The sequence below is a fragment of the Prionailurus viverrinus genome, chromosome E2 (assembly GCF_022837055.1).
Source record: "Prionailurus viverrinus isolate Anna chromosome E2, UM_Priviv_1.0, whole genome shotgun sequence".
Lineage (NCBI taxonomy): Eukaryota > Metazoa > Chordata > Mammalia > Carnivora > Felidae > Prionailurus > Prionailurus viverrinus.
Window position 1 is genome coordinate 50613222 of NC_062575.1, and position 72089 is coordinate 50685310.

The window sequence follows — 72089 nt, forward strand, 5'->3', positions numbered from 1 at the left end:
GAGCCACCCAGGCGCCCCTCTTTTCTTATATTTTTATTAGGCACTTAATTTAGCTGGACTCAAACCAAAAATGTTCCCTTTCCTGTGGGTGGTAGATCAAATTTTAATTAACTTCTGTTAGTATTGGCTTGGATTATTTGTCTCCTCTGTCTAGTTGAGGAGTCAACAAGACATTTGGGAAATGCTTATATACAGAACTTGGGGTTTAACCTCTCTGGCCCTCTTCCAGGATATTCTACACACTTTATTTTCCAGCAGCAGTTGTGTAGGCCTTGAACAATTTTGTCGGAAAACTTACGATTTTCCATCTACGTTTTAGTTGACCAAAATAGTGCAGGCTGGACTGGCTCTCTGGGTAAAAGCCATGAAAATCAGGAAACTGACCTTGTGTTATTTCTTTCTTCCAAGTGTTGACCATCTCCAGAATCTGCGTGCCTTTTGTTCACTCTCAAATGCCTTTGGATAGTTTTTCTTGTACTATTTGGTCTAGAATTTATACTTGTCATCTGCTGGAGTTTTGGTGCAACAGGGACCATTTGGTCAGCAGATTTAAAATGCTTCTCTCATTCTTATACTTCATGTATGGTTACTTGTTTACATATATTTACACCACTAAGCAGTTCACCTCTAACGCAGTGTTTTCCAACTACATCACGGTAATTCATGAGATGTTGCACAGATAACTAATTTTAGCAATTGATCAATCTCCAAAGTCTTAATTTTTTTTTTTAAGTTTATTTGAGAGCACAAGGCAGGGAAGGAGCAGAGAGAAGGAGAGAATACCAAGCAGGCTCTGCATTTTCAGCACAAGCTTGATGTGGGGCTTGATCCCACGAACTGTGAGATCATGACCTGAGCCGAAATGGAGTTGGATGTTAAACCAACTGAGCCACCCAGGCACCCCTGAAATTATTTTGTAAAAATCCTGAGTGTTGGCATTATTACTATAACAGCCTTATTCTCACTAGAACTGCAATATGACTCTTACGTGAAAGATAATAAATTGGGGTTGGAGCTAGTGTGCAAAAACACACTTAAGTCACAGCCTATTTGGACCACAAACTGTAGATTGATTCATTTAGCATATATTCCTAACCCAGTTTCCTCTTCCCTGCCTTTCTATAGACTGGGAAACATAAACACTCTTGAAGTATTCCTTGCTGTTAGAGATTGACATGAGACACAGTTTTGGGCATTGGGATTTAAGGGGAAGTCTCATCTTCTTTCCACACATAGGGGAAATTAAGGTGGGAGAGTGAAAGGGAGTAGGAGTGATGAATTTTAGGTCCTTGTGAGTTCCAGAAGTTATTAAAATGAGAATAAAGAGGATATAGGCTGGTAAAATGAGAGTTGGTGATTGGATTGGAATGTTTGAGATTAGAGAGGGTTTCTGGTTACTTTCTTGTAAGTAAGATGTTACCATTGGAGTCAGGGGCTGAGGTGATGTGGAAGACAAGACCATTGGTGGCACAGCAAAGAACTGAGAGTCCAGGTTTTTGGAAGCGGATATAATAATCTTCAAGTAGTGTGACAAGAGTAGTGGCAGGGTTACAGGACTCGTTCTGGAGATAAAATCAAGGAACAAGAAGAATGAAGATTGGTTGACAGCTGCATGAAGGAACAGTGGGTAGTTTGTGCAAATTAATGGGCAGAGGGGAGATGGAGATAATGGTTTGGAAGGGAAAATGAACAACAGATACCTACCCCATGTCCAAGTCTAGTAACTAGTACAAGGAATGTGAGAGAAAAGAGACAATTTGGAAGAGTTAGAATCCTTGGTCGGGGACAACTTTCTTCATTGAAATTTCATGGTAGTTATTAAGAATGCCTCATTAACAGGCAGCTTTTTTCCAGTAAATTGTCCAAGTCTCAGAGCAACTACAACTGCACACCAACTGCAGAGTTTGGTAAACTCTCTCTGACCCTAAAAGTCTATACTCACTAGTTCTCTTTTCATATATTGATGTATAGATTTATATTTATATGTGTACATAAATATACACACATATTTTTTATTTTAATCCTGGATTATTTCAAATATAAAGAAAATACAAAGACTTAACCATTTGTAAACCACCAAACTTCTATGAATCCACCCAATTTCCACCATGCATTTCAACCTCCCCATTCCTGTGGCCTAGCTACACAAAGGAATATATAATATAAAGATTAATTTCATGAAAAATGAAAAGTACTTATTGTATATTTCTAAGGAGGTAAATCAAAAACTTTAATAAATAAGTCTAACCATATGTCTAAATAAAAGGAAATCAATACAAATAAAAACATATTAGGGTACTTATGGAACTAGAGTTTCATCAGAACTTAATTCATTTACCAATTTTTGTAAATCACAAGATACGGAGAGCTTGAAAGGGAATATAAACATTAAAGAAAAGAATCTAACTTTATTTCAAATGAATAATATAACTAGATTGAATGGAAACAAAAAAGAAATAGACAAAGTTACTTTTAAAGTACTTTATAGGGGCGCCTGGGTGGCGCAGTCGGTTAAGCGTCCGACTTCAGCCAGGTCACGATCTCGCGGTCCGTGAGTTCGAGCCCCGCGTCGGGCTCTGGGCTGATGGCTCAGAGCCTGGAGCCTGTTTCCAATTCTGTGTCTCCCTCTCTCTCTGCCCCTCCCCCGTTCATGCTCTGTCTCTCTCTGTCCCAAAAATAAATAAATGTTGAAAAAAAATTTTTTAAAGTACTTTATATACTTGGTTTAAAGAGAAAAATCCTTGTAAACAAGTCCTCAACACAGCCAGGTTTATTTTTTGCAATGCTATTGTTTTATTTATTTTTTGAGAGAGAGCACGCACGAGTGGGGGAGAAGGACAGAGAGAGAGAATCTTACGCAGGCTCCATGCTCAGCTTAGAGCCTCATACAGGGCTTGACCCCATGACCGTAGGATCATGACCTGAACTGAAATCAAGAGTTGGATGCTCAACTGACCGAGCTACCCAGTTACCCCCACAATGCTATCGTTTAGCAACTCAAAACTACTTGCTGTGTATTAAAGGACTGAATAATCAGTAAACAGATTGATGATAGTGGGAACTGATTTCCGACTATTGCAAAAGAAGTTAATATGGAATAGGGACAGACTAGACATACTTATTTGAAGTTGAAGGTATCTTCATTTTTCACATACATACCTATACAGGAAGGTATAATGATAACAATAATGATAACACATAGCACGCAGATCTTGGTTTTTAAGTACCATTCCACTCAAAGGAATCAGGTCTTTGTAGAATCTGTGGCTGCAGCAGACAGTATACAAGATAAACCCAAAATGCTATTAGACCAGAAATCAAGTGTTCATATTGATGATACATACAGACGGAAAAGAGACACAGGGGAGAAGGGAAAGCTCCTGTAATGGTGGAATGCCAATTGCTAAATATAGGAGGAATGACGGAGCAAGAAAGCCATCGCTTTGCAATCATCGCAGTAATAACTGATTCAGACCAAAGATATCAACAATAAAACTAGCAGGTGAAAGATTGTAATAAGGTAGTTGTTACACAAAAATCTCCCCACAAATTAGTTATTAATATCAAAGGCAAAACAGCAATTTTATAGTGGAGAAACCTTGAAGTTGTCAGTTTATTCAAATCAAAACTAGGATCACTGATAAATATGTTTCCTGGTTTAATGCACTGAGAAGTATGTGTCATTCATGGAACATGCTTGCCGCACTGATTTGAATCTAATCATGAGAAATCACACCAAAATTTAGGGATAGTCTACAAAATAACTAGCCCATACTTTTCAGAGATACTGATTTCATGAAAGAGAAATATCGTGGAGCTGATCCAGATTTAAAGATTAACGGAACAGGACAACTTAACGACCTGTTTTAAGATTAGATCCTGGAATAGAGAAAAAAAAAATTGTTATAAACATATTATGGGACAACTGTGGAATTTGAATAAGCTGTAGATTAGAAAACATTATAACCAAGTATGGTGATCTTAAGACACGTTTGCAAATTCCTTGACGCTCCTCTTATCAAAAGGTGGAGTCCGTGCTCCCTTTTTGATCCTGGATGGGTTTTTGTAACTGCCTCCTCGAATTAACACTGTAACTTCTGAGGGTAGATTAGACGAGGCCATAGCACTTCTGCTGATTTTTGTTAGGATACTCTGAGCCTCCACGTAGTGTCCCGTCAGTATGAAGTGGCTCTGCGACCACAGAGATGGAAAGACATGCCCGAGGAACCAAAGCTGTGTGGGTCCTCTCAACTCAGGTATTAGACAGTTGAATGATCTGCTTGGTCTGTAATCACAGTGGATAACCTAAGGATATATGGGAATTCTGTTCTTGCATCTTTTCTGAATGTTTAGAATACGCTGAACATAAAGGCTTTAAAATGCTCTCAAAACAAGTTAAAATTCTACTCTAATACCCCCCTTTTAAAGGTAATTGTATCATACGTATACATGAGAATATTCTACATACATAGCACAGTATATCTAGAGGTATGAATATGATCTGATTACTTTTAAAGGGGACATAATAGATTGACATGCATCTATCTCCTACAAAACTCTGGCCACTCTTATTTGCATATCCTGGGTATTTACCAGTGTTAGTAACCGTAAGTTTATTTTTTCATGTGATTTTGCATAGTATTGCACTGAATAGATAAACCATAAACTGTTTTGTCAACTCACCTGATGAATGCAAACTGTGCTATAACCAATAATGAAACAATGAACATCCTTTCATGCGTCTCTGTAAACAGGTTCCCGTGACATATGGTGAGATAAAGCCATCCATAAGCACATCTGTAGGTACACATATTTGTTGGTCCACACATACTGGGAGGGCGCTAACCTAGTTTTCTCATGAAAGATGGGTCTCTACCTGCCATTATAGATCAAGGTCGTTATCTTTTTTTTTTGCAGTTGTATATCATTAGAACATATTTACTCCAATATTTTGCTAAGAATTTTTTTTTATAAAATTAAGTATAAGCATCCTGTGTCCACTCCCACTTTTCCTATAATCTTTTAAGCAAAGCCTCTAGTGCTATGATTGCCAGGTCAAAGGGTATTATGATATATATTGACCAGCTAATGGTGTTCGCTCCTAACAAGAGGCACTGAATGCTGAATGCTGTGCAAATGGTAATCCATCTAAGTTGTTACATTTAATGAAATTTCAATAAAATTCAACAGGTTTCTTGCTCCACACTCCCTTTGGTGGGGGGCGGGGTGTGACAAAATTAATGTACTTGAAATCTGCTAAAGCCCCTGCCTACAGAGGTCTGGATGGGGGACTTATGCACAGAGAAGGCAAGCTGACCTAAGCCTAAATGGAAAAAGGAGAAGAAACCAATTATTAACAATTCAAGTTTACTAAAAAACTTTTTGTCATTAGTAACTACTCAACACTTTTAAAGAGTTAACAGTGAAATCTACCTTAATGGATTAGGGTCCAAAATTCCCAAGCATATAAATTGTATCATGTTATTAGATTGCTTAAAAACAGTACTTTTCAGTCTATAAAATACAAATTAATAACATTAAATATTACACTGTACAACAGGGCTGACACACTACAAAGAACCAGGGCCAGATTGGGGATGGGGGCCATTCACCAGTGCCATCCCAATTTGCATTATTATGGATGGCAGTATTATGTAATTTTCCGTACTTGATTATCTCCTGAAATTAATCTCATTAAGGCTACTTGCAGGATTCCTTTGAAGTATGTTATTATGAATTCAGGGTAGGGGAGTAGAATTTTCAAATACAGTAAAACCTTGGACTGCGAGTATCTTGTTCTGCGAATGTTCCACAAGACAGGCAAACATTTCTAATGTGTTTTAACTTGATAGACGAGGGATGTCTTGCAATACGAGTCGTATGTGATGCCCAATGTCACGTGATCACAAGTGAGCCAATGGTTCTCTCTCTCTCACCGAAGGATTCCCATGCTCAGATGCTCAGTCTCAGGCTGTGGTGTTCGGCGGAAATCAGTGATTTTTCAGAACGTTGGAACGTACCCACAACAGGCACCAGTGTATTTTTATCACTTCAAAGCACCTATGGACAGTCCTTGGCTTTTCCATACAAGGGTAAGCTTAAGAAGGCTTTGCTTCATTCTAGGTCACGCTGCCTACAGATTGAGACCCTTTCCTCTGCTGCCTTCTTGCCAGTTACATTAAATACAGTATATGACAAGAGTTTATTGATACTGTGCTGTAGCCAACATCCCTGCGACCACACACAAGGGCCCTGTGCAGAAGAAGAGTCCATTGAACCAATAGATGGCAGTGATTCCGTTAGTGACAGTGACCGTCATCCTACACAGGAACCCTCCTTTCTCTTGTCTCCCTCACACCAGCCACTAAGGTTTTCAAAGGTAAGTGCAGGTTAATTTATTTTTCCTTATATTTTATGATTTTGTATTATATTACAGTATTGTAATCCTTTTCATCCGAATATTTTTGGGTTGTGAAACAAATCATCCGAGTTATTTCTTATGACGAAATTGGCTTAGGTATTCAACTGCTTTGGATTAAGCATGTTTCTGGAATGAATTATGCTCACGTATGGCACACATAAAACCAAGGTTTTACTGTATCTGTCCTAATGATAGATTTTCTCCACTTTGTCCGGTAATTGCTGGGCATCTCTTATGAGCCAAGCGCACTTTTCTACACAGTAGAGATAAAGTAGTGAAAAACATCCCTCCCTACATGGAGGTTACACTGCCACTGACATTCGTTTTACTTGTCCATCACTATACTTTTGTTAAAGTCCTGCCCCCAATCTTCATTTATAAGGCCTTTTTCCTGGGTAGACTGGGGTGAATTTTGAAGTTCTTTTATGTTGCGTCTCGAAAAATTGGGACATTCAGAATGCTGGCACAAACACTGGCCGTATTTATGGAAAAGGTTTTCTCTCGTCTGCGAAATCCGATTCGCAAAGAATTCAGCACCCAGCTGTCCTTAAAAGAGAGCACTTCACAGAGCTGCTTGCGTGTGAAGATTCCTTGAGGCTTCTGAGTTCTGAAGGAACCTTTCGACAATTACTAGCGTCGATTTTCCAATGGAGATGAAGATGTGAACTCTGACCGAAGGCCACCCCCCACACCTCACATTTCTACAGATTTCCTCCAGTGTGGACTCTCTGATGGTACACAAGATGTGATCTCTGGCTGAAGCCTTTACAACAGACATCACATATGTATGGCCTTTCTCCAGTGTGGACCCTCTGATGTGTGTGAAAATGGGAGGCCTGACTGAAGCCTTTGCCACACTGCTGACATGTGTAAGGTTTCTCTCCTGTGTGCACCCTCTGATGAGCACTGAGCCCAGCACTCCAACTAAATTCTTTCCCACACTCCTCACATTTAAACGGTTTCTCTCCAGTGTGAATGATCTGATGGACTTGAAGATTTGACCTCTGGCTGAAGGCCTTGCCACACGTATCGCATTTATATGGCTTCTCTCCCGTGTGGACTCTCTGATGGGCTTGGAGATGGGAGGCCTGACTGAATCGCTTCTGGCACGCATCACACTTGAATGGTTTCTCCCCAGTGTGGACACTCTGATGAGCTTGAAGATTGGAGGCCTGACTGAAGCCCTTTCCACACTCTTCACATTTATAAGGTTTCTCTCCCGTGTGGACCCTCTGATGATTGTGAAGATTCAAGCTCCAATTGAAGCGCTTCCCACACTCCTCACATTTGTATGGTTTCTCTCCAGTGTGGACTCTCTGATGGGCTTGAAAATAGGAACTCTGACTGAAGCCTTTACCACACACGTTGCAGCGAAACGGTTTCTCCCCCGTGTGAACCCTTTGATGGCTCTGGAAACTCGAGGCTGAACTAAAACCCTTCCCACACTCTTCGCATTTATATGGTTTCTCTCCCGTGTGGACCCGTTGATGGCTGTGAAGGTTAAAGCTCAAGCTGAAGCACTTTCCACACTCATCACACTTATACGGTTTCTCTTCCGTGTGGACCCTCTGGTGGGTATGGAGATTTGAGCTGCAACTAAAGCGTTTACCACAGTCTCCACACTTATAGGGTTTCTCTCCGGTGTGGATTCTCTCGTGGGCCTGCAGATGTGATCTCTGGGTGAAGCCCTTCCCGCACACCTCACATTTGTAAGGTTTCTCTCCGGTGTGGACTCTGCAGTGAATGTTAAGATCTGTGCTACGACTGAAGCCCTTCCCACAACTTTCACATCTGTAGGGCTTCTCTCCTGTGTGAATAGGCAAATGGGCGTAAAGATGGGAGGTCTGGTTAAAGCTCTTCCCACACTCAAGGCACGAATAGGGCTTCTCCCCTGTGTGCACTCTCTGATGAGTCTGCAGGTTTGAGCTCTGGCTGAAACCCTTCCCACACTCGTGACACCAATAGCGTTTTTTTCCTGTGTAAACACTTTGTGGAACGGGCACAGCTGAGCTATAGCGGGCGGCCTTCCCGTGTGCGCCGTGCTCCGAGGACTTCTTTCTCGAGTGTACCTGCTGATGAAGTTCAAGACTGGGGCCATCGCTGAATGCTTTCTCACACTGACGACAGTGGTAGGTCTGCTGGACCAGAGGGGACACCTTTAAGATGTCTTTACCGCAGTCTTCGTTGTGAGGTTTATCGCCATCATGGTGGTGTGAGATACAACTAAAGATGTTAACGTATGGCGCAAATATACATAATTGGTTTTTCATCTGAGTCTGCTTACAACTTCTCTGGTGATTCTGTGTTTCGCCGAGATATATTTTACTCCAAGAATTCTGAACTCTCCCAGCCAGCAATTCTTGATTTTCAAGAATACTGGAATGATCCTCTATAAGGTTCATTATACAGCTGTCTTCCACGGAAGCCTGAATACATATTCCTGCTCCCACTTGACAGGGGGAATCACACTGTTCGGGGAACTCAGAACTCTTTCCTTGAATATTTATCTTGGAGTCTTGATCTTTGGTGAATTTGCTCACGATATGTCTCTTGATTTGCCAACATGAAAACTCTCCCAATGAAAGGCACCTTACTCCTGCTTCGTGAAGAGTCTCCTTCTCGTGTTGATTCCTGCCTCCTGAAGGGATAAAGAGAATAAAGAATCAGGGACAGAGAGACTGACATCAGCAAGGTGGTGAATTAAGAAGCTCCAAGCCCTTGTTCTGCAAAGGAAACATTTTTATTTAAAAAAAAAAAAACAGAGACTAGCTAAAATATCTGAAAAACAAAGGTCTACAGCAAACAATAGAATATCCAGTGGAAAAAAACCCACACATTTAAAAGGGAAGGAAATTTGCGATCAGCCCAGAGTAAGGGCTTAAGGTCTTCTCAGGTCTTTTATTTATTTTTGAGAGAGCGAGCGAGCGAGCAAGCATGCGTGCACAGGTGGGGGGTGCAGAGGGAAACACAGACTCTGAAGCAGGCTCCAGGCTCTGAGCTGTCAGCACAGAGCCTGACGTGGGGCTTGAACCCACAAGCGTCAGATGCTCAGCCGACCGAGCCACCCAGGAGCCCCTTCTCTAAGCATGCGTCTTTCCTTGGGGATCATTTGGGCGTTCTCCGTACGCAGCTACTTGTAAACATACTGGCAGTTTTGCTTATGGTAAGGTGCTGTCTGAAGGATCCAGGAGCCCAATTCCCTACTTCAAACTGGACAGAGCAGACTTTGTGATAGTCTAACCCATCTGGGCTCTGCTGGGGGACTAGAGACCTGCAGAAGGCTGGGAACAGAGATTCTGTGTGAAGGACTACAAGAGAACAGCTCTGTCCTCAAAAAGCTAGGGAGACGGTCTCTGGGGGTCTTTGTGTATGAAGGAATTGAAAACCACACACATAGGTTCAGGCAAGACACATGCTCAGAAAATGCCTGGGGAGACCCCAGGGTTCAGAACGCACCCTGCACATTAGTGAAGATCTTCCCTGGACAAGAGCTGGTCTCAAAAGATGTTTTTTTCTAATGCCCAATTTGCAACAACGACAAAAAAATAAAAGCATACAAAACCCCCAGGAAAAATATGGCCTAGATTGGAGGGAATAAAATAAAATGGCAGAAATGAACCGTCCACGATGGGTAACGCCAATGCCAGAGCCTTTAGAACTGTCCAAAATATACTCAGAGGGCCAAAGGAGCAAGTGACAAGCAGGAGGGCAGAGTGGGAAGGTCCAGCCCTGCTCCATCCAGGAACGACAAGTAAAACACCACAGACAAAAATAACTTTGTGAGAACTTGGAAAACCAGTTAAGAAGCAGCAGCAACCAAGATAACATTTAGCCAAATAAAAGCTGTGCTGGAAACTGCAAAACTTCCCAGAGGTTTTGCTCGCCCCACCCCCTCCTGGTGAGTGTGTGGGGAGGTTGGGAGGAGGCCGCCCGGTTCCTGGTTCCTCTCTCAGGAAGCCAAGAGCAGAACGTGCTGGCAATGTTCTGACTGATTTGGGGGCTGCTGCTGCCTGAGCACTGGTGGGAAGAGGGGCACGGTTCTGTGATGGAGTTTGCAGACCTGTGGGCACCTGGGGGGAAGAAATGACCAGGCAGAGGAATATAATCAAAACCTGAGGTCCTGAAAAAAAGCAGAGGTGGGAAAAATCAACATGTCCAAAAGCAGCCACACATGCGGGGGTGGTGAGGGATGGGAAGGAATGATGGAACAGGCCAGGGTCCAGGGAAGATGCACCCCAGAAAAATGTCAAGCTAATGAAGGTCTTCCTCTGCACACAGCCAGTCCACAGAGAGGTGGCTGTCCCCCGACCCCACAGGCTTCATTTTCAACAGAAGATCACAAGGCAAACAAAGAAACTCAACTCATGCAAAGGAGAGTAAGTATCTCTGAAAAACCAAACCTGCAGAAACAGGACTCTAATTGACTTGACAAAGACTTTAAAAACTTTAAATATGCTCAAAAAAACTAAGAAATACTGACATGACAAGATAACGACATAAAATCAGGAAAATGACACCTGAACACAATTCTGAACCTGAACAATGCAGTAACAAAACTGAAAACTTCACTGAGAGCTCAACAGCAGCCTTGAACAGGCAGAAGAATCCATGAACTTGGAAGCCAGGTCACAGGAAATCATCAAGTTGAAAAAGCATAAGGAAAAAATGAACAGGGCTGAAGGGACTTCAAGCTGACAAGGGGATGAACTGTATGAGTCCCAGAGGATACAAAAGGGGGTAGAGAACTAATTTGAAGTAACAGTGTCCAGAAACTCCAAAACTTCCACAGGATAAACTCCAAAAGACCCACATTAAAATACACTAAAACCGGGGCGCCTGGGTGGCGCAGTCGGTTAAGCGTCCGACTTCAGCCAGGTCACGATCTTGCAGTCCGTGAGTTCGAGCCCCGGGTCAGGCTCTGGGCTGATGGCTCAGAGCCTGGAGCCAGTTTCCGATTCTGTGTCTCCCTCTCTCTCTGCCCCTCCCCTGTTCACGCTCTGTCACTCTCTGTCCCAAAAATAAATAAAGGCTGAAAAAAAAAAATTTTTTAAAATACACTAAAACCAAACTGTGCAAAGTCAAATATCTAGAAAGGAGCAAGCAGAGGGCAGTCGGTCACATAGAACGGATCCTCCATAAGATCACGAGCGCATTTCTCAACAAAAACCTAGCAGGGTCAGAAGACAGTAGGATGATATACGTAAATCAATGAAGGGAAAAAAAATCAGACAACTGAACATATTTCCAGTAAAATTGTCTTTCAAAAATGTGGGAGAAACAGACGTTCCAAGACGAACAAAATCTGTGGGAGTTCATTTCCATTAGACTTGACCTACAAGAAACACTACAAGAGTGTTTGGGAGGGTACTGGACAATATTTGCAAGTTATAAAGAAATGAAGTTCTCTGCTAAAGGTAATATATGGAGACATTTAAAAACCTGTACAATTTTAGGGGTGCCTGGGTGGCTCAGTGGGTTAAGCATCCGACTCGACTTCAGCTCAGGTCATGATCTCAGAGTCATGGGGCTCTCTCTCCTTTCCCTCTGCCCTTCCTCCACTGGCAATCTTTCTCTCAAACATTTAAAAGACAAAACCTGTATAATTTCGGTTCCTAACTTCACTTTTAATTCTGTTACTGTCTTTAAAATCCTATGGGTACACAATACACTTTTTGATAGCAATAATATTAAGGGAAGGGAAAAGTTGTAAAAAGTGTTTTTGTACGTGGTTGAAGTTAAGCTCTTAGCAGTTTAAAAAAGATTGTTTAATAACTTTAGGTATTTAAAAAAATTTTTTTAATGTTTATTTTTGAGACAGAGACAGAGCATGAACGGGGGAGGGTCAGAGAGAGGGAGACACAGAATCTGAAGCAGGCTCTGAGCTGTCAGCACAGAGCCCAACGTGGGGCTCGGACCCACGGACTGTGAGATCATGACCTGAGCCACCCAGGAGCCCCTAGGTATTTTTTTTTTTTTTTGTGGTTACCATGGTGTTTACATAAACGTCCTAAAGAACGTACACCCAAAAAAAGAATCAAAATGCATCAACTACAAATAACACAAAAAGAGTAGGGAAGGAAGTGAACAACAAACAAAGCTGTAAGACATGAAGATTAAAATCCCCTATCGAGGGGCGCCTGGGTGGCTCAGTCAGTTGGGCGGCCGAACTTCGGCTCGGGTCATGGTCTCGCGGTCCGTGAGTTTGAGCCCTGCGTCGGGCTCTGTGCTGACGGCTCAGAGCCTGGAGCCTGTTTCGGATTCTGTGTCTCCCTCTCTCTGACCCTCCCCTGTTCATGCTGTGTCTCTCCCTGTCTCAGAAATAAATAAAAAAACGTTTAAAAAAAAAATATCCCCTATCGAAAGACAGCTTGACAGAATGGCTTCAGAACACATGACCCAACTATATGCTGCCTGTAACAGACTCGCCTGAAATCTAAGGAGGTGCACAGGTAAAAAGTCAAAGGATGAAACAAGATATTCCAGGCCAAAAGTAACCAAAAGAGAGCAGGGATGGCTATACTAATAACAGGAAAAAAAAAAGACTTTAAGTAAAAAATGACTACAAGTCACTGTAAAATGATAAAAGTATTAACACACTAAGAAGACCTAACAATTACAAACCCACATGCACCAAACATCAGAGCTCTTAAATAGGAGGCAAACACTGAGAATCAAAAGAAATAGCTCTGCAATAACATTAGGAGGCTTCAATACACACTTTTAATAATGGACAAAACAACGGAAAAGATCACCAATAAGGAGACAGAAGACTAGAACATTATAATTATACATCAGCGGGGCCTACGTTAAGTCATACAAACTATCTTTTCCAGTCACAATGCAAGAAAACCAGACAATAGCGGAAAACAGGAAAACCCACAACTAAGTAGAAATTAACATAAAATAGATCGAAGAAGAAATCAAAAGGGAAATAAGAAAATACCTAGAGACAAATGAAAACAAAAACACAGCATATCAAAACTGATGAGATCTGTGGGTAAAGCAGTGCTAGAAGGGAAAATCCTAGCTACAAATGCATACATTAAAAAAGAAATCTTGTCTTTACAACTTAAAGAATTGGAAAAAGATCAAACTAAACTCACAGCTAACAGAAAGAAGGAAACAATAAAGACAGAAAAATTAGAGAGTTGGTCTTCAAAAAAGATCAAAATGGACAAAGGTTTAGCTTCATTAACTAAGTAGAAGACTCAGCTAGAATCAGAAACGAAAGTGGGACAATCTTACTGGCCCTATAGAAATAAAAGGACTCTAAGAAAAAGCTATGAATATTTGTAGGCAAGCAAATTGGATAAGCTAAATGAAATGGGTAAATTCCTAGGAAAACGCCTACCATTACTAAATGAGAAAAACACAACATCTGATGGACCTGTAACCAGTAAGGAGATCAAATCAGTAACAATAAACTTTTCAACAAGGAAAAGTCCAGGACCATGACCACATACCTTTGCTAATACATTTACCAAAATCAAGAGAAAGAGGGGGTATTACAAATGATTTTATAGAAATATAAAGGACTTTAAAAGAATACTATGAAAGATTATATGTAAAAAAATAACCTAGATGAAATGGACAAATGCCCAGAAACCCCCAAACTACCAAGACAGAATCATGAACAGAAATCTAAACTACAAACGTAATTACAAAGAAGAATGAACACAGGAAAGCTTAGAACCAGATGGCTCCATTGGAAAATTCAACCAAATATTTAAAGAAGAATTAACATGTAGGGAACAGCCCCAAATTCATTCTAGAAGGCAAGCATTACCCTGATTCCAAAGCCAGACAGAGATACTAAAGGAAAAGAAAACCTAAGTGCCAATATCCCTGATGAACACTGATGCAAACATCCTCAACAAAACAGAATTCAATAGCAAAATAAAAGGCTTATACACCATGACCAAGGGAGAATTATTCTTACAACGCAAAGATGGTTCAACATAGAAAATCAACCAATGTAATATACCACAACACAATGAAGAAAAGAATACATGATCATCTCAATTCAGTAAGAGCAACGGACAAAACTGAATAAACTTGCATGATAAAAACACTTATCAAACCAGGAATAAAAGGAAAATATCTCAACAAAATAAAGGCCATATGTGAAAAGCTCACGGCAAACATCATATTCAATGGTGGAAGACTGAAAACTTTCCCTCCATCAGCAGGAACAAGGTAAGGATGCCTGCTTTTGCCATGTCTATTAAACACAGTACTGAATGTCTGAGTCAGAGAAATGAGGCAAGAAAAAAAGACACCCAAATTGGAAAGAAGTAAAAACGTTGACACATATTATGATTTTATTTGTGGAAAACCCTTAAGATTCCACAAAGAAAATGCTTAAGAAGCAATAAGCAAATTCAGCCAAGTTGCAGACACAACTAATTTTTGTGAGATTTTATTTCTATGCACTAACAACGAATGATATGAAATAAAAATCAATTACAAAGACAAATATAGAGACCAACAGAATAAAATAGGAAACCCAGAAATCAACACTCATATATATGGTCAAAAGGATTTCGGCAAGGGTTCCAAGACCACTCAACAGGGAAAGGACATCTTTCCAACAGGTGGTGCTAGGAAATCCCCATGTCGTTGCAAAAGAATCAAGTTGGGCTCTTACCTTACATCTTTCAAAAACCAATTCAAAATGCACCGAAGCCCTAAACAGCTAAAACTGTAAAACTCTTAGAAGAAAAAAGGGGAAAAGCTTCCTGTTATGGGATCATGTGATTACTTGCTCAAAGCATGAGCAAGAAAAGTAAAAAGAGACACACGAGACTGTATCAAAATAAAAAACTTCCACAAATCAAAGGACGCAAATACTGGAGTGAAAAGGCAACCCAGGAATGGGAGAAAATATTTCCAAATCATGTTTCTGATAAGGGATTAATATAAAGAGTGTATAAGTATCTCCTATAAAACAACACAAACCCCCCAAAATTGGCAAAATACGTGAACACATATTTCTGCAGAGATGATAAACACATGGCCAATAGGCTCATAAAAAGATGCTCATCACTGACTGTTAGGGAAATGCAAATGAAAACCACAACAGGATACCACCTCACACCCACCAGGATGGGCACTATCAGAAGAACAAACCTAACAAATAAACCCAGAATGAATGTAAACTGGTGCAGCCACTATGGAAAACAGTATGGAGGTTCCTCAAAAAATTAAAAACAGAAATATCACCCAATAATTCCACTATGGGGTGTTTACCTAAAGAACATGAAAACACTAATTTGAAAAGGTATATGCCCCCCCCCCCAGGTTTACTGCAGCCTTATTTATAATAGCCATGATATGGAAGCAACCTAAGTGTCCATCGATAGATAACTAGATAAGGAAAATGGGTATATACACAGTGGAATATTATGCAGGCATAAAGAAGGATGAGATTGTGCCATCTGCAACAACATGGATGGACGGAGAGGGTATTAGGCTGAAATAAGTCAAACTGAGAAAGACAAACACCATATGATTTCCATCATATGTGGAATCTAAAAAATAAAAAGTAGAATCAGCCCTTAAACATAGAGAACAAACTGATGGTTGCCAGAGAGGAGGGGGTAGGGGGTTGTGCAAAATGGGTGAAGGGGAGTGGGAGATCTAGGCTTCCAGTTATGGAATGAGTAAGTCATGGGAATAAAAGGCACAGCATAGGGAACACAGCCAACAATATCATAATGGTGTTGTGGGTTGACAGACGGAGGTTACACTTGTGGTGAGCCCGGCATAAGGTACAGAGAAATTGAACCACTATGGTGCACACCCTAAACTAAAGTAACACTGTATGGCAACTATATGGAAACAAAAGAAGCCAGAAAACAAAGTACTGGTCAGGATGAGGAGAAACTGGAATCCCGTGTGCTGTTGGTGGGAACGTAAAACAATGCAGCCACCACAGAAACAGTTTGGTGATTATTCCAAAAACCTACCAATACCCAAGATCATCCAGCAAGTTCGCTTCTCGGTACACACCAAAATTAAATGAAAGCAGACTATCAGATTGGTACACAGATTCTACATACAATTAAAAGGCAAGAGGGGCGCCTGGGTGGCTCAGTCAGTTAAGCGTCTTGACTTTGGCTCAGGTCCCGATCTCATGGTTCGTGAGTTCGAGCCCCGTGTCGGGCTCTGTGCTGACAGCTCGGAGCCTGGAGTCTGCTTCAGATGCTGTGTCTCCCTCTCTCTCTCTCTCAAAAATAAACATTAATTTTTTTGAAAGAGAATATTATAAACTTTATGCCAATAAATTAAAAAATTAAAGTGAAATAGGACAAATTTCTTGAAAGAGAAAACAAGGCTGATCTAAGAAGATATCTGAATAGCCCTGTATCAAAGAAATAAAATAAATTCTTATTTTAAAACCTTTCCACAAAGAAAACTCAGAGCCCACGTGGCTTCATGTAGAAAGTTTACCAAACCTTTAAGGAAGAAATAATACTAATGACATACAAACTCTTCCAGCAAAGTGTTTAAGACTGACTACTTCCTAATGTACTTTATCCGGCCAACATCACCCTGACACCAAAATCAGACACAGACATTACAAGAAAAGACAACTACAGACCGGTATCTTTCAGGATCGCAGTTACAAAATTAGGCCAAATAAACCCAACAATGTATAAGAAGGGCACAAAATCATGAGCTAGTGATTGTTTCAAGAATGACAGGTTGACTTAACATTCTAAAATCAGATGAAACACTTCCCTCCAAAGATAAGGAATAAGGCATAATCATGACAAAGTTTGAAATGTTGAGAGAATTACCAAAACATGACACAGAGAAATGAAGTGAGTAAAGGCTGTTGGAAAAATAGCGCTGGGGTGCCCGGTGGCTCAGTCAGTTAAGCATCGGGACTCTTGGTTTCGGCTCAGGTCCTGAGCTCACGGTCTTGCGATCAAGCCACACATCGGGCTCTGTGCTTGGGATTCTCTTGCTCCCTCTCTCTCTGACTCTCCCCCGTTTGCACGCTCTCATGCGCTCTCTCAAAATAAACATTAAAAAGCTTTTAAAAATAATAAAAAAGAGACACAGTGCTAACAGACTTGATGCAGGGTTGCTACAAACCTTCAATTTGTAAAAACCACACAAATACCAGGAGCATAAAAACCCACCTGGAGAGAGGTACACCTGTACTCAAATAGCCAACAGTTAGAGGCACCACTTTTTTTTTTTTTTTTAACTTTATTCATTTTTGAGAGACAGAGAGAGAGCATGAGCAGGGAAGGGGCAGAGACAGAGGGAGGCACAGAATCCAAAGCAGGCTCCAGGCTCTGAGCTGTCAGCACAGAGTCCGACGCGGGGCTCGAACTCACGAACTGGGAGATCGTGACCTCAGCCGAAGGCGGACGCTCAATCGACTGAGCAACCCGGGGGCCCCAAGGCACCACCTGCTTTTTGAAAGCGCGTGTTACACCGCTTAACTTTTACAAAGAACGTACGTGAGTCCTGGCATTTGCTAAACCACAAGAAATCCGAAGAGAGTTTTCGCTTTTATGAGAAAAGGTGAAAAGTAAAAATAGCATTTAGCTTTCGTTTTGCGGTGAGCTGTGACAGAGGCAGCGTGCGCCCCAAGGGGCCAACGGCTAAGCTCCGGAACTGAAGGCAGCATCTCAGTGCTGAAGCCACGATAGCCTTAACCGTGGCTGGGAGCACCTGTGCTTCATCTGTGCATCCACGGGCAAGATGTGTCCTAGATAGCAGAAAGCCTAAGAGAGAGGAATTTCTGGGTCTGGGAACAGTCAAAACAGTCAAAAATGTTCCATATAAATGACTGGTAACTGTTTTGGTTTTTTTTTTTTTTTTTTTGAGAGAGAGAGAGAGCATGTGAGCAGAGGGAGAGGCAAAGGGAGAGGCAAAGGGAGAGGGAGAAAAAGGATCTTAAGCAGGCTCCACGCTCAGTACAGAGCCGGATGCGGGGCTTGATCTCACAACTGTGACATCATAACCTGAGTCAAAATCAAGAGTCGGATGCCCAACCAACCGAGCCACCCAGGCGTCCTGGTAATTGCTTCTTTAAGCCATTTTGGCTTACAGAAGACTTCACAGGAACCCTCTACGTTCAGAGAGCAGGAGAAACCTATACGTGAAAAGATGTCCAGTATCGCTCATCGCTAGTGAAATGCAAATCAAAACCACAAGCAGATACGACCTCATGCCCGTTAGAATTCCTGGCATCAAAAAGACGAGAGATAAGAAGTGAGGATGTGGAGGAAAGGGAACCCTTGTGCACTGTTGTTGGGATTGTAAACTGGCGCAGCCAGTACAGAAAACAGTAAGGAGGGTCCTCAAAACATCTAAAACAGAACTACCACAGGACCTCGCAATTCCAGTTCTGGGCATATATCTGAAGAAAACAAAATCAGCCTGTCGGAGAGATCTGCACCATGTTCACTGCAGCCGCATTTACAATAGCGAATACGTGGAAACAAGGGTCCATCGATGGATGAATGCATAAAGAAACCGGGTCGTGTATAAGGGGGGGGGGGGGAGGGTATTATTCAGCCATAAAAAAGAATGAAATCTTGCCATTATGACAACACAGATGGACCTCAAGGGCATTATGCTAAGTGAAATAAGTCAGGCAAAGACAAATACCGTATGATCTCTCTTGTAGGTAGATGTAAAAACAACTCAGAGGAAGAGATCGAATTTGTGCTTACCAGGGATGGAGGGACTGGATGAAAGGGACCAGAAGGCTCAAAGTTCCAATGATAAGGTAAATAAGTACTGGCGATGGAATGGTGAATATTGTTAACACTGCTTATGTGACCTATCTGAAGGTTGCTAAAAGCATAAACCCTAAAAGTTTTCATCACAAGGGAAAAAAACCCATTTTTAAAAAACCTCTAACAGGTAATGGATTTTAACTAAACTTACTATGGTAATCATTTTGTAATATTAAGTCAAGTCATTATGATGTATACCTTAAAATTTTACGGTGCTGTATGTCAATTATAGCTCCATAAAATGGAAAGAAAAAGGAGACATCAATACAGATACTATGGACACGAAAGGAATAACAAATGGATACCATGAATAACTCCAGGCCCACAAATTTAATAATCTAGATGAAATGGAACAATTCTTTGAAAGACACAATCTGCTAAAACTCATACAAGAAGAAACAATCTGAATAGGCCTACATCTGTATTTTTTTAAAGTTTACTTTTTTTGAGAGAAAGAGAGTCCGAGAGCGTGCACGAACAGGGGAGGGGCAGAGAGAGAATCCCAACCAGGCTCCGCACTGCCAGCACAGAGCCTGATGCAGGGCTCAATCTCACCAACTGTGAGATCATGACCTGAGCCCAAACCAAGAGTCGGACACTTAACCGACTGAGCCACCCAGGGGCCCTAGGCCTGTATCTATTAAGGAAGCTGAATCATTAATCTTTTGAAGCAGCACCAGGCCCAGATGTGTTCACTTGTGAATTCTACCAAACGTTTAAGAAAGGCATTATATTACTTCTTTACAATAGCTTTCAGAGCACAAAAGCAATGAGAATATTTCCTCGCTCATTCTATGAGGCCATCGTTACCTTAATACCAAAACCAGACAAAGATATTACAGGAAAACTACAGACTGATATATTTCATCAACGCCAAAGATCCTCCAAAAATATTAGCAAGTCAAATGCAACAATGCATAAAAAGAATTAGACGCTGTGGTCAAGCATACTAGGCATGTAAGAAAGGTTCAACCCTGGAAAATTAATCCATTACATGAAAAAACTACAGAAAAATCACATAAGACCATCAAAAGATACAGAGAAAAAGCATTTGATAAAATCCAATACTTGTTCATAATAAAAACTCTCAAGCAAACCAGGAATATAGAAGAAATTCCTCAACTGGAGAAAGGACATCTAACTAGTATCTTTGTGAGACACATAAAACCTTCCCGCTAAAATCAGGAATCTCTTAGCACTCCTTTTCAACACTGTACTGTAAGTCCCAGCTAACACAAATGGGTACAGATTGCAAAGGAAGAAATAAAACGTTGTTGGTGAATGATGTGATTGTCTATGTAGAAACCCCCAAAGAATCAATCAAAAAACCTCCTGGAACTAATAAACAATCATAGCAAGGATGCAGAACACAAAATTGATACAGAAAAGTATATTGCTCCCTTATACACAAGCAATGGACAAGTGGAATTGGAAATTACGATAGCATTACCATTTACATTAGCACCCCCTAAGAGTCTATGTTCAGGGATAAAAAGCCCCAAGACTGTCAAGATGTCAGTCCTTCACAGTCCCGATCAAAATCCCGGCGAGACATCTGGTGGATATCGACAAATGGATTTAAAAGTTTCTACGGAAACGCAAAAGACCCAGAAGAGCCAACACAGTATTGAAGGAGAATTACAAGGTTGGAAGACGCGTTAGGCAACACCTAGACCTATTCTATAGAGCTGCAGTATTCAAGATGGTGTAGAATTGGCGACAGAAGAAATGGACCAATGGAGTGGAATAAAGACGTGAGAAATAGGGCTCAAGCAAATATAATCAGCCGATCTTTGACAACGGGGTAAAGGCAATACAATGAAGCAAAGACAGTCGGTGCTAGAACAACCGGACATTCACATGCGAAAAAAAAAAAATCCATATGGAGAGTTTAAGCTTTTTGCAAACATGAACTCAAAGCATAGACCTTAACGTAAATGCAAAACTAGCAAACTCCTAAATGAAGTTTCTGCTCTGTGCAAGCCGCGTCAAGAGAATAAGGGGAGTCAGGGAGAAAATGTTTGTAAAAAATGTATGTGGCAAAGGAACTCTTCAAAGCCAACAATAAGAAAACAATGTGTTTAAAATATGGACAAAAGCCCTGAACAGACACATCACCGAAGAAAATATACTAATAGCAAACAGGCCTCCGAAAAGGTGTTCAACATCACATGTCCTTAGTGAACTGCAAATCAAAATGAGATAGCACTACACCTATTAGGATGGCCCAAATCCCAAAGGTCGACACCACTGCCGGTGAGTATCTAACTGGAAGCCTCAATTCACTGCTGCTGAAAATGCAAAATGGTATGGCCACTTTGGAAGATAGTCTGGCAGTTTCTTATAAAACCACAAAAGTAAATAGTGCACCTTGGCACTTACCAGATGAGTGGAAAACGTATGTCCGCACAAAAATCATCACACAGATGTTTGCGGCAGCTTTATTCATAATTGTCAAAACTTGGAAGCCATCAAGCTGAATGGATGAATAAACTGTGGTACATCCAGACAACGGACTATCGTCCAGTGCTAAAAAGAACAGAGCTATCAAGCCCTGAGGGAACTTTAAATGCACATTGCTAAGTGAAAGAAGTGAATCTGAAACAGCTGAAAGCTCTAAGATTCCACCTGACATCCTGGGAAAGGCAAATCTATGGAGACAAAAGCATCGCTAGTTGACAGTGTTTAGAGGGGAGGGGGAATTAACAGGTAGAGCACGGAGAATTTTAAGGCAATCTGTTCTGGATCATACCGTAATGGTAGATACATACCACTATAAATTTGTACAAACTCCTACAATGTACAACGGCAAGAGCAAACTCTGAAGTATAGACACTGGGCGATGATGATGTATCCCGGTGGGTTCATCGACTGCAACAAAAGTACCACTCTACTATCAAATGTTGACAGGGGAAGGCTGTGTGTGCCTGCACGTGGGTGTAGTCTAGAGGAACTCTCTGTATCTTCTGCTCAATTTTGCTGTGAACCTAAAAGTTAGGTGAAAAATAAAACCTATTTTAAAAATGTATTTATAGGGGCGCCTGGGTGGCTCAGTCGGTTGAGCGTCTGACTTCGGCTCAGGTCATGATCTCACAGTTTGTGGGTTTGAGCCCCGCATCAGGCTCTGTGCTGACCGCTTGCTCAGAGCCTGGAGCCTGCTTCAAATTCTGTGTCTCCTTCTCTCTCTGCTCCTCCCCCACTCACGCTTTGTCTCACTCTGTTTCTCAAAAATAAATAAAATGTAAAAAAATTAGGGGCGCCTGGGTGGCGCAGTCGGTTAAGCGTCCGACTTCAGCCAGGTCACGATCTCGCGGTCCGTGAGTTCGAGCCCCGCGTCGGGCTCTGGGCCGATGGCTCAGAACCTGGAGCCTGTTTCCGATTCTGTGTCTCCCTCTCTCTCTGCCCCTCCCCCGTTCATGCTCTGTCTCTCTCCGTCCCAAAAAATAAATAAACGTTGAAAAAAAAAAATTTTTTTTTAAAAAATAAAAAAAAAATGTAAAAAAATTAAAAAAAAAGAAAATAAAAATAAAAATGTATTTATAGACTTAAATACACGCCAGTGGAAAAAAAATGAATAAAAAGTAACACATATATGCCAACCACAAGATCCAACCATTCGTTACTCTTGCCTAAGAAAAATGAAGGTGTATGCCAATACACACACATATATAAGAATATTCAGCATCTTCACTCGTAATAGCCCAAAGCTGGACAAACCCGTCAGCAGGTGAACGAATAAACAAATCGTAGTATATTCACACTGGAATACTACTTAGCAATAAAAAGGAATGAACTATGGATAGATGCAACACGGGTGAATCTCAACCTATACTGAGTAAAATAAGACAGCCAAGGGAAAGAAAAAACACCATGTGATTTACAAAAAGTTTTAGGGGCCCCTGGGTGGCTCAGTTGGTTAAGGGTCTGACTTTGGCTCAGATCACAATCTCACGGTTCGTCAGTTCAAGCCCCGCATCGGGCTCTGTGCTGACAGCTCAGAGCCTGCTTCAGATTCTGGGCCTCCCTCTCTCTTTGCCCCTCCCCTGCTTGCACTCTGTGTCTGTCTCTCTGTGTCTCAAAATTAAGCATTAAAATTTTTTTTTAATTAAAAAAAAGTCCTGTAGAGTGACAGAAAGTAGACCAGTAGTTGCTTGGGGATGGGTGTGGGACATGAAGAAGGGGAGAGAGGGAGAGATTACAAGCGGGCATGAGAATTGTGCACAACTTTTAAAGATTTCTTTTGCATTAGAGTGCTTCGCAAACTAACCCCCCTTCCAGATCTGGCAAGAAAAAGCCAAAACTGTTCAGGGCTGGGGAACAGGAAATTTAGGGTGGAAATCCTGGAAGCCAGAAAGCCACAGAAGTAAGATTAATCTAAGTTTTTCCCAAATCCCTGGCTCACCATTAATGGCACAGGGTAAGATTTGTGAGTTTGATTCTCTGTTGACTCAGTGCTATTACTTAACCCAAACACAGTTTGAAGTGTCAAAGGTCACAACTCAATTTAGGGGAGAAAAACCAAAGGTAAGGGATCCACAGAGGGTCCGTCCCTAACTAGGACTATAAACCCTACCCACATCTTTGGCAGATCTCTTGACTATGCAGACGTAGCAAAGACCCCAGGGCCTGGACTAAAAAAGCAGCAGCCAGAAGTCATGAGAGGCATTACAGCAAAAACACCAAAAAATATTTAATCTGCCCAAAATATTACAGAAAACGACAAACAGATGAGCAAAGAGAGAAGATCCAAAGGCACGATGATGAATGTAAACACACCCGTATTAATAACTACACTGTGTGTGAATGTACTACCCCAAAATCGGAAGGCAGATGTTGGCAGATCACATAAAAAGAAAAGATCCGTGGGTGATGGGTATTGAGGAGGGCACCTTTTAGGATGAGCACTGGGTGTTGTATGGAAACCAATTTGTCAATAAATTTCATAAAAAAAAAAAAAAAAATCTCACAGAGAAGAGCAAGAGATTAAATTATAAAAATCAATGTGAAAAGTAATTGGTCTATAATTTAGGACATCTGAAACCTTAAATGGTAATTAATAGCATTTTCTGAAACACATCAGATTATCACATCTTCATTGTACAGTTTTAAAAATCTTGTTAAAATCTCTTCAATAAAGGTCTTGTACCTTGAAAAAAAAAAAAAAAAAAAAGATCCAACTATACACTGTCAACAAGACACCTATTCTAAATACGCATCGTTAAAAAAAATAAAAGACATACAAATATATCATGCAAAGCCTAAGAAAGATTGAGTGGCTAAACTAGTATCCGATAAAAAGAGACTCTACGAAATAGATGTGGATGGAGGTAGAGTGTATTATACTAAGTGAAATAAATCAGAAAAAGACAACTACTGTATGACTGCCCTCACATGTGGAATTTTAAGAAGCACAATAGATGAGCAAAGGGGAAGGAAAAAAAAAGAGAGGGAAGCAAACCATAAGAGACTCTCACCTCTAGAGAGCAAACTGAGGGTTGCTGCAGGGGAGGTGGGCAAAGGGATGCCTTAGATGGGTGATGGGTATGAAGGAGGGCACTTGTGATCAGCACTGGGTGTTGCATGTGTTGTATGTAAATGAGGATCCACTAAATTCTACACCTGAAATGAATATTACACTTGATGCTAATTAACTGGAATTTGAATACAAACTGGAAACAAAAACAAACAGAACACTATTAAAGACAGAGAGAGCCATAATAAAAGGGTCAATATGGCAAAATGATGTAAAAATTACAAACGCATATGTATCTAACAAAGGCTACAAAACACACGAAGCAAAAACAGAAACTGAGAGATGGACAAAACTACAGAGTTAGAGATTTTAACACACTTCTCTTAGTTGGTGAAACAATTCGACCATAAAAAAAAAAATCAGTGAAACAATACAAACTCTGAACCCTTAAAACTAACCATTTTAACTAAAATGAAACTTATAGATCATCACTGCACCCAACTAGGGAACACACATTTTTTCTCCAAATACCCATGCAAAATCCATCAAAATAACTGTATCCAGGGGTTATGAAAAAAGTTTCAAAAGACTGGAATACTGAAGAGTATGTTCTCTGACCAGAGTGGAATTAAATTCAAAACCAGTAACAATAAAGCTGGAGGTATCACAATCCCACAAGATACACTACAAAGCTATAGTAATCAAAATAGTATGGTAGTGGCACAAAGACACATAGATCAAAGGCACAGAAGAGAGAGCCCAGGAAGAAACCCCTGCTTATATGGTTAATTAATCTTTGACAAAGGAGGCAAAAATATACAACGGGGGAAAGACAGTCTTTCTTTTATTTAAAGTTTATTTACTTTGAGAGAGAGATCTTGTGTGCACGTGCAAGAAGGGGAAGGGCAGAGAGAGAGAGAGAGAGAGAGAGAGAGAGAGAGAGAGAGAACTCACGACTATGAGATCATGACCTGAGCCAAAATCAAGAGTCGGACACTTAACTGACTGAGCCACCCAGATGCCCCAAGACAGTCTCTTTAATAACGGGTCCTGGGAAAACTGAACCACTTTCTTATATTACACACAAAAATAAAGTCAAAATGGATTAAAGACCTAAGTGTGAGATCCGGAATCCTAAAAATCCTAGAAGAGAGCACAGGTAGTAATCTCTTCGACACTGGCCTTAGAAACATTTTTCTACATCTATCTCTTCAGGCAAAGAAAACAGAAGCACAAACAAACTACTGGAGTTACACTAAAATAAAAAGCTTTTGCACACCAAAGGAAACCATCAGTGAAATAAAAAGGCAACCTCCTTAATAAAAGAAGACATTTGCAAATGATATATCTGAGAAGAGATTAATATCCAAAACATATAAACAACTTACATATAACTTAACACCAAAAAAACAAATAACCCAATTCAAAAGCCGGCAAAAGACCTGAACAGACATTTTTCCAAAGAAGACATATAAATGGCCAAGAGACACATGAAAAGACACCCAACATCACTTACCATCCGGAAAATGCCAATCAAAACCAGAATGAGATATCACATCCTATCTGTGAGGATGGCTAGTATCAAAAAGATGAATAATAAGCATTGATGAGGATGTGGAGAAAAAGGAACAACTGCCTACTGCTGGTAGGAATGTAAATTGGTGCAGCCACTGTGGAAAACCGTATGAGGGTTCCCCAAAAAATCAAAAATAGAATTACCATATGGAGCGCCTGGGTGGCTCAGTCAGTTAAGCATCCAATTTCGGCTTGGGTCATGATCTCGCGGTTCATGGGGTCCAGCCCCGCGTCGGGCTCTGTGCTGCCAGCTCGGAGCCTGGAGCCCGCTTCAGATTCTGTGTCTCCCTCTCTCTCTCTCTGCCCCTCCCCTGCTCTTGCTCTGTCTCTCTCTCTCAAAAATAAATCAACATTTAAAAAAAAATAAAAAAAAATAGAATTACCATATAATCTAGTAATTCCACTACTGGATATTTACCAAAAGAAAACAAAACACGAATTCAAAAAGATACACACACCCCTATATTTACCGCAGCATCATTTACAACAGGCAAGACATGGAAGCAGCCCAAGTGTCCATCAACAGGATGAAGAAGATGTGGGGGGTGTGTGTGTGTGTGTGTGTGTGTGTGTCCATACACACACACAGACATACATACACGATGGAACAGTAGTCATAAAAGAGAGTGAGATCTTGCCATTTGCAACAACATGGATAGACCTAGGAGGTATTATGCTGAGTGAACTAAGTCAGAGAAATAACTCGATTTCACTTATAGGTGGAATCTAACAGTCAAAACATGCAAACAAAATGGAAACAGGCCCATAAATACAGGGAACTAGTGATTGCTGGAGGGGCGTGAGGGATGGGCAAAATAGGTGAAGGGGGGAGTGGGAAGTGTAGGATCCCGACTTCGGATGAAAGGTACGGCAATGGCATCGTAACAGTGCTGTATGGTGACAGGTGGCAGACATTGCATACGGTCGTCTACTCTCTATGCTGCACACCTGAAATGAATGTATCATCGTATGCCAACTAGATGTCAATAAAAAGACTAGATTGAAACCACAGTGAAGACATCCAGAAAAGTCCTAATAATACGAAAATTAAATACACTCTAAGCAACCCACACGTCAAATAGGAAATTGCATGGGAAATTAGAAAACACTTTGAAATAGTGATGAAGGAACATTATATCACCATTTCTGGCGTGCAGTTAAATAGCACTCAGAGATACTTTTATAGCTTTAAACGTTTACATTAGGAAACAAGAAAGGCCTAAAATCAAACACCTAAGGTTCCATCTCAAGAAGCCGTGAAAAGAGTAGGAAAGAAGAGTAAAAATCAAATAAATAGAAACAAACAATAGGGAAAACTCAGTATCAGTCATGAAAGATAGGATATTATTACAGATCTTAGAGGCATTAAAATAAGGGAATATATTCAACAACTTAGATAAGATGTACTAATTCCCTGAAACATACAAATAACCAAATCTGTAGCAAGAAAAGCAAAAAATCTAAGGAGTTCAGGGATTTAATTCATAAAAACATTCTCACAATAAGACCAGACGACTTCACCAGTGGATTCCGCTTGGCACTCAGGAAAGGAGTAATACCAGTCCGACACGAACCCTTCCAGAAAACAGAAGAGGAAGGTATACCTGAATGTCACTTGTGTAAGGCCAGTATTACCTCGACATCAAAACCAGACAAAGATATCAAGTCCCAAGAACGTTACAAATCAAAATCCCCCCTAACAAAAGTACAAATATCCTTAATAAAGAACAGATCTTGTTTGTTTCTACAAACATAATAAAAAGAATAGTAGTACATCATGAATAGGTGGGGTTAATCCCAGCGTTAAAGACAAGACGACAGGCCCCGAATGGAGTTGCATATGCTAAGCCTCGTGCCCCCAAACCAAGACTTAGTATAATTTTTGGCTCACCCAGAAATGCAATCTTAAACTAATCGGGAATCCCCTGATCTGCTCTAGTTAGGAAGCCTGCCATCCCCTTAAAGGGAAAGTAACCTTGCAAATGACCAACCTGCTTTTGTGCCTCACAGAACTTCCTTGTCCGTGTTCCGTTCTGCCTGTAAGTCTTTTACTTTATATAGCTCCTGAGGGAGCTTTTCTATCTGCTCTCATGAATGCTGCCTGATTCAGGAATCACTGAATAAAGCCAGTAAGATCTTTAAAATTTAGTCAGTCGAATTTTGGGTTTTAATAGAAGGAACGCAAGGTTGTTTTAACATGTGAAATCGCCAATGCATTTTATCGTATTTACAACATACAAGAGAAAATGTAATGATCACCTCAGTATTTTACGAAAGATGTATATGCGTATACTATTACCCATTCATGATAAAAACTCTGAAACTCAGATGGGAACTCAACCGAAAAAGAAAACCTACAGCTGACGACGCCATTATCAGTGCTGAAAGACTGACGCTGTTCACCTGCCTTGAGGCAAGCAAGCAAACAAAAAAAAACCAAAGGCATTCAGATTGGAAAGAAGAAAGAATATACATTTGTACATCATGGTCTTCTACATAGAAAATCTTTAGGAATGTGCAATAATGCCTCTAGAATATACCAATATGGGAAGACTGCAGGCTACAAGGTTGATGTCAAAAATTAACTGTATTCCTAGGAGATAGAAGCAAACAACTGAGAAATGAAATATATAGTGTCAAAAAAATAAAACACTTCTGAAAAATTAAAGGTATATATAAAACCTATCCACTGAATGCTATAAAATGTGATATTGTGATTTATAATAAATACATATTTTGGTCTTCAGTTCCTGGCCCGCAGATCCCCAAATCCTTGGAATTTCCTAAGAGAAAAGAACAATGGGAACATCTTTGTTATAATATTTGGTCTCTTTTCCTAAGCTCCTGAAATCCTTCCATAGCCATAAAGGTGAAATGGGTGTCCTATACTTCCTAACAAACTTCTTTCAACCACATCTGAGTTTAGGTTAATGAGGTGACTTTTGGAAATCCTCTAAGGATGGGAGGCTGGTTGCCATGAAAGCCAGCCTTGATTACAGGGTTGGAATTTTTAGTCCCACCTCCTGACCTCTGGGGGGAGAGGGCCAGAAAGCTGAACCAATCACTAACAGCCAATGACCTAATCGATCATGCCTAACTAATAAGCCTCCATAAAAACCCAAAAGGAGGGGGGTTGGGGAACTTTCAGGTAGGTGGACATGTGGAGATGCAGGGAGAGTGGTGAGGCCAGAGAGTGCCTGGAAGTTCCACACCCCTCCCCACATATTTTGCCCCACGCGTCCCTTCCATGTGGCTGTTTAGTTATATCCCCTTGTAATAAACTGATAATCTAGTAAGTAAACGGTATCTCTGAGTTCTGTGAGCCACTAAAGCAAATTAATTGAACCCAAGGTTGGGGTTGAGGGAACCTCTGAAGCACAGTTAACAATCTGGCCTTATCACTGGCCTCTGAAAGGGGGGGAAGGGTGAGGGGTCGGGATCTTATAGAACTGAGCCCTTAACCTGTAGGATCTGACGTTGTATCCAGACAGATGGTGTCAGAATTGAGTTGAAATGTACGACACCCAGCTGGAATCTTGACTGATTGCTTAGTATGGCAATAACCTCCACTTATTAGAACTGGTATCAGAATTATAGAATTGAGATGTGTCCCTACAAAAAAAGAAAAAAAAAGTCAACTAAACACACACAAAACATGTAATAATGAAGGAAAAGAGGGCCAAAAAAGCTTTATGAGATACTTGAAACAAATATAAAAACAAATAACAAAATGGCAAAAGTCCTTCCCTATCAATAATTACTTTAAATGTAAATGGATTAAACTCCCCAATCAAAAGGCATAAATTGGAGGAATGGATTAAACAAAACAAAACAAAACAAAACAAAACAAAACAAAACATGATCCAGCTATAAGCTGTCTACAAGAGACTTTATATCTAAGACCACACATAGCTTGAAAGTGACATGACAGGGGTGCCTGGGTGGCTTGGTCGGCTGAGCGTCCAACTTTGGCTCCCATCACGATCTCACAGTTCATGAGTTTGAGCCTCGCATCGGGCTTGCTGCTGTCAGCGCAGAGCCCGCTATGGATCCTCTGCTCCCCCAACCATGCCTTTCCCCCACTCACACCCTCTCTCTCTCAAAAGTGAATAAACATTAAAAAAGAAGAAGAAGAAAAACAGAAAGTGACAGGACAGAAAGATATCCCATGCAAAAGAGAGCTGGATAGCTATAACTGATGTCAGACAAAAAAGAGTTTTAAGTCAAAAACTTATAAGAAACAATCTGTACTGATAAAAGAGTCAATGCCCCAAGAAGATATAAAAATTACAAATGGATATATACTAAACATCAGAATACCAAATACATGAGGCAAATATAGACGAATTGAAGGGATAAATAGCTATCGATAATAACAGAAGGAACATTCAATATCCTGCTTTCAGTAATGGATAGAACTAGACAAAAGATCAAGGAAATAGAGAACTTAACACTACAAGCCAACTGGACCTAACATACACAGGAAATGCCACCCAACAACAGCATAATATACATTTTTCTCAAGTCGTTCTCCAGGGCAGACCATATGGGAAGCCATAAAACAAGTCTTTAACAAATTTTTTTTAAAAGATTGAATGAAATCATACAACACATTTTTCTAATCGCAACGGACTGAAGCTAGAAATCAAAAGCAGGAAATCTTGGAAAATTGACGAATATGTGGAACTCAAAACATACTTATCAATAACCAATGAATCAGAGAAAAACAATCACAAATAAAATTAGAAAATATCTGGAGACAAATGAAAATGAAAATCCAGGGTACCAAAACTTAGGGGAAGCAGTGAAAGCATTGCAAAGAAGAAAATTTTTAATCCGTAAATACTTGCATCAAAAAAGAGATCCAACAATTCCACTTCTGGATATATATCCAAAGGAAACAAAATCACGGTTCAAAAGAGATATTTACACCCCCACATTCACTGCATTATTTACAATAATAGCTGAGACATGGAAATCATCCAAGTGTTCGTAACTAATGAACAGATAATGAAAATGTCACACACACACACACACACACACACACACACGCAGGAATATGATTCAGCCATAAAAAAGAAGAAAATGTGTAACAACATGGATGGACTCTGCGGGCATTATGCTAAGTGGAATAAGTCAGACACAGAAAGACAAATACCCTATGATCTCATTTATGTGTGGAATTTAAAAATATCAAATTTACAGAAACAGAGATCAGATTTATGGTCGTGAGAGTTGGGGGTGGGGTGCGTGATGGAAATTGGGAAGAAAGATGTAAAATTATTTATGTTCATAGATAATACGATCTTATATGTAGAAAGCCTGAAAGATTCCACATAAGAATTGTTAAAATAAATGAACTCAGCAGGATACAAAGCCACACACAAAAACCAGCTGCATTTCTACATACAAAGAGTGAACAATCAGAAAAAGAAATCGAGAAAAACAAATCAAAGCCACAATGAGATACCACCTCACACCTGTCAGAATGGCTAACATTAACAACTCAGGCAACAACAGATGTTGGCGAGGATGCGGAGAAAGAGGATCTCTTTTGCACTGCTGGTGGGAACGCAAGCTGGTGCAGCCACTCTGGAAAATAGTATGGAGGTTCCTCAAAAGATTAAAAATACAACGACCCTATGACCCAGCAACTGCACTACTAGGTATTTATCCACGGGATAGAGGTGTGCTGTTTCAAAGGGGCACACGCACCCCAATGTTTATAGCAGCACTATCGACAATAGCCAAAGTATGGAAAGAGCCCAAATGTCCATCGATGGATGAATGGATAAAGAAGATGTGGTATGTGTATATATGTGTGTATGTATATATAATATAATATAATATAATATAATATAATATAACAAACACAACATAATATAATATAATATAATATAATATAATATAATATAATATAATATAATATATATATGCATACATACCATATGTATATATGAAGTATTACTTAACAATCAAAAAGAATGAAATTTTGCCATGTGCAACTACGTGGATGGAACTAGAGGGTATTATGCTAAGTGAAATTAGTCAGAGAAAGACAAAAATCATATGACTTCACTCCTATGAGGACTTTAAGAGACAAAACAGATGAACATAAGGGAAGGAAAACAAAAATAATATGAAAACAGGGAGGGGGACAAAACAGAAGAGACTCATAAATGTGGAGAACAAACTGAGGGTTGCTGGAGGGGCTGTGGGTGGGAGGATGGGCTAAATGGGCGAGGGGCATTAAGAAGGACACTTGTTGGGATGAACACTGGGTGTTATATGTAGGGGATGAATGCCTGGATTCTACTCCTGAAATCCTATGCTAACTAACCTGGATGTAAATTAAAAAAAAAAAAATCCATATACAACAGCACCAAAAAGAATAAAACTTGGGAATTAACTGAACCAAGGAGGTGAAAGACATGTACACTGAAAAGTACAAAACATTGATAAATGAAAAACATTAAAAAAATGGAATGACAGCCCATGTTCCTGAATTGGAAGGTTTACTATTGTTAAGATATCAGTGCTACGTGGTCAAAGGACCTACAGGTTCAATGCAATCTCTATCAAAATCCCAAGAGTACAGAAACAGAAAAACCCATCCTAAATTCACATGGAATCTCAAGGGACCCTCAGTGGCCAAAACAACCTTTAAAAAACAAAAAAAGTTGGAGGTAGTCACTTCCTGATTTCAAAACTTACTATAACGCTGCTGTAGTCAAAAAAGTGTGGTACTGGCATAAAGACATACAGACCGAGGGAATAGTCTACAAGGCCCCAAAACGAACCATTGCATACACAGCCAAGTGGTTTCTGACAAGGGTGCCAAGACCACTGAATGGGAAAAGGACAGTCTTTTCAATAAATGGTGCTGGAAATATTGGCTATTTACACGCAAAAGCATTTAGTCAGATCTTTCCTTACACCATATTCACAAATTACCTCAAAATGCATCAAAAAGCAAAACATAGGAGCAAAAACTATAAAACTCCTAGGAGAAAGAATACGCCAAAAGCTTTGTGACGCTGGATTTGACAATGATTTCTTGGCTAGGACACCAAAGGCACAGGGAAGAAAACACACAGACAAATTTGAACATTTCATGGAAATTAAAAACTCTTGTGCATCAGAAGACACTGTCAATAGAGTAAAAAGGCCACACGCAAAATGAGAAAATACTTGCGAATCATATATCTGAAACAGGACTGGTATTCAGAACACAGAGAACTCCTAAAACTCAAAGGAAAACAAACAATCGGACTCAAAAATGGACAAAAGACTTGCACAGATATTTCTCCAAAGAAACACAAATGGCTACTAAGCACATGAAAAGATGATCAATATCACTAATTATCAGAGAACCACAAATCAAAACGAGGTACCGCTTTGCACCCATTAGGGTGGCTATTAAGGGTAAAAAAAAAAAAAAACAAAACAACCCACAGAACACAAGTGTTGGTGAGGATGAAGAAAACTGGAACCCTTGTGTATTGCTGGTGGGAACATAAAATAGTGCAGCTATCGTGAAAAACGGTATGGCAGTTCCTCAAAAATTAAAAACAGAATTACCAGGGGCACCTGGGTGGCTTAGTCGGGTAAGCATCTGACTCTTGATTCAGCACAGGTCATGATCTCATGGTCGTGAGATAGAGCCTCCCTGGGGCTTCGTGCTGGGCATGGAACCTGCTTAAGATTCTCTCTCTCCCCCTCTCTGTCGCTCTGCCCTCCCCAACTTGCCTGCAGTCTCTCTCTCTCTCTCTCTCTCTCTCTCTCTCTCCCCCTCCCTTCCTCTCCCAAGGAAAAAAAAAAATAGAATTGCTAACACGATCCAACACTTCTGTTCTGGGTATACACACAAAAAATGGAAAGCAAGGACTTGAACAGATATTTGTACACCCATGTTCACAGCAGCATTTTTCACCATAACCAAACGGTACAAACCCAAATGTCCATCAATGGATGACGAAAATGTGAGAGGTGCACACGACGCGACGTTACTCAGCCATACAAAAGAAGGAAATTCTGACATGCGTTACAACACAATCAACCTTGAAGACGTTATGCTAAGTGAAATAAACCAGGCGCAAATGGCAAATGTCGCATGACTCCACTTCCATGAGGTACGTGAAATAGTCAAATCCACAGAGACGGAAAGAACAGTGGTCACCAGGAAGTGGGGTAAGAGAAGAACAGGGGGCGCTGTTTACGGTGCAGGGCTCCAGTGTGGGATGATGGAAACGTCCTGGAGATGGACAGCACGGAGGGTTGTGCAACAGTGTGGATGTACCTAAGGCCCACTTAAAGATGGTTGAAATAAAGGTATTGTGTGTATTTTACCACAACGTAAAAAATCCCAGATGCTGATAAGTCTGGTGGTATAGCGCTTACGCGCAAATGAAGGCAAGTCAGGGACACGGCGAGTGCCAGGAGATGGCATTTGAAGTGGTGGTCGGATAAGGCCTTGGATAGAAGGACTTCGGATAGACAGGAGCGAGCGAGAAAGCAAGAGCGGTCAGACGTGTACCGGCTGGCAGCGTTCCGGCCGGAGGAGAGAACGGGAAAGGTCCTAATGCAGAAGCACCTGAGTGCCGTGAGGCTGGCACTCAGAGGGACAGAGGGAGGGGGACGGGACGGGAGAAAAACATAGAATGAGTGGTGAGGCTGGGGGAACGAGCCCATACCACAGGACCTTCCAGGCCCCTGGAACACGCTGGGTTTTATTCCGTGAAAGGAGAAGCCCGGGGAGGGACTGAAGCAGGTGTGACGCAGCGGGACTGAGGTCTTCAAGGGGCCTCTCTGGCTGCTGCACGGAGATTAGCCAGGACGCAGGCAGATCGAGGGGACCGTCCCCTGCCAGGACCCGAGCCGCGCCATTCTCACCCGAGTGCCTCCCCCTTTGGGTGTGGATCTCCTTCATGCAGAGCTTCTCCTCTCTCTCCAACTGGGATATCACATCTGGTTTGGAGGATGAATGCCCTGTGGACAGAGAAGACGCGAGTGAAAACACGAAGGGCGCGAGTACTGAAAACCGTGGGGAACCATAATGTGAGGCTCTGCCCCTCCCCGCAGCAGTGGTTACCAAACACTTTTCCGTCACGACCCACGGTGAGCAGTACGCTTGGCATCAATAGAAATCTATTCTTACCACACAAATTACTGAAATAAATGACCAAACGAACTGTTTCTTTTTTTTTATTATTTAAAAAAAAAAATTTTTTTTTTCAACGTTTATTTATTTTTGGGACAGAGAGAGACAGAGCATGAACGGGGGAGGGGCAGAGAGAGAGGGAGACACAGAATCGGGAACAGGCTCCAGGCTCCGAGCCATCAGCCCAGAGCCCGACGTGGGGCTCGAACTCACGGACCGCGAGATCGTGACCTGGCTGAAGTCGGACGCTTAACCGACTGCGCCACCCAGGCGCCCCCCAAACGAATGGTTTCTAACCACTGTCTGTTTTCCTCACATCCTTCCCTGTTGACACCCCTCAATGTAAACAGCTGAACTTAACGCGTCAAGGTGAACCCCCGCTAAGGAGCTCTGTCCTGTAAGTATTCTAGATTAGAAGATAGTCGGTGCCATTTACGAACGTCCTGACCCACCAGTGGCTCATGATCTACAAGTTTAAAAAAGATGCCTGAAATATGGAGCCAGGCGAAGACAAGCTTAACTGTTCATTTACAGTTCATTTACACGAGACCATGTCTGCCTCGGAACAAAGACTAGAAACATCTCGTCTCCATGTTCTAAAGGGACTGGGAAACCCTGGTCTCTGAGGAGCCCTGAAGCCTTAAACTAGTGGGAGGAGGCCAGGGATGTCACTCAACATCCCAATAGGCACAGGACGGCCCTCACAACAAAGAAATATCTGCCCCCGATGCCAACAGTGCCAAGGTGAAGAAACCCTGCTCGAGGGGATGAGTGACAGAAAGGTCTTGCGCTCACCCACAGAGACTAGGTTCCGGAAGTTCTCCAGCATCACTTCTCGGTACAGCTTCCTCTGGGTGGGGTCCAGCAGCCCCAGCTCCTCCTCCGTGAAGACCACAGCCACGTCCTTGAACGTCACCGCCTCCTACAACACCAAGCACACGTAACCTCGAGCTCGCACCCCAGGGCCACTGGGAGCGGGGCAGCACGGAGAAGGTGGAGATACGGGGGAAGCCGTTCCCGATTCTGAGGGAACCGAGCAACTCTTCTCATAGTTTCTCCTCTTCCCCTTCCACAGTCTTACCAAACACGCTAGGGCCGTGCAGGGGAGGGGAAGGAGAGGGAAGAAGGAGAAAAATACCTCGTATACAGGTAGCATCGTGCCCTTTATACAGTTTTTATACAGATCTCAGCCAACTGTCCTGTTACTTCCCTAGGATAAGTTCCAGGAAGTGGCATGTGCACTCTTGAAAAATATGCACCTTGACTTTGTTAATATAATGGCAATTTACCCCATTAACTCTTCCCGTAAAAGATTACAAGTATTCTGGATTCTCTACACTCTGGCCCAAACTGGGGGCACCTGGCTGCCTCCGTTGGTAGAGCTTTGGGACTCTTGATCTCAGGGCTGTGAGTCTGAGCCCCACGTATGGTGTAGAGATTACTTAAAAATAAAATCTTCAAAACGAAACAACCAGAACATAGTCTTTCCGACACAGTGTGGCAACTACGCTCAAATAATAATAAAAGATCATCTTTCCATTTTTTTTCACATATTACCTGTTCATTTCCTTTGTTCATAATCCTACCGGAGTATCTTATGCATCAGTAAAATTCCTACTGAGAATATCAAGCCTTTTTTCTAGCATGTATAAATTCTTAGCCACCACCCCCCCCCAACTCCTGTTTCCTATTTGTGTCATAACTTTTTCTGCGTGGAAATAAAAACTCTAGCTGGAGTTTTGAGCACCTGTGTACTAAACGACTTGACATGTCTGACACAGAAGAGACAGGCACTAAGAAAAGGAATCAGGTGACGACAGTGTTATGTTTGGAGACCCCCATCCACCAGATCTGCCAGCACACATGTAGCCTGGCCTGAGGTCCCCGAACAGAGAAGTCTCTTTTTTTCTGGGTCTTTCCATTTACCCTAATCGGACACCTGAAACTCCCGACTTAGGCAATGGGAACTTTAGGGTCAGCTGGGAACCGAGTGGATTTCAGGAGGTATCTGAAGGTTCACAAACCTGTTTCTTCATGTGAAAATGCAGAGAAGACCAGGTATATCCTCACACAGCTGTTCCACAGAGTAAATGCCTGGCAAATCCCTAGTGCTCAAGATTTTTAAAAATAAGTATGTGCTGGGGCGCCTGGGTGGCTCAGTCAGTTAAGCGTCTGACTTCGGCTCAGGTCATTATCTCACAGCTTGTGGGTTCGAGCCCCACATCGGGCTCTGTGCTGACAGCTGGGAGCCTGGAGCCTGCTTCAGATTCTGTGTCTCCCTCTCTCTCTGCCCCTCCCTGCTCAAACTCTGTCTCTCTCTCTCTCAAAAAATAAACATTAAAAAAAATTTTTTTAAAAATGTGCTTCTTCAAAACATACTAACGCATCAACGAATAAAACAAATATTTAACTATATAACACACACATGATTTAACTTAGAATTAAAAAAAAGGAATCTCCCCTTTAAGAAGTATTTACATTTATTTACTTATTCATTTTTAAGTAACTTGTACACCCAATGTGGGGCTTGAACTCACAACCCCAAGATCAAGAGTCACACGCGCTACCCTGAGCCAGCCAGGCGCTCTCAGAATCTAGCTCTTGCTGTTTGAAAACTAAAATTATTTTCTGAGTTCAGTCTCTGGCAGACTCCGCGGCTCCAAGCCATACTGCAGACATTCTTATCACAAAGAACGAGGCACCACATGTGAGAACACAATCGAGTCCCCAGAGCTTTCAAGAGAAATAAAAAATGACTGACTTCTCAGAATTTCTGTATGGGGTGAAAGGTTATATGTAAGCAAATTGTTATTGTAAACGTCTCGAAAGTGGTAAAACCCATGTGGGTTTTATATGGAGAATGGGGTAAAACAGCAGGAAAGTTACAGAAAATAATGTGACCCTTTACACTGTAGGTAATTATCAAGTTGCATTTTAAAAATCCAAAATGGGGGCCACCTGGGTGGCTCAATGGGTTGAGACTCTTGATCTCAGCTCAGGTTATTATCTCACTGTTCGTGGGACTGAGCCCTGCGTCGGGCGCTGCACTGACAGCTCAGACCCTGCTTGGGGTTCTCTCTCCTTCTCTCTCTCTGCCCCTCTCCCGCTCACTCACACTCTTTCTCTTTCTCTCTCAAGATAACGAAATACACATTAAAAGACATAAAATATCAAAAACCCAAAATGCTACTTAAACTGTGATTACAAGTCCAGACATGTAAACACAAATGGGAAAGCACACGGCACAATGAAAACTGTTCATTTGCCAACATGTTTAGAACGTGCAAGGTTTTTTTTTTTTTTAAGTTTTTTAAATATCAATTTTCACGCTGTTATTTGGCAATAAACAAAAAACAAGAGGCTGGTACACAACAATTATTCAAGTGCCTGGGGTTCTTGCCAAGTAGGAGGGTAAATGCTTCCACCCTTCCCAAGTAGGGGGTTAATGCGTCCACACTTTGTGAAACGAGAGGTCATTTTAAGGAACAGAAAGGCAAAACCAACTTACCTGGAATTTGGTCATTTTTTTCTCCTTTTCCTTTTGGGGAAGGGCAGAGTTCTGGGAAGGCAAAGCTGTGGGTGGGAAAGCCGTCGTGAGAGAGCCGTCAGTCCACATGGCACTTGTGGGAACCCCAAGAGGTGCCCCTGTAGACCAGGGGCTGGATTCCAGCTTCCTCTGGGCTCCCCCAGACAGCGGCCTGAGCTCAGGAACAGTCCCTCACCTAAGTGCTTCTGGTAGCTTCCAGAGTATTCCTGAGCCTGGGTCTCAGAGGAAATGAGAAGCAGGCAGGCAGTATAACTTAACGGGGCCAAGGTGCATGGGTTCAAGCTCTGCATTTCTACTTACTACTTTCTACTCACCACCAGTGTAAACCTTGAGCAAATTATTAATCTTTCTGTGCCTCAATCCAGTCACCTGTAAATGGGTAAAATAATAATGCAGGTATTCCCTATTCCCTAAGGTGTCAGACAGGCAAATGCTTTCATGCTTCCCGAAACTTCCCTTGCAAATGTGCTTTCTAGAAAATAAAATCTTTTCAGAAACCCACTAATTCAGAGATGAAGGCTCCAGGTGGTGAGTCACCGATACCCTAGGAAAGTCTAATTATTATTATTTTTTTTTAACGTTTAATTTATTTTTGAGAGAGGCACACACAGAGAATCCGAAGCAGGCTCCAGGCTCTGGGCTGCCAGCACGGAGCCTGACTCGGGGCTCGAACTCACCAACGGTGAGATCACGACCGAGCCCAAGTTGCAGGCTCAACCGACTGGGCCACCCAGGAGCCCCTAGGAAAGTCTAATTCCGACTGGTTGCCCACAGATAATCTGTTCTGCTGCTAATGAAAAACTGCCATGATTTCCCCCCAACGACACCATTTTAATAGGTGTAATTACTTGCCCATGTTATTAAGCTCAACAAAGTTTCCTCTCCCATATGCATGAAGGCAATGACTGATTGAAACCGCAGACTAAGAAATCCTGCTGCATCTTAAATGAACAACACGCAGCTATTGCGCGTTCTCAACACTTAAGGACTCAGTACACCGCAGGCACTCTGCGAAGTCGTGCGCAGGACTGTTTCTCTGGGATCAGCCACAAAGAACTTTCCCCGGGATCCAGCTGAAGATAACTCTCCTTCCTAATCAAGGGTCTGGGAAGAGTCCAGGAATCCCGGAACGGCCCCACAGCAGAGATCGGTGAAGGGCCAGTGGAGCTACAGCCGGGGCTCCGACCCCACGCCCCCAATGCCAGCCTCTCAGGAGCTTCTAAATAATAGGGGGCCCGATATTATGACAGCATTCCCGGCACCACCCAACATTTTACTAGGCACTAGGCACTGGTTTTAAGCGTTTCGTATATAATCTCATCTAATTCTTAGAAGAACACTCCTGGGCAGGCACTAACCCTTTTCAGCCAGGGGGAAACGGAGGCAGGGAAATGCTAATCACTGGCCCAGTGTGTCACCTCGAGGCACACGCACAGCTGGCTCTAGGGGTGAGGGAGAGCTCTGGGCGCGGAGAGCGCGGGAGACCTTCAAACTCCGCACGCCACGCGCGCCCGCCCCCACGCGGAGGCTTCGTCGCCGCTGCCTCCGTCCCCGCCCTCCGCCGCGACTCCCATGCCCCATGAGCGAGGACCCGGCAGCTGCTGGCCTCACGCCGAGGCCGAGAAGGCTCGGAGGAACCGCAGGGGCGCGGGGTTAACTCACCTCCCTGCCAACAATCTCGGCCCCGACCTCGCCTTCCTGGAGCGGAAGTGTCCCCGACTGTACCCCGCTCCTGGACTACACTTCCCAGAATGCCCAAGCGGAAGCGCCTCCGATTTCTCGCAACTCCTGGACTACATTTCCCAGAATGCAGCTTGCGGGACCGCGCTTCCAACAGCTGTCTCTTGTTTGGGTGTCAAGCGGCTTCAGGTTGGGTTACTTCGCTGGTGCTGTAACTGTCAGGTTTCTTTTTGTTTTATTCATTTCTTAGAGCGCCTGAGAAAATTGGGAGTTGAAAAAAATTCGGTCGTATTAAAGAAAAAAGGACCAAAATTTTTAGGGGAGGGCTGGAATCTCAAACTTGTATCAAATGCCGGCTCCCCGATATCTCCAATACCACCGTCGGGTAATACACGGAGTTTATTGCTAATCGCAGGGAGGGAGAACACCACCGCGATGGACACGGCACCTTGACACGGACACGAAGTCAAGGTTGAATTTACTGAGAATTGCAAGTTCGGTTGCAGGCGGATCTTTCAGTGCGACGGACTTGGATTAGACTCGCGTAGGCCAGGATTGGGGAGAACAGCAAGGGTTTTTAGGTGCCAACGGTTGCTTTCTTTTGCAGAGATTGAAGAATTGATGGACCTTGTGGAAGTTCCTTTGTTGAACAATCAAGCACTTTGCTAGGACAGGAATCCCCTGGAGTAGTAAACGTGTGCTAATGACGACTGAACAGTTATGTTAACGTAGACGGTAGACGGTGGTAAAGGAGGTAGGTAGATAGGAAATTTCAGTCTTCGGTGACCATAGCTGTTCCACGCTGTGTCTCGTGCGGAGGGGAAGGAACAGAGGTAAAGGGAGTGTGTTTGACTCCTCTGCCTCCTTTATTCCACAAGGCACCTAAGGGCTCTTGACACCGTTTTGTGGCATGATCTATTCATTCCAATATGCTGAGAATTTACAAAAAGTAGATACAAATGTTGATTATGCCTAAAAGAGAAATATCTTGAACTTCATTTAAAAAAAAATGAGTTGTGTTTAAAAAAAAAAAGCCAAGTAAATTAAAAAATCTAATTGGCTTTATGTAACCATTCATGAATTGAACAGCATCCCTTCTAGTAAATGGAAAGAAGCTCCTGGGAGCTTTCCAATTGTTTACTCTTGTTCTTCATCTGAGATAAAGAGCCCAAGACCCCATCCAGTTTATACTGGCTCTCAGAGCATGCCCGTAGCCCCTTCTCCTTATCTGACAGTTACCTCTGCTTCATTATCCTATTGAAGTCTCCACCCTAAGAGAAGCACAAGAGTTCATTAACATAACACAGGATGCATGTGTAGGCATGTTTTCTAAGCGCCTATGCACGACCCTATGCCCACCTTTGCATAAAATGACAAAGCTCCTCCTACTGAATATTCATCCTAAACCCCAAAAAGAAACTTCACCGCTGCCAGGGGAGTCACAGCTTTGGAAGTTATTCCCTGTGATCTCCTTATTTGCTGCAAATAAAATTTCCTTTGTGTGACAGCGCCACTTGGTGTTGTCTCTATCTGTAACTCACCAAGGAGCAAACTCACATTAGTTTGGTGGCAGAACCAAACTAAAATGGAGTCTCTTAGGTCAGGGACAAAATGGAGATGGTTAATGCAGGTGCAAAAAAGGAAACTTAACCTAACCTTACAGGAATTTACAGCTCATCTCAGAAATCAGTGGAGGACACCAGTCAATCCCCAAATGCCAAGTCTGTTCACGGCTATGTCTGGACTTCCTTTCCTTGACTCAGCTACCCTGATCCAAATAAGAAAGAAGACCACTAGGCAACCAATCAACTAAAAAAGACAAATGACTTCCATATTTGTCCCATAAATACCCCTTAGCCTGTGAACAACTCAGAACTCTTGTTTCTGTAGCTTTGAGATTCCTGGTTTGCAGGTCAAAAGCCTTGCCATAAACTCATCCTGCTTTGTTTCATTCAGTATGCAGAAATTGCCTTTTGACATACCCAATCCCTATTCAGATTTTCCAATTACCTCCCAAATCTTTCGTAACTGGTTTGCTCAAGTCAGCATCCAGAGTTGTTCATTCCGTTTATCTACTCAGGTGCATTTATCCTTGAATACAGCCCTTTCAGTTTACCTTTTCAGATCTTTGACCTGTGGAGGAATTGGGTCAGTTGTCATGATGTCCCAGTTAACTGGATCCAAATAATTGGATCTCTCCAATTATTTTTTGTGTCATTAAATAATTTGTTCTTCTATGTATCTCCTTTATTTTTTAAGTTTATTTATTTATTTATTTTTAGTAATCTCTACACCCAATATGGGGCTTGAACTCATGACCCCAAGATCAAGAGTTTCATGCTCTTCCAATTGAGCCAGCCAGGTGCCCCTATTTTTTAAAGTTTTAATTTTAATCCCAATTATTTAGCATTCAGTGTTATATTAGCTCAGGTATATAGTATAGTGATTCAATTCCTAAACGTTTAAATCTAAAGTCCTGATAGATTTGAGTTTATCTCTCTGGACAAAAAGACCATGGAGGATAGTGAAAATATCTGAACACCAACTGAAGCCAATTCAAATCCTGGGCAATGCACCTCTGAATAGGAACATAGATAACATTAAATATGTGAAAAATGGTGATTTTAAAGAAAAGAACCATTTTAAGATCAAAAGATTCTTCCCCAAAATAAAAACGTTTGGTAACATTTGTTTTGCTGTTTTATATATTAGGCAGGATCAACCTGATAATAGGAAAGATAAAAATGACTAACAAAAAATATAACAGAGGCTTCCACTTTGAGTAATGGCAAAATAGGTAACTCCCATTAATCTCTCTCTCTCTCTCTCTCTCTCTCTCTCTCTCTCTCACACACACACACACACACACACACACACACACACAGTCTGTTGATAAGCACCAGTAAGCTAACAGTGTGTACAGAATTTCAGGAGAATAAGTTCTGAAATTCAGGAGAACTTGGAGCCACTTCTCCCCTGAGGGGCACTGGCCAGTTCTGAAAATGGTAAGGCTGAGAAGCAAGGCACTCATCTCTGACACTGTGATGACTCCAGGGTTATAAAAGTTGGAGTCCACGGCCTGCCAAGAGTGGATAACTGATAAAACTCCTATATTTTGTGTTGGATACCAGGAACCACTGAACCCTGGAGGTAAGAGTGAATAGCATACAGATCTGCCCTGGTAGGGGTCTGCAGCCCAAATCCAAATCAGCTGTAGCCTTAAAACTATGTAAAAGGAATCCTGAATTGCTAATACCTTCGGGTACCTGAGGGTCAAGTGAATATCCTCTTTGGAAAAAAGATATCACCCTAAGCCTGAAATTATTTTGACAAATTTTTAAATACAATATCAGACAAAATATATTTTAAGTCAAAAACTATTGATAGACCACACGAAAGTTGCACACGGATGTTCAAAGCCCATTATATTAATATCCAGAAAAGTGGAAACCAGTGTCCATCAACTGATGAATGGGTAAACAAAATGTGGTCTATCTATACTATGGAATATATCTTGGCCATAAAAAGAGAATAAAGTACTGATACATGGATGAACCTTGAAAACATTATGTTAAGTGAAAGAAACCAGCCCAAAAGGATGTATATGATTCCATTTATATGAAATGTCCATAATACACAAATACATAGAGACAGAAGGTAGACTGGGAGTTGCCAGGGGCTGGGGGTGGGTAGGCAGAATAGGGAGGGACTGTGCATGGGTATAGAGTTTCATTTTGGAGTGATGAAAATGTTCTGGAGGGAGAATAATGGTGAGGTACACAATTGTGTGAACATACTAAAAATCCACTGAATTGTATACTTTAAAAGGGTGACTTTTATCAAATGTGAATTAAATCAACACATGTTTTAAAAACATTGCTAGAGAGACCCTTCTTAATGATAAAATGTTAGGTTCACCAAGAACATATAACAATTCTAAATTGTGTGCACCTGTATAATTAATAGGCTGGCTGAATTTTGTCCCCAGATCCTGGAAGATAGCCATGAAATCCTTAGAATCTAAGTGACAGGAGTCTTTCTTATTTATGAGGGTTCCCTCAGACCACACCTGACAGTTTACACCGGACAGATGAGTTTTGGGGGGAGGGCAAGATAATTTTATGATAATGGATGACTCAGGATGGGGGCTGATCACACCAGAAAGACTAACCATGTGATTAAGGGTTGGTACTTTGAACCAGGTGATATCAATCTATGGAGGGGAAGGAGACTGGAAACTGAGCCCCAAGACTAATGATTCATTCGATCATGCCTACATAATAAAGCCCCAGTAAAGTCAATGGTCTTCTTCATTTTGACTATTTACCTGTATTAGTTATATTAAGACCTTTTGCAGGATTCTTCTGAGTAAATTTTATATGAAATTTTTGAGATGAACTCAATATAATTTTCTCCCTTTTACAAATTTAACAAATAAGTTCTGGGCACAGCTACAAAGTGCTAACCAGTGGTAAGATGTATCTTCAGGAAGTGGGGGGATATGGTGGAGTAGGGGGATCCTAAGTTCACCCTGTCCCTTGGATACACCTAGATAACATCCACATCAGTGTAAAACCCTGAAAGTGATTTGTTGACTGGCAGAACAGACTCTCCACCCCTAAATGTAGAGAAGAGACCACATAAAAAAGGGTAGGAAGGGTGGAGATGCAGATAGGAACCAAACTGACCTGCAGGATCATACACAAGAGGATGCCTCAGTTGGAGAGAAAGGAAAGGAGCAGACCACACTAGGCAACCCCGGCATAGGGGACCCACACTGGAAAGACAAATCCCCATTAACATTTGGCTTAAAAATCAGAGGGACTTAATTTCATGAGTTCTTACCGTCAGTGGGGTTTAACACCTAGAACTTTAAAAATCAGTGGGGCTCAGATCTAGGAAAAGTGAAGGTTGATAGGAAACTGAGTCCCTGCCCTTAAAAAGAGCATAACAGGGGCGCCTGGGTGGCGCAGTCGGTTAAGCGTCGGACTTCAGCCAGGTCACGATCTCGCGGTCCGTGAGTTCGAGCCCCACGTCGGGCTCTGGGCTGATGGCTCAGAGCCTGGAGCCTGCTTCCAATTCTGTGTCTCCCTCTCTCTCTGCCCCTCCCCCGTTCATGCTCTGTCTCTCTCTGTCCCAAAAATAAATAAAAAACATTGAAAAAAATTAAAAAAAAAAAAGAGCATAACAAACAGCCCCACCAAGATATAGCTTAGAAGCAGCAGTTTGAAAAACACCTGAGGCTCAAAGGAAGGGGATTTATTTACTAATCTCAGAACATGTGCTGGAGGGACAAAGATCTTTATGAGACTTCTCCAAGAACAAAAGAACTGGTGGAAACCATTTCCCTCCCCCCAACCCCAGTCTAGATACAAGACAACTGTGGGAATCAGCATAGTGTCAACACTCTCCACCTAGCTTGCGAACAGCATGCCCCATCCCCACACTCTCCTGAAGACTCACACCCTCTGACCTACCTTATGCAGTATTCCTAAGTGGCTACAGGTCCCCCACAACAGACCTGTGTAAACCTTGCTAACATCATGCGCTGCCCCGCCCCTGTACTCTTCTGTAGACCAACATCTCCAACGTGCCCTCAGCAGGAGCCTATCCAAAGTGGTGACACAAATATGGCAGTATGCAAGCAGCCCCAACAGAGGCCAGTACCACCACTCTAAAGTGACTCCTTTCCCAGAGAGAGGGGAAGATAAGCACATATATCAGTCCAATTGTGGCTCAAGCAGTTGGCTAGGGACAGACATCTGGTCTGATTGCAGGCCCTGCAAACCAATGAAAACTTCTTAGGGGACAATACACGGAGAGCACCCTGCAGTTCAGTGCTACTAAATCTGTGGAAAAAGCCTGGTCTGACCCAACTCAGGCCCAAGGTGGCCCCAGACTGGCCCCCTAACAACACAGAGACCAAATTATGCCTACAACAGGCAAAGTGCAGATGACTGGACTGAAGGCAAATGTGGCTTAGCCACAACAGTAGGGTGCATACAACACATGTAGGAGACATCCATGAAGTGCAAGTTTCTGGTGAATAGGGGACATTGAACTTCAGGGCACTACAGGACCTCTTTTTCATATGGTCACTACTTTCAAGAGCAAGAGACATAGCTGACGTTCCTAACACAGAAACAGACACACAGAGTTAGACAAAATGAGGAGACAGAGGAATATGTTACAAATGAGAGAACAGGACAAAATCATACCAAAAGAGAGTTAAACAAAATGGAGACAAGTAATATGTCTGACAGATAATCTAAAGAAATGGTCATAAAGATACACACTGGAGTTGAGAAAAGAGTGAAGGACCTTGGTGAGTCCCTCAACAAAGACAAAACATGAAAAGGACCAGAGATGAAGAACTCAAAAAGTGAAATTGAAAATGCTCTACAGGGAATAAAGGGTAGATTAGAGGAAGTAGAAGAATGGATCAGTGATGGGTATACTGAGTAATGGAAAGCAATCAAACTGAACATGAGATAGAAAAAAGAATAATAAAAAAGCAACACCACCAAGCATAACAACATTTGCATTATAGGGACCCCAGAAGGAGAAGAGAGGGAAAAGGAGGCAGAAAATTTGTTTGAAGAAATAATAGCTGAAAACTTCCTGCATCTGGAAAAAGTAACAGAAATCCAAATTCAGGAGGCACAGAGAGCCCTCAACAAAATCGATCCAAGGAAATCCACACCAAGACACATAGTAATTAAAATGGCAATAAGTAGTGACAGAGAATTTTAAAAGCTGCAAGAGAAAAGAAAACAGTTACATACAAGGGAAATCCCAGAAGGCTATCAGCTGATTTTTCAGCAGAAACTTTGCAGGCCAGAAGGGAGTGGCATGATCTATACAAAGTGCTGAAAGAAAAAAAAAATCCTGCAGCAAAACAAACTCTATTTAGCAAGGCTGTCATTCAGAATAGGAGAGATAAAGAGTTTCAGAGTTTCCAAGACAAAAAAAAGTTTCAAAAACTAAGAAAAGTTAAGGAATTCATCACCACTAAAACATCCCTACGAGAAATGTTAAAGGGGACTCTGAGTGGAAAGGAAAGGCCACAAGCATAAGTAAGAAAAGTAGGAAGCGTAAAAGCAGCAAAATTAAATATATATATAAAAATAAGTCAAAGGATTAACAAAATAAAGGGATATAAAGTATGACACCATTTACCTAAAACATGGGGTGGGGGGGAGGGAGGAATAAAGAATGGGTTCAAACTTAAATGACCACCAACTGCTATATGCAGAAGGTGCTATATACAAGCCTAATGGTAACCACAAATAAAAAACCACTAATAAATATGCAAAGAATAAAGACAAAAGATTCCAAGGATGTCACTAAAGAAATCCAGCAAACCATGAAAGAAGAGAGCAAGAGAATAAAGGAATAGAGAAGAACTAGAAAGAGAAAGCATAAAATGAATAACAAAATGGTAATAAGTACACACCTATCAATTATTACTTTGAATTTAAATGGATTAAATGCTCCATTCAAAAGACAACACATGGCAGAATGGATAAAAATACAAGACACATCTATATGCTGCCCATGAGAGACACATTTCAGACCTAAAGACACCTGCAGATTGAAAGTGAAAGGATGGAAAAGCATTTATCATGCAAATGGAAATGAAAAGAAAGCCAGAGTAGCAATACTTATATTGTACAAAATAGACTTTAAAAGAGGTTGTAACAAAAGACAAGGATACTACATAATCATAAAGGGAAGAATCCAAGAAGAAAATATAACAATGTAAATATTTATGCACCTAACACGAAAGCACCCAAATATATAAAGCAGCTAATAACAAACATAAAGGAAATAACCGAGAATAATACCATAGTAGGGGACTTTAACACCCTACTTAATATCAATGGTAAGATTATCCAAAAAGAAAATTAACAAGGAAACAGTAGCTTTGCATGACACATTAGACCAGATGGATTTAACAGATATGTTCAGAACATTCCATACTAAAACAGCGGAATACAGTCTTTTTGAGTGCCTGTGGAAAATTCTCCAGAATACATCACCTGTTAGGCCACAAAACAAGTCTCAACAAATTAAAAAAGACTGAAGTCATACCATGCATCTTTTCTGACCACAACACTGTGAAACTAGAACTCAACCACGAGAAAAAATCTGGAAAGAACACAAGTACATGGAGGTTAAATAATATGCTACTAAACAATGAATGGGTCAACCCAGAAATCAAAGAGGAAATAAAAAAAATACATGGAGACCAGTGAAAATGAAAACACAATAGTCTCAAATCTTTGGGAGACAACAAAAGCTGTTCTAAAAGGGAAGTTTAGCAATACAGGCCTTACTCCAGAAGGAAGAAAAACCTCAAAAAACAACCTAACCTTACACCTAACAGAACAAGAAAAAGAACAAACAAAACCCCAAACCAGTAGAAGGAAGGAAATAAAGAGCAGAAACTAAAACAAAACAAAACAACAACAACAACAACAACAATAGAAAAGATCAATGAAACCAGGAGCTGGTTCTTTGAAAAGATCAACAAAATTCATAATCCTTTAGCCAGAGGATTATGCAATTATAAATGGGATTGGTTTCTTAATTTATCTTTCTGCCACTTCATTGTTAGCGTATAGAAAAGCAACAGAATTATGTATATTGATTTTGGATCCTGTGACCTTCCTGAATTCATTTATCAGTTCTAGTAGTTTTTTGGTGGAGTCTTTAGGGTTTTCTATATATGATATCATGTAATCTGCAAATAGTGAAAGTTTTACTTCTTTGCTGATCTGGATGCTTGTCATTTCTTTTTCTTGTCTGATTGCTGTGGCTAAGGTTTATGGTACTATGTTGAATAAAAGTAGAAAGAGAGAGAGAGAAGGCTCAAACTAAAATCAGATATGAAAGAGGAGAAATAACAACTGATACCACAGACATACAAACAATTATAAGAGAACATTATGAAAAATTATATGCCAACAAACTGGACATCCTAGAAGAAGTGGGTAAATTCCTAAAACAATATAGCCTACCAAAACTGGATAAGGAAGAAATGGAACATTTGAATAGATGAGCAATGAAATTGAATCAGTAATCAAAAAACCCCCACCAAACAAAATTCCAGGACCAGACAGAGTCACAAGTGAACTCTACCAAACATTTATAGAAGAATTAGTATCTATTCTTTTCAAACTATTCCAAAAAATAGAAGAGAAAGTAAAGCTTCCAAATTCATTCTCTGAGGCCAGCATTACCCTGATACCAAAACCAGATAAAGACACTACAAAAAAAAAAAAAAAAAACCCTACAAGCCAATATCTCTGATGAACATAGATGCAAAAATCCTCAACAAAATATTAGCAAACTGAATCAAACAGCAGATTTAAAAAAATCATTCACCCCAATCAAGTGGGATTTACTCCTGAGATAAGAGGGTGGTTCAATATTCACAAATCAATCAATGTGATACAGCTCATCAACACAGGAAAGATAAAAACTATATGATCATTTCAATAGATGCAGAAAAAGCACTTACCAAGGTACAACATCCATTTAGGATAAAAGCCCTCAACAAAGTTGGTTTGGGAGAACATACCTCAACATAATAAAGGCCATATATGAAAAACCCACAGCTAAGATCATACTCAACGGTTAAAAAGTGAGAGCTTTCTCCCTAAGGTTAGGAACAAGACAAGGATGTTTACTGTCACTACTTTTATTCAACAGAGTACCATAAGCCTTAGCCACAGCAATCAGACAAGAAAAAGAAATGACAAGCATCCGGATCAGCAAAGAAGTAAAACTTTCACTATTTGCAGATTACATGATATCATATATAGAAAACCCTAAAGACTCCACCAAAAAACTACTAGAACTGATAAATGAATTCAGGAAGGTCACAGGATCCAAAATCAATATACATAATTCTGTTGCTTTTCTATACGCTAACAATGAAGTGGCAGAAAGATAAATTAAGAAACCAATCCCATTTATAATTGCAAAAAAAAATTCCTAGGAATAAACTTAACCAAGAAAGTGAAAGAAGCCCTGTACTCTGAAAACTATGAAACATTCGTTAAGTAAATTGAAGATGACACAAACAAATGAAACATATTCCATGCTCATGCACTGGGAGAACAAATATTGTTAAAATGTCCATAATACCCAAATACTCTACACATTTAAGGCAATCCCTATAAAAACCAATAGCATTTTTCACAGAACTAGAACAAATAATCCTAAAATTTGTATGGAGTCACAAAAGACCCAAAATACCAACGCAATATTGAAAAATAACAAAACTGGAGATGTCATAATCCCAGATTTCAAGATATACTACAAAGCTATAGTAATAAAAGCAGTGTAATATTAACACAAAAATAAACACATAGATTAATGGAACAAAATAGAGAGGCCATAAATAAACCCACAGTTGGCCAACAGGCACATGAAAAGATGCTCAACATCACTTACCATCAGGGAAATACAAATGAAAACTAAAGTGAGATATCATCTCACACCTGTCAGAATGGCCAAAATAAAAAACACAAGAAACAAAAAATGTTGGCAAGAATGTGGAGAAAAAGGAACATTTGTGCACTGTTGTGGGAATGTAAACTCATGCAGCTACTGTGGAAAACAGCATGGAGGTTCCTCAAGAAATTAAAAATATATGGGCGCCTGGGTGACTCAGTTGGTTAAGCATCCGACTTCGGCTCAGGTCATGTTCTCCCAGTTCGTGAGTTGGAGCCCCATGTCAGGCCCTGTGCTGACAGCTCAGAGCCTGGAGCCTGCTTCGGATTTTGTGTCTCCCTCTCTCCTTACCCTTTCCCTGCTCGTGCTCTGTCTCTGTGTCAAAAACAAACATTAAAAAAAAGAAATTAAAAATGGAATTACCATTTGATCCAGTCATTCCACCACGGGTTATTTACCCAAAGAATACAAAAACACTAAGTGAAAACAAAACAAAACAAAACAAAACAAAACAAAACATATGCACCCCTATGTTTACTGCAGCACTATTTACCATAGCCAAATCATGGAGGGAGCCCAAGTGTCCATCGATAGATGAACGACTAGAGAAGATGTGGTAAATACATACACAATGGAATATCATTCATCTGTAAAAAAAAAAAAAAATGAAGTCTTGCCACTTGTGACAATATGGATGGATCTAGAAAGTATGATGCCATGTGAAATAAGTCATTCAGAGAAAAATACCATGTGATTTCACCAGTATGTGGAATTTAAGAAACAAAACAAAGAAAAAAAAAAGACAAATGAAAAAACAGACTCTTAGCTATAGAAAACAAACTTCTGGTCACCAGAGGGAAGGTAGATGGGGGGATGGATGAAATAGGTGAAGGGGGTCAAGGGCACACTTATCGTGATGAGCACTGAATAATGTATAGAATTGTTGAGTCACTGTACTGTGCACCTGACACTAATATAACACTGTATGTTAATTGTGCTGGAATTAAAGCAATAAAATAGATATTAAAAAAATATACGCTTTCGGGGCAAAAAGCAAAGACCGTAGCTTCAGCAGTGAACAAAGTCTCTGTGTTCATAGAGCTTATATCTTACTGCACAACATGTGTATCTAATCATATTTTCTAGATTTATAACCATTTATAAGTTAGTTAACCACTATTATGAACTCTCGACCTCCAAAATAATTTCAGAATTTTATTTTCTATAATGTTTTTCACTATTATTCCAAAGTTTCTAAATTTATACTGATATCTAAATGTTTGAGGTCGTTTTCTTTTTTTTTTTTTTTCAATGAACTTTTCAATTCAGTGCTACATGACTTGGCAGGAAATGTTTAGAGAACTTCACCTCCCTCCCTGTAATAGTCATTAAAAGTTTCTTCTGTTGGTGCGGCAGGTGCCTGGTAAACAGCCTCTATGTAATTCTGCCTACCAGAGCGTTTGAGAATCAGAGCCAGACTGCACATCGGAACTTCGGGGCTCTGCTCAAAATGTTTAGTAAAATGTTTACAGATAGATTACCAGGGGATATTTTCATACAGAGTTTAAATCCTTTTTCTGTCTTGAGTATCATATTGGAAAGATGCCAATGTCCAAGGGACTGTGAGGCGCTGGGATAGTTGGAATAACTTGCAAGTTTGGGAGAGGATACCTTATCACCCACTCCTGAAAGGCAGTGTTTAAGCAGAGAGTGGCCCTTTGGCTCCTTTGAGATGGTTTCTCCATGAAAACGAAGGGGGAAAGAAAACAGAAGTGATAACATACATTATTTTACAACCAAATAGTAATTCAGAGCTCCATAAATTCCGGGGGGGGGGGGGGCGGGGAGTGAAAAAGCTCATCTTTCACAACACAGATAGAGCCTGGGAGAATGAAAAGAACAGGGCACAACACAAACTCTGAAAGCCACCCTTTGAAAGGGGCTTATATTGTGCCTGGAACTCTCTGAAGATAGCATATGGATGACTCTTCACTTTCCTTAGGTCTCTGCTCAAATGTCAATGGAAAATTGGTTGTTTTACATTGGGTGGCCTTCTTTGCTGCTCACTGTAAAAATAAGAAATCCTCCCCACGCCTGACCGACTGCTGGCAGTCTCCATCCCATAATGAAATGTAAACATTAATAAAATTCTGCCAATAATTATTACAGCAGCTGACATCTATGGAACACTTACGCATATCACGGCAGTAATTTAAGTGCTTTATATTTAATATCTTGTTTGATTTTCACAGCAATAAGACGGAGATAAGGACAATAGTTATCCTCATTGTACAGATAAGTAAATTAAGGCACAGAGAGAGAGAGTTCAGGAACTTTTTCCTGATAAGCCAGTAGCCAACAGAAAAGCCAGGATTTTTGCCCAGAGCCTTAACTTCCAAGATAGTATCTCCCAACCCTGGCAGCGTGCTAAAATTTCAGGGACGCTCAAAACTTGCCTCAAGTTCTTCTAAAACTAAATTAGAATCTGAAATACATATATTCATTATATTTATATATATGTTATATTTACATATAATTATAAATATTTTTTATATGCACATAAACAAAAAAAATTACATAAGCCTCTTCTAAAACTAAATTAGAATCTGTCAAGACATCCGTAATTTGGGGAGGGACCCTAGGTGATTTTAGGAGTCAGTCAGGGCAGAGAACCACTGCACTAGGTGAGAACCCAGGTGATTGGTGACCTGAGTCCTTTCTGGTACCCCTATGCTAACCTGCCTCACTAGGAGTAAAGGAATCGCACATGGGTTCCCAGCATGCCAGGCAGGGAGCTGAGTCTGTCATCCAGGCTTCCAAGCCTCCAGATTGTCAGCTTCTTGTGTCTCTCCATTATAAGATACTAGCAGAGGTGTCTCTAAGAAGAAAGGGTAGCTTCATGATTTGTAAGTGCTCTTGGGGGCAAATACTCAGAGTAGAAAGGCTGACTTTATTTTAGACCTACCAGATCATCTTTTTTTTTTTTTTCTATTCACTCTTTAAAAAGTTTATTTATCTATTTCGAGGGGTGGGGGAAAGGGGTAGAGAGAGGGAGAGACAGATCCCAAGGATCTGTGCTGTCAGTACAGAGCATGATGTGGGGCTCCAACTTATGAATCGTTGAGATCATGATCTGAGCTTAAGCCAAGAGTCCAACGCTTAACCAACTGAACCACTCACATGCTCCCCCAGATCAGCTTTTTTTTTTTTAATGCAGGCAATTCTTATTACCCTCCACCCCAAGGGGCTTTCTGAATTTGAAAGATAAAGAAATCATGTTAACTAGATATTTAAAAAGTAGTCTTCATACACGACATTTGTGTTTGTTCAAAGTTAAAAATTCATAAAAGGAATTCTTGTTTAGAATGGAGAAAGGAGGCCAGCAGGGGGAGCTCTCATGGCCTGTCACTCCCCATCAATTGCAGACCCAATGGGAAGAGACACACTGTGCAGGTGGACTCTACTTCACTATCCCAGCAGGAGGCTTCCCTCCCTTCCCCTGCCCCCACTCTGCAACAGCCCAGCCAATGAGAGACTGCCACAACTCAACCAATGAAAAGCCACTGTGCTTTAAACTCCCAGTTTACTCCAAGGGACATTCTGTTTCTCACCGTCTTCCCAATTTCCCCCCTTTCCTCCATTAATAGACTGTTCCTCTCCTTTGTTCTGGAGACATGTCTATGGTTTTGCTGCAGCTTGCTTGTCCTGAATTGGAATTCTCTGCTATTCCCAAATAAACCCAATTTTGCTCATAAAATAACTGGCAGTTGTATTTTTAAGGTTAACAAAAGGTAACACTGAAGTTTCACGTGACAAGTGAAGGGAATGAGAGAGAAGGGAATACCTTAAAATATCTATAGGTGCCCCATATATTCCTTCCAACATTTTCTTGCTTTTGTCATGCTTTTATATTACACTAAAATGTCTGTTACAAGGATTTCATTTTGGGCTCACACAGCATGTATACATAGTCCCTTTTAACCCACACAACAACCTTATGAAGTGTGTGATAACATTGCCCGTATTTTACATCTTTGAACCTGAGGCCCGGAGAGATTAAGTAACCTGCCCAAGGTTATAAGTGTTAGCCCTCAGTTTCAAAACTAGCAAGTCTGGATCCAGAGTCTGAGCCTTAACGTCTCAGAATATTTACCCCTGATCAATTAACTTGGCTTCTTATTGTTAGTGTTCGGTCTAAGATGGAAACGTGGTTATGTTCTTGCATGACATACCTCTGTGGCTTCTCTGTGTCTTTAGGATAAACACACAATTCACAGAAATTTTCCAGGTCAGAACCGTTCCCCTCCCTCTCTAAACCTTCTCTCCACTCTAAATGTCCAGCCTGAGTGTGTCCCTTGCTTTCCCACAAAGGCCTCGAGGTCTTTGCTTGTGCTGTTGTTTTTATTTTATCATGCCTTCCTTCCCTGCTCAACTGGCATTTAGACTTTATTCTCAGTTTAAATATCCTCTGCTTCAAGATGCTTCCTACTCAGATTTGGCCTCATTCTCATTAGCTTCCAAGCCTACTTTACATCCTTTTTTAAAGTTTATTTATTTATTTATTTTGAGAGACTGAGCGTGAGTGCAAGCAGGGGAATGGTAGAGAGAGAGAGAGAGGGAGAGAGAGAATCCCAAGTAATGCCAATCCATGCTGACAGTGCGGAGCCCGAAGTGGAGCTCAAATCCACAAACTGTGAGATCATGACCTGAGCCAAAATCAAGAATCAGACACTCAACCAAGTGAGCTACGCAGGTGCCCCTACAACCTAATGAAAGCAGAGGGTAGTGGCCAAGAGAACATGGAATGGAACCTGGCCACTGAGGTTTATCCCTGGCTGTGTGACGCTTAGCACGAGTCATTGTTCAAGTAACCTCTCCATGCCTCTGTTCCCTCATCTGTAAAATAAGACCAGGTTCATATAGAAATACACAAATTAATACATGCAAAGTAGTCAAGGCTCTTCCTGTTAATATGTGATCAATAGATGCTAGTAATTATCATCATTATCATTAAAGACACCATGTGACATATACAGGAGCCACACACTAGTGCTAGTTTATTTCTCTAAATTTTTTTTATCATTTATTTATTGTTGAGAGACAGAGCACGAGCAGGGGAGGGGCAGAGAGAGAGGCAGACACAGAATCCAAAGCAGGCTTCAGCCTCTGAGCTGTCAGCACAGAGCCCAATGTGGGGCTTGAGCCCACGAACTGGGAGATCAAGACATGAGCCAAAGTTGGACACTCAACTGACTGAGCCACCCAGGCACCCCAGTGCTAGTTTATTTCTAAAGAAATGTGTCTATAGATCAGTGGAACAGAATAAAGAACCCAGAAATGGACCCAAAAATGTATGGCCAACTAATCTTCAACAAAGCAGGAAAGAGTATCCAAAGGAAAAAAGACAGTCTCTTCAGCAAATGGTGCTGGGAAAACTGGACAGTGACACGCAAAAAATGAAACTGGACCACTTTCTTATACCATACACAAAAATAAATTCAAGATGAATGAAAGACCGAATGTGAGACAGGAAACCATCAAAATCCTACAGGAGGAAACAGGCAGCAACTTCTTTGATCTCAGCCACAGCAACTTCTTACTAGACATGTTTCTGGAGGCAAGGGAAATAAAAGCAAAAATGAACTAGGGACATTGTCAAGATAAAAAAGCTTCTGCACAGCAAAGGAAAAAATCAATATTGCAAATTACATTTCAGATAAAGGATTAGTATCCAAAATCTATAAAGAATTTATCAAACTCAACACCCATAAAACAAATAATCCAGTGGAGAAATGGGCAGAAGACATGAATACTTTTCCAAGAAAGACGTCCAGATGGCCAACTGACACATGAAAAGATGCTCAACATCACTAATCATCAGAGAAATACAAATCAAAACCACATTGAGGTATACCTCACACCTGTCAAATGGCTAAAACTAACAACTCAGGAAACAACAGATGTTGGTGAGGATGTGGAGAAAGAGGAACCCTTTTGCACTGTTGGTGGGAATGCAAACTGGTGCGGCCACTCTGGAAAACAGCATGGAGGGTCCTCAAAAAATTAAAATTAGAACTACCCTACAGCCCAGCAATTGTGCTACTAGGTATTTATCCAAAGGATGCAAAAATGCTGATTCAAAAGGGTATATGCTCCCCCATGTTTATAGTAGTGCTATCAACAATAGCCAAATTATGGAATGAGCCCAAATGTCCATTGACTGATGAATGGATAAAGAACACACACACACACACACACACACACACACACACACACAATGGAATACTACTCAGTGGTCAAAAAGGATGAAATTTTGCCATTTGCAATAATATGGATGGAACTAGAGCATATTATGCTAAGCTAAAGAAGTCAGCCAGAGAAAGACAAATATATGACTTCACTCTAATGTGGAACTTAAGAAACACAACAGATGAACATAGGGGAAGGGAAGGAAAAATAAGATAAAATCAGAAATGGAGACAAAGCATAAGAGACTCTTAAACACAGAGAACAAACTGGGGGTTGCTGGAAGGGAGGTGAGTCGGGGGGAATGAGCTAAATGGGGGATAGGCATTAGGAGGGCACTTGTTGGGAAAAGCACTGTTATATATAAGTGATGAATCACTAAATTCTACTCCTGAAAACAATTTTACACTATATGTTAAGTAGTTAGAGTTTAAATAAAAAATTGAGAAAGATATTGTAAGATAAAAAATGTCAGTATTTGAAAGATCTGCAAAACTCAGCGATTTAATATTCTCTAAATGAGCAATGCATAATGTCACGAAACCATGAATGGATAAAAGACTCAAAGTACAAGACAGACTAAAGGATTCTTAATGTAATGGAATACAAAAGGTACCTGATATGGTTTCAGACTCTACACTGCAATAGCCTTTAAAAAACTATCACTTGTTGAACTTTGGTGCAGTATCAAAGAATAATATTATCTGTAATCTATTAAGGTAATTCTTTTCCAACTATAACTGTGGGAGGTTGGATTTTCTTCATTACTTTAACCAAAACAATATTATCACAACAGATAGAACACAGAAGATACAAAAATCCACCTGTTTTTCTTAAAGTCAGAAATTAAAGAGATCTGCAAAAATGTAAAATATTGCCACCTTTCTTCTTAAATCTGTTTATGGAAATACAGTTTCCTCATAAATGCTATTACTTATAGTCTCATGTTATAGGTTTGTTTTTAAAGTAAATTAAAAGCTTAAGCATTAATTCCTAAACAGCAAATACACATTTCATAAGGTCACCCTAAAGTAATTTGTATTGTTGACCTTAAAAACAAAAGTTATTTTACTAGGAAAAAGGGGTGTATTATTTGGACATGGAAGCTATATCAAAACTATAGGTAAGTCCAACAAACAAAGGAGAGGCACATTATTTTATGGAGAAGGAGGGAATTGGGAGAGGTTGCTTTGAATAAAGTCCATTTGAGAAAAACAACAGTCCAGAGTGATGAGGTTTCCCATTGGGTATGGTGCTGGAGCAGTGGATTTCTTGTAGGAGATGCATGGTACCTCTTTTCCTGTTGGGGCCTGTAAGTGAGTCTTTCCTGTTCTTCTGTAGGGGTCTGCAATTGGCAGTTCTTCCTGTGATTGACCTCAAATGGTAGGGGGTGAGAGCTCCCTTTTCTGGTCTCCCCATTCCATATTTTAACATATTTTTTGAAGGTTTATTTATTTTTGAGAGAGAGAGTGAGAGAGAGAGACATACAGAACACAAGCATGGGAAGGGCAAAGAGAGAGGGAGACACAATCTGAAACAGGCTCCAGGCTCTGAGCTGTCAGCACAGAGCCTGAAGTGGGGCTGGAACCCACCAACCTGAGATCATGACCTGAGCGGAGGTCAGACGCTTAACCAACTGAGCCCCCCAGGCGCCCCATCTCCCCACTCCATTTAAGTGAGGTTTCTCTTTATTAATTTTCATAGTACAAAGAAAGCTTAGAAAGCTTAGCCTGGAACTTAAAAACTAAGGCTTAATTACTAGTATTGCTCACGACCAAGGACACATCCCACAAATTCTCCGATTTAGGTAAATATCTCTGTAGAAGAAGAATGCCAAGTCCTACTTACATAGGGCCCTGCTGCCAGGAGCCAAGGGGTCACTGCCTCCACTTCCACACCGTCCTGGGGAAGTCAAGAGTGCGGAAGGAAAGGAGGCTGTGAAATATCACCATTGCCAGAGCAAGCCACACCAAGCAATCCAACACTTAATTAGGAAGGCACTATCATCTACTCATTTTACAGATGAGCAAACAAGGCACAGACTAAGGAACTCTTCCCAGTGTTGTCCTGCCAGGAAGCGGCTGGTAGTTGGGCGAGAGGGAGGAGAGACTCGAGCCGCACCCGCCCCAGGGAGGCAAGAACCTCCCCAAACGGGAGAAGACTCGGCCTAAGGGAACTACAGCTGCCCTCCCCATACCTCAAATATCCATTCTCTCCCCCTTCATACAGACTACTGAGTTGTTGCTGCCTCAAGAGCAGGTGGGAAAAGTTCTAAGGGTTGCGGGATGCTTAACTGACAACCAGTGGGAGGGGAAAGATGGCCATAACCTCCCACACCTGGGCCGGAAGTGCCAGCCACCACCGGCCGCTGTAGAGCAACACTTCCCAGAATGCCCCAGCACCTGCTTCGTGGGAACGGAAGTGTCTGAGACTACACGGAGTTCCGGACTACACTTCCCAGAATGCCCGAGAGGATAGCATCTACTGCTCCGACCCTGGGGGCAGAAGTGCCTCCTTCCCGCTGTTCGGAGCTCCTGAACTCTTGCTTTCCAGAGTGTCAGAGTAGAGCAGAGGCCACGGGTCACGCCTCCCAGGGGCTGGTGTGCTAGGGGCCCCTGGGAGCGTCTGGACTCTGCTTCCTGCAATGCCCTAGGACAACATTAACTACAGTCCCGACACTCTGTCAGAGATGTGGACTACCACACTGAGTACTTTTCCATAGACACATCTTTCTGGAGGCGAAATGTCTCAAAAAAGCACAGATCTCTGGTGGACTGAGCGCCACTGACACGCTCGCCTGGCGTAGAAGTTTCTTCAGCTACATGGATCTTCTACACTACCGTTCTACGCTCCTGGACGCGCAGTTGTGCTTGTGGCCTGGTGGCCCTTTGGTGTTTTGAATACAAGTATCCCTGGCTTTACCCCACTTTGCTTTTATAAAAGACTTAGATTTGTACCTGACTTTGCTACCCAGAAGAAATCCAAAGAGCATTTTCACTGTTACGAAAAAAGCCATTACCACACTAAATGTAAGTCCTTCATAAAAACGAAGTAATCCCGATGTTCAGAAAGTGGGGGATACTCTAGAACGCCGTACTTTCAGACAGTGGAAACCTGTAATGAGGTTCATTGTGGATGAATTCTGTGCCTCTGGTCAAGCCTAGCCTTCCCTTTTCTTTTTCTCACTTTTTAAAAATTATACATGTAACCATACTAGTTTGGCAGTGGTCAAGAAAATATCTTGTGAAGGAGAGAAAAGTGAAGCTTGAAATACAGAAAGAAAATACAAACCATCCTAAAGTGGAAGCCATGTGTAGAAGATTTTGAAGGAGGATTGGCATAAACTGCACCGGACACCAAATTTAAGGAACACTATCTCAGTCTTACCTGGACTGAATTTCCTTTGTTCCATGTACACCTGGATGCATCTGGAACTCAAACAGTGTTAGCTGGCTTGAGTTGTTTCCAGGGCACCAAGAAATGACAAAAGCACAAACGTTAATCAGGTCATAATGCGGATGCGGCAAAAACTTCTCAAATTTCCTTGGTTTTAATTGCTCACGCTAAAGAATTGTGGTCTCTTTAGATAAGTGAAAGCTACACTGTCAGGGAGTTGGAGAGAGCATTGCAGTATTAAAGGGAGTAAACCCTGTATAAAATCTTGAAAATGTTTCTTCTTTGAGTTCATCGTTAGGTATCACATCACCTACTTCTAACTTGCTCTTAATAAATACGAAAAAAATCAACCACATGCCTCATTATTCCACAAACCAGTTGAAATCAGAGCAGCCATGATTTATTTTGTGAGACATGGACTCAAGTCCAGAAAAAGTTTAGAACCACCACCACCAAGAGAAAATACACACACACATAAAACCCAGAAAGTGCGTATTGTCTGCTTTTCTCTTGCACAAGAATGAAATACTCTTCTATTATGAAATTTTTAAAAAGCACACACTGAGAAGAAACAATTAAATGTCCAGAAACTCATCTTCCATCTTCAACAATTATCGACATGTTGCCCCACTTGTTTCATCTCACTTTATTTTCTTTCCTTTTTATTACTGAACTAAATTAAATACAAGTCCATCTTGTCAAAATATTTTCATATATTTCTCAAACACACGAGAGCCCTTACTTATATAACCATAATGCACTGAACAAAATTAACAACACTTCCTTAATATTAATTTACTCTATCCTTACTTGAAGTTCCCAATTCTCTCTCGAGTCCCTCACACTTGGTTTCCTTGAATCAATATCGAAACCTGTCCATTCATTGCATGATCATTGCATGAGTCTTTGAGTCTGTTGTAATCTAGAACTGACTTCTGTCACTCCTTTTTGCCATCCTCTTGGCCTGCTAAAAAAGCTATATCATATACTGGATTTCTCATATACTGAATTTTCTCATATACTGGATTTGTCAGACAGCTCCCTGACAAATCTGTCCTTTAATTTTTCCCTTAGTTGTTGTCTTATGTAGAGGCCTCCAGAGCGATGCACATTGAGAGTCAGAGTGAAAGGGAAGTAGGCCTTCAGCCCAGCTCTAAGTCATTTCTATCTCCAGGAGTGTTTTAAGCTGATCCTGGATCACTGATGGCCTCACAGCTAACTAGCAGAAGGAAATAAAATTTTCTGTGGAAGAAAGACATTACCATCCTTGGCCACAAATTATGACCACATTTAAACCTACAACATAAATAATGGGCAAAGTGAACTTTAAGGCAAAAACACTATGCTGGAATTGCTAATGGATTAATCATAATGATAAAGAGATTAAATCTTCCAAGAACATAACACAAATGTGTCTTTGTATGCTTGTAATAAATATCCTCAAATATATATATTTTTAAATTGGCAGAACTATAAGGATAAATATTCTCCAATTACCAAATGGAATAAACACATGCAGTAAAACAGTGAAAACAGTGTATGGAAAATTTGGCACCATCAGGACATTTGATGTAATAGATTTTTTTTTTTTTTGTAGAATACACATCTATTTGGGTATATATAAAATGTTAATACAATTTGACCATATGCTGGGCCATAGAGCAACAGCAGCAAATTTCAAAACACTAATAATATAAGTATATTCTCTGACCAAAATTCAATAAAGGTAGAAATCAGTAATGAAATCCTTCCTAGATAATTATAGTTGGTCTGAAAATTAAGAAAATCAATCCTGACCATGGATTCATGATCCATGAGAGTTCAGCGGATGGGCTAGGCAGAATCTGGAATATATTTTAAACTGAGTGGTAATAAAAATAACACACATATATATTTATGGAATGCAACCAAAGCCATATTTTAAGGGAAATGTAAATAAATATGTATACTGGAAAGGAATAAATGCTGAAAACCAGTTAGAGACATATCCATCTTAAGAAATTTAAACAGGATAGCAATGGACTTCCAGTTCTGAACAACATGGACTAAGCACATTTTACCCTATTCCTCCTGCTATTTACAAGTGAAACCCACCCCCCCCCCCACACACACACACAACAACAACAACAACAACATAGGGAAACTAAACAAATTCTGAAAAGTGAAAAGAAGATGGCAGATAAACTAAGATGTCAGAACTTGAGGCATAATCGGAAGGTGAGTTCCCTGGTGTGTGTGTGTGTGTGTGTGTGTGTGTGTGCGTGTGGTGTGTGCCTTGCAGGACAGAGCCCTTTTAACTAAATCCATTCTTCTTCAGTAATACCACACAAAAATAATTCCTCTCCCTCCTCACTCAGCCTGGCTGTCCTGGAAGCTGTGGGTAGAGCCTTGTTGTTCATTCATGCCCCACACTAATGGGGGGCTACCTCCTCCTCCCTACCATGAGCTTTAGGGACTGTGAGATGGAGCCCTCTTGACCATTCCTGCCCCTTGCATTGAGTGAATGTCAGCAAAGAGGCAGCACCCACTCCATCCCAACTACAGAGTGAGAGACAGATTTCAGAGAGGAGGAGGTTGAACAAAGGAACTCAACATATCTCAGCAAAAATGAATAAACAAATAAAGCAAATATGGCAAGATCTTTATTGTTGAATCTGATGGGAACAGGGGAAGGCATTTTACTACTCTTTGGGGGTATTTGAAAATTTTACGGCAAACACTCAAAAGTGATCATAGTGCAACCAATTCAGATTCTGCTATTTTTGTGAAATAAAGCTGCCATCTTAACCTCTCTGAGTCTGGTTTTTAATTTCTGCAATCAGGGTGTGTCCACTTCATCAGACTAGGAACACTACTTTTAGGAGAAATAATGGAAATCCCAAATTACCTGGAACTTAGGTAACATATTCTATTTTTTGAAGAAAAGCAGGATAATAACAAGGCATAGTTGAGGAAGAAGGAAAAACACATGTCATTACTGTTGACTGCTTTACCAGGATTAGTTAGGTGGGGATTACAGAGCCCCAGGATGAAAACATTTAACCAGCTGTGACTATTGGGTCTCTCTCCCCTGCATGATTTCTTCACACATCATGTTGTTTCCACTTTCTCAATTTCCTAAATGCAATGACATCATCTAGGTTCTAAATAACTTGAACAGAAAGTACAGAATTGCTTCCTTGGGGATATATGAAGGAAAATTCTTATTATCAAGGAGTGGGGTCTTCCCCTGTTTTCATTTTCTAGAATTCTACTATTGTTCTGGTAGTTCATTGGCCTGAAAAGAAAAGCTTTAATTTAGTTGACATCTTACATCTTAGCTTTCAAAAGTCTCTCCCCACTGAAAATCTTTGTTTTGCCCACTTTTTCTGGAAACACAACTACACATTTAAGTCAGATTGTCCAGCTTGGGGAAGCTCGAGTTATTGAGCTATTAACTTCCTAGAAATGTGAGTCTCAGAGACAAGAGTGTAAACTGTACTTTATGTACTATTATGTGTAGCTACTTAATTTTTTTTAAGCCAGGTGTGACAGAAAGTGGCCGTCTGCTCCCCAAACTTACTTCTTCCTTTGGGACTAGACCACATCTCCCAGGTTCCCTTACAGTTAGATGTGGCCATGTGACTGGGTTCAGGCTAGAGGAATATGAAGGGAAGCCTTGGGCAGTATTTGCAAGCCTGGTCCAGGGAAACCCTAATGCTTGACCTTACTTGCTCTTTCCTTGTTTACCAACAGAATGAAAAGGGCACGGAGGAGGCTGGAGCCATAAGGATGACAGAGCCTGGGTCTCTGACTCATCATAGGGAAGCTGCCCATTAACCAAGTCCTCCCACTGGACAATGAGCCAGAAATAAAATCCTATTGTGTTAAGCCCCTGAGATATGAAGGTTGATTTACAGCAGTTGCCCTATCCCTAGTAATACAGGCAGGCAAAAAAGGAGGTAGCTTTTGTTTGTTTTTTAAATTTGTTTTTATTTTTGGAAGATGTCCAGAGGTAGGAACAGGTTAGATCATGAGTGTGGTACAGGCCATGCTAAGAAAGCTAGGAGTTTCAGTGATTCTTGAGTTTTTTGGTGTGTGTGTCGGGGGCGGGGGGATCAGAGATCCCTATTTAGCAGCTGAATAAAGTTATAGACCCTCTTTCTCCCCAAGTACACATACTCAGACAATTTTACAGATAATTTTGGAAGATTCTCTGGCTCTGTGATGCACATACATGGAAACTTGGATGATCCATGGGATCCAAGTTTCTTTGGATGATGAAAAAACATTTTTTCTTTTGCATTTATTTATTTTTGATAGACAGAGAGACACAGAGCACAAGTGAGGAGGGGCAGAGAGAGAAGGAGACACAGAATCCAAAGCAGACTCCAGGCTCCCAGCCGTCAGCACAGAGCCCGACAGGGGCCCGAACCCACAAACCGCGAGATCATGACCTGAGCCGAAGTCAGTTGCCCAACCGACCGAGCCACCCAGGCGCCCCACTTTTTTTTAATGCATATAATTGACATATTAGTTTCAGGGGTACAACATGATTATTCAATATTTATATATATTGCAAAATGATCATCATAGTAACTCTAGTTATCATCTGTTCATTTTAGTTATTGTATTTTGTGGTTCTATAGGAATCCAAAATCTCTGGTGAAACCTTCCATCTTTTCATCTGTTTTCTTGAATATTTTAATCAATATTATTCAAACTTTTTAAAAGTGAGATCATGACCTGAGTTGCAATCAAGGGTCGGGTGCTTAACGACTGAGCCACCCAGGATCCCCTAATCAATATTATTTTTAAATCTGTCAGATAACTCTGGTATCACCCAAATTCTGTTTCATTCATCTGGTCCTGATTCCTAGCAAACATGGTAATTTTTTGAATGTCAGATATTTTGTGTGAAAAATTATGAAGTTTCTGAATGATTTTATCATGTTCCATAAAGGAATAATTTTCTGGGGGCAGGCTGGTAAAGCAGATCACCTTTATTTGGTGGCAAATGGATATCCATTGTTCATAAGGATGTGGAGAATGTGGATGCTCTTATGCACTTTTTAGAAGAAAGGTGTTCAGGAAACATCAAATTTAAAACAAATATCTTTGGACCCAAGAATCTTTAAAAAATTTCTTCTACAAAAATGGAAAGAAAATCATTAATATCGTCTCAGTAACTCACCCCTTCTCCCTGGAAATATCTTAAGAATGTTGACATCAATCAGACCACCATGTAAACATGCTAATAGGATTTACTAGCATGAAGATGAAATCAAGAAATTCTAGTTTGAAAGTAAGCTTTTAGCTGGGTATACCTGGCTTATCCAAGTTGTCTGTGGCAAATAAACTCGAAATTTATGTATATATGGAATATGGTTTGCTGGAGAAATAAAGTCAGTATCCATCCATCTCTTTATCCTTACATGAAAGAATAGTCAAATATAAAATCTAAAAGTTCCCAAACCAAACGGCTTCCTCTCAGCTGACATGCATCACATACATTGTAGATGTTGATCAATTACTATGAAGCCAAAAACTACCTAGTGCATAATTACAAAGCTGTGTTTCATCATTTCAGGCCTCTCAAAAAAGGAATGCTACATCTGGGCCTGATTTGGACAAATACTGACACACTTTTTTAGTGATCATCCAAAATGCATTCCAGTGCAAGAAATGGGACTTGTGAGGAAGGTGTGTTTTTGATAGTTTTGAGGCCCCCGTAAAGGAAAGCTACATCTGGGTGTGATTTTTGCTTATATGCTTTGAATCATTAATAAGATCTGTTTTGTAAGAACAATTCATGTGAGTTTGATGGAAATTATTTTGTTATCTCAGGAGTTAACAGGAGAATTGAAAGAATACAAATTTTGTGGTTCTCAATTTTCCATTGACTTTTTGGGAGTGAAAAAACTTCATCAGTAGGAAATAAATAAAAATCGATACATAAGCATAGAACCCTATGTAGTCAATAGAAGGATGTAGTAGATTAATTTGTTGATTGGGTAAATGTCTTTAACATATTGATAAGTTTTTTAAAAGTTAGAAGATAGTATGCATGATATAATTGTAGTTTTGAAAAGTATTATACAGTGGTATTTGTCTTTGCAACAAGAGGCATAGTAAACCAAAGTATTCACAATAGGTATTGGAGTGGTGAATTGGTGAGTTTGAGTTCTCAAATATTTTCACTTACACATTGGGTTTTTCTATACACTTTTATTTGTAATGTTCAGGCATTTGTTTCAAGGCAATTCATTGAGATGTAATTTACATATGATACATATGATGTTTACTCTTGTTAGTGTACAGTTCTCTGAATTTTGACTAACATATACATGACAAAAATCAAGATATGGAATGCTTCCATCAGTCCAAAAAGTTCCCTCATACTCTTTGTGATAATCCCTTTCTCTATATCCAGATAAGCAATGATCTGTTACTAGTCCCTGCTATTTTGACTTTTCCAGAATGTGGTATAAATGGAATCACACAGTATTCAATCTCTTGAGTCTGGCTTCTTTCCCTTAACATAATGCACTTGAGATTCACTCGTGTTGTTCTATCAATACTCTGTTTAATTGCCAAGTAGCATTGCATTGTGTGGATATGACAGTTTGCTTTTCCACTCTTCAGTTAAAGAATATATGGGTTGTTTTGAGCTTTTGCAGTTATAATACTGTTGCTATAAACTTTTGCACATTTGCTTGAACATGTTTTCATGGGATTGCTATATTGTATGCAATGTGTATGTTCTCCATAAGAAACTGCCCTCCATATTTCAAAGTGGCTGTAGTATATTTCTACAGCAATGTCTGAGAGATGTATCCTTGCTCTGTATCCTTTTCTGCACTTGATATTGTCCCGTTTTCTCATTTGGGTCATTCTAATAGGTGTGTAGTTCTATCTCATTGTGTGGTTTTTTAAAAAGTAGTTTCCATGCCCAACATGGGGTTTAAACTCACAAGCCTGAGATCAAGAGTCATATGCTCCACCAATGGAGCCAGCCACGTGGCCCTCATTGTGGAATTTAACTTATGGAATTTCCCTAATGGCTAATGATGTTGATCATGTGTTTATTTGAAATCCATACATATTATTTGGTGAAGTGCCTGTTCAAAACTTTTGAGTATTTTTTAATGAGTTGTTTGTTTTCCTAGTATTGAGTTTTGAGTGTTCTTTATATATTCTGAATACAAGTCCTTTTTTTAAAGCTTATTTTAATTTAAAGAGACAGACAGAGAGAGAGAGAGAGAGAGAGAGAGGGCGAGCAAGCAGGAGAGTGGCAGACAGAGAGGGAGACAGAATCCCAAACAGGCTCTGCACTGTCAGCACAAAGCCTGACATAGGACTTGAACTCACAAACCACGAGATCATGACCTGAGCTGAAATCAAGAGTTGGACGCTTAACTAACTGAGCCACGCAGGTGCCCCTGAATACAAGTCCATGTTAACATGTTTTGAAAATAATTTTCCCAGTGTGTAGATTCTCTATTTTCATAACAATGTCTTTTGAAAAGCAGAGGTTTTAAATTTTGATCAAGTGCAGCTTACCAAATTTCTTATATGGATCATATTAATAACTCCTTGCCTAACTTAAAGTGATAAAGAAAACTGTCCCACATTTTCTTCTAGGTCTTTTATTGTTTAGGATTTACATGTAGGCCTAAGACTCATTTTGCGTTAATATTTGATATCGTGTGATGTATAGGTTAAGATTAATTCTTTTGAACATGGATGCTTAATTATTCCTGCATACTTTGTTGAAAAATGATTTCTCCCATTGAATTGCTTTCGCATCTTTGCCAAAAATCGATTGAACACATATATGTGGATCTATTTCTGGATTCTATTATGTTTTACTGTTTTATGTGTCTATTCCTTCACCAATACCACGTTGTATTGATTATAGTAACTTTATAGTAAGTCTTGAGATCAGATAGTGTGAGTCTTCCAATATCGTTTTATTTTTTTAGTTTTCAGGCCATTCTTATTTACTTCTTGCAGATTTTAAAAATAGCTTGTCAATTTCTGCAAAAACTTCTGGGATATTGAGTGAAACTGTGTTGCATTATAGATCAATTTAGGACAAATGGCTTAACAGTTCCATGAGTAGGTCGTATCTATTTGTTTGAGTGGTCTTTTAAATCTTTCATCAATATTTTGTAATATGCAGCATACAGATCACACACACTCATGCCCCCAGTCTCTCCCTGTTACCGTACATTATATACTCGGTGCTATTGTAAATTGTACTGCTTTTTTCTTTCTTAATTTCAATTTCCGATAGTTTGGAACAAGTATAGTAAAACTTTGGACTGTGAGTAAATTGTTCTGCAAGTTTTCCACAAGACGAGCAAACATTTCTAATAAATTTTAACCTGATAAACAAGTGATGTCTTACGAGTTGTATATGATGCCTGTTGTCACATGATCACAACTGAGCCAATGGTTCCTCTCTCTCTCCTGCTGTAGGATTGTGGGTGATCATCTCCCATGCTCGGTCTCAGGCTGTAGTATTTGGCAGAAATCAGTGATTTTTCAGAATGTTGGAAGGTGTCCACAACTGGCACTAGTGTACTTTTTGTTACTTCAAAGCACCTATGGACAGTCCTTGGCTTTTCCATACAAGGGTAAGCTTAGGAATGCTTTGCTTCATTCTGGGTCAGGCTGCCTGCAGATATAGACCCTTTCCTCTGCTGCTTTCTTGCCAGTTACATTAAATACAGTATATGACAAGAGTTTATTAATACTGTACAGTAGTCAGCATCTGTGTGAGCATATACAATGGCTCCCATGCAGAAGAAGATTCCATTGAGCCAATAGATAGCAGTGATTCCATTAGTGATAGTGAAAGTTGTCCTACACAATAACCCTCCTCTCTCTTGTCTCCCTCACAATAGCCGTGAAGGTTTTCAAAGGTAAGTGTAGGCTAATTTATTTTTCTTTATATTTTGTATTTTCTTTATTATTTTGTATTATATTACAGTATTGTAATCATTTTTAAATGAATATTTTTGGGTTGTGGAACAAATCATCTGAGTTTCCATTATTTCTTATGGGGAAATTTGCTTTGATATGCACGCACTTTTGACTACAAGCATGCTTCCAGAATGGATTGTGCTCCCAAAGGTTTCACTGTATAGTGATTTTTTTTTTGTATAGTCTTGTTTCCTGTGGCTTTGCTATATTCATTAGTTCTACTTGCTCTTTTGCTGATTCCTTGAGATTTTCTGCATAATCTTGTCTTCTGCAATTAGAGTTTTATTTATTCCTTTCCTGTCTTTTTTTTTTTTTTCTCACCTTAGTGCACTGGCTACTTACCTCCCATATAATGTTGACATGGGGTGGGGAGAGAAGTCCTTGCCTTGTTTCCAAACTTTTAGGTGAAAGCATCCAATCTTTTTTCCCTGCCCCCACCCTTCTAACAGTTTGTATCTTATTTATTTTTTGTCTTAACTGGAATTAAAATACAACTTTAAAAGAGCATTCAATCTATCACCACTAAAAAGACGTTATCGATATTTTTGCCTATGTCTTATATCAGCTTGAGGTAGTTTCCCTTTAATTCCTAGATTTTGGGTATTTTTTTTTTAAGTCATGAATTGATGTTCAATTTTATAAAGTTCTTCTGCATTTAACTGAATTAGACAGCTTGACTTTTGTATATTGAAACAATCTACATTTTCAGGGACGCCGGGGTGACTCAGCCGGTTAAGCATCTGACTTCAGCCCAGGTAATGATCTCACGGTTTGTGGGTTTGAGCCCCATGTCAGGCTCTATGCTGACAACTCAGAGCCTGGATTCTGCTTCAGAGTCTGTGTCTTCTTCTCTATCTGCCCCTCTCCCGCTCATGCTCTGTCTCTCAAAAATAAATAAATGCTAAATTTATATTTAAAAAAATCTACATTTTAAGTCTATACCACTTTATGATTTATTATCCTTTTTAGAAGTTGCTGAATATGATATTTTGTTGGGGATTTTCAAGTGTATGTTCATGAAGGATATTAGTCAGTTTTCTGTTCTTAAAATGTCACTATTGGATTTTGTTATCAGGAATTTGTTATCAGGATTAGTGACTTCATAAAATGACTTAGAAAGGTTCCATCTCTTTTTTTTTTGTGTGTGTGAAGATTTTGGTTAGAATTAGAATCATTTTTTTTCCTGAGATATTTAGCTAGAATTTGCCAGTAAAGCCATTTGCACCTTAGTTTACTTTGCTAGAAGGTTTTTTCTATAAATTTACCTTGTTTAGGAGATATGACTATCCAGGCTGTCAATTCTTGTATGCTTTGGTAATTTGTGTCTTTCAAGGAATTTGTACACTTTGTTAAAATTGTCAGTTGTATAGACATAAAGGTGTTTGTAATGTTCTCACGAAGTTGTTCCCAATATTTACAGGGACCTCAACATTTGCAAGCCATGCAGTGGGTTGACAATCTGGAACTGCTGCTCCTTGTGGTTCACAACAGGTATCACTTGCTTGATACAATTTAATTCCATTTGGATTAGAGAACATCTTTTGCATGATTTTACTTCTTTTAAATTTGGTATGGTTTGCTTTATGGCCCAGAATATGATTTGTCTTGGTGAATATTCTAAATGCACTCGAAAGTAATGTTTATTCAACCACTGAGATGTTCTCTAAGTGGCAAATAAACCAAGTTGGGTGGTAGTGTTGTTCAAGTCTTCTATATCCTTACTGATTTTCTGTCATCTTGCTTTGTCAATTACTAAGAGAAATATACTGAGTTCTCCAAAGATACTTATGGTATCCTAACAGTTTTTGCTTCATGAATTTTGAAGCTCTGTTGTTAGGTGCATACACATTTAGAATTGTATGTTACCTGATGTTCCTTTGGTAATACTGCTTGTATGAATTTTTTAATATGAATATAGGTAGTCCAACTTTCTTTTGATTAGTTTTTTTTCCTTAGTCTTTTAGCCTACTTATCTCTTTATACTTAAAAAGGGTTTCTTTAGAAGACATATAGTATATAGTTGGGTTTTGCTTTTTTTATCCAATCTGACGATCTTTAAGTGGTGTGTTTAGAACATTTAATGTAATTATAGATATCACTGGATTTGAAGTTATTATCATGCTAATATTTACTATTTCCACCATGTGCTATTTGTTCAGTTTTCCTGTCTGCTTTTGGATTATTTCTTATAATTCCATTTTGTCTCTACTACTGGCTTATTAGTTATATATCACTTCAATTAAAAAAATTTTTTTATGTTTATTCATTTTTGAAAGACAGAGAGAAACAGAGCACAAGCAGGGGTGGAGCAGAGAGAGAAGGGGACACAGAATCTAAAGCAGGCTCCAGGCTCTGAGCTGTCAGCACAGAACCTGACGCGGGCCTTGAACTCA

The 72089-nt window shown here is 40.5% G+C and overlaps 1 protein-coding gene across 1 annotated transcript; it reads right to left on the reverse strand.

Moving 5' to 3' along the window:
* Positions 1-5350: 5350 nt before the first annotated feature.
* On the reverse strand, positions 5351-40795 carry ZNF235 (zinc finger protein 235). Its single transcript, XM_047836589.1, has 5 exons — positions 40603-40795; positions 38902-38966; positions 36189-36315; positions 35126-35221; positions 5351-9059 (listed from the first exon to the last, which is right to left on the reverse strand). The coding sequence occupies exons 2-5, from the start codon at positions 38914-38916 to the stop codon at positions 7123-7125; spliced, it is 2175 nt and encodes a 724-aa protein (XP_047692545.1). The 5' UTR covers positions 38917-38966; positions 40603-40795; the 3' UTR covers positions 5351-7122.
* Between the last annotated feature and the right edge of the window lie 31294 nt (positions 40796-72089).

Coding starts and splice junctions, on each gene's coding strand:
- ZNF235 (XM_047836589.1), bottom strand. Junction 35,222..36,188: donor CCGGAACCTAGTCTCTGTGG/GTGAGCGCAAGA, acceptor CTCTGTCCACAG/GGCATTCATCCTCCAAACCA. Junction 9,060..35,125: donor CCAAAGGGGGAGGCACTCGG/GTGAGAATGGCG, acceptor TTATCCCTTCAG/GAGGCAGGAATCAACACGAG.